The 58,236-nt window shown below is 43.2% G+C and overlaps 1 protein-coding gene across 7 annotated transcripts; it reads right to left on the bottom strand.

The window, feature by feature from the left end:
• Window positions 1–21,950: 21,950 nt before the first annotated feature.
• Window positions 21,951–58,002, bottom strand: SEPSECS (Sep (O-phosphoserine) tRNA:Sec (selenocysteine) tRNA synthase). Of its 7 annotated transcripts, XR_014792187.1 has the most exons (12): window positions 57,320–57,500; window positions 54,856–55,010; window positions 51,227–51,345; window positions 50,977–51,135; window positions 44,919–45,072; window positions 41,113–41,215; window positions 36,655–36,784; window positions 36,452–36,543; window positions 27,047–27,140; window positions 25,782–25,872; window positions 24,568–25,045; window positions 23,317–23,866 (listed from the first exon to the last, which is right to left on the bottom strand). XR_014792187.1 is itself a non-coding variant. In XM_084857004.1 (11 exons), exons 1-11 carry the CDS (start codon window positions 57,431–57,433, stop codon window positions 24,772–24,774), a joined length of 1,485 nt encoding a protein of 494 aa, XP_084713130.1. In that variant the 5' UTR covers window positions 57,434–57,528; the 3' UTR covers window positions 21,951–24,771. The 7 variants fall into 7 exon arrangements, 5 of the variants coding, with proteins under 5 accessions (XP_084713130.1, XP_084713134.1, XP_084713133.1 ...); XM_084857004.1 differs by having other exon boundaries at window positions 21,951–25,045; window positions 57,320–57,528; XM_084857008.1 differs by lacking the exon at window positions 57,320–57,500 and adding an exon at window positions 57,919–58,002 and having other exon boundaries at window positions 21,953–25,045.
• Window positions 58,003–58,236: the final 234 nt, after the last annotated feature.

Raw genomic sequence — 58,236 nt, 5'->3', positions numbered from 1 at the left:
AAGCGTAAAAAACTGTAAGTATAGATTGGCCCTGGGTGTTGTGGGCCAAATTGTCTGGAGGGTACCAGGTTCGGGAAGGCTGACTGAAGGTAATCCGTAGTCTCATCCTTCAGTTGTGGAGTTTTGCATATACCTTCTTCCTTCTTTTATGTATTTATTGAAGAGATTTATACCCCAACTTTCAAATTTTAAGAAGCCCTCAATGCAATGCTTACAAGCAAATCCAAATAAAGCACAATAAAAACACAGCAATACAACCATAAAAGCCAAGAGCAGCAGATACACAAAATTAGCTAAAGACCAAGTAAAAAGTTTTGTAAATACCACTAAAATCACTAGAGAGCCAAACAGACTATGAATGGTGCTCAAAAGGGATAACAATAATGGCACCAAAGAAACATGCCTAGGAGAGAGTTCCATATTTTGGAGGCCAAGAAGGCCCTGTTTCAGGTAACCATCTAGCAGAAAGGAGCATATGAAGAAAAATATCTGAAGATGACCTCCATCGGGGGCAGGTTGGGATCATACATGCCATCTCCTGCTTTTTGCCTCTGTCAAGGTCACACCTGTTTTTATTTAATTTATTTATGAATTATATTTCTATACTGCCCAATAGCTGAAGCTATCTGGGCAGTTCATAGCAATTGCTTGGCTTCCTTCCCTTCAGAACATACCCTGAGTCAGCTTCTAATTGGCTTTCACCATACCCAAAATTGCTTGATCTTTTAGCCTGTGGTGGTGAACCTCTGGACCATGAGCTCCGTGCAGTCCTTGGCCTAATTTCATGCGGCCCTGGCCTAATTTCATGCAGGGTGGTGCAGAAAGCGAGAGGCAATGCTGCAAACTCTGCCCACTTTGGGTTCTGACTCCGGCCACCAGCGGCTGCAGTCCCCAACTGAGTTTTTGTATGGGTCAATGGCCCTTTAGAGGAAGAAGGTTTGCCACCCCTGGTTTAGCCTCACACTGGGTACGAGGAGAGCCAGTGCTAGGTCAGCTCAGCTTATGAGCATTTTGCAGGTGAGAGCTGAGGAAAGCCACTTGAAGGAACCCACCCCTGCTGGAGCAAACAAGGCCCCCACTCCCACTCCAAACGCTGAAATGTTATCCCTTATTTCGAAGCATGTATCAGTGCCCACAGAACTTCTGCCCTCTCTCCTCTCAGTTAAGTCACATGACCTGGCTTCCCCTACTGGCCATTTGCCATAACTGCATACAGAGCAAATATTCACAAAGCCTCATTACAGTGCCAAGTCACAGGTGCCTACAAGTCAGGGCAACCATTGACTGGGTTCAGACAACATGATAACCCACATTCAAGGGTTGCATATGGGTTGAGTGTGGGTTGTCATTGAACTGTAGGTTGCGGCTGAAATGTGAGTTATTGTGTTGTCTGAATTTAGGTGTGCTAACAAACCATGGTTTGTTAACCACGATCAACCCATGAAGAGAACCCATTGTTTGTTGTTGGGCTGTGAACTGTGGGTTGTTTGAGGTTAACAAACCATGGTTTGTTAGTGCAGCTGGATTCAGACAACACGATAACCCATGTTTCAACAAGAACCCACAGTTCAATGACAACCCACACACAACACTTGAGTGTGGATTATCATGTTGTTTGAACTCAGCCATTGAGGCCATTTCATTTGCTGTGTGGAGCCTATGCATGACCTGGCATGGTGCGTCATCAAGTTCCTGGGATGAACTAGCCTCTGGAGTCTTCTAGAAAGACAGTAGTTTCTGTCATCTGCATAACCCTCCCTGTTTGTTGTTAATAATTTGAAGCATTCATTAGAAAAGTAACAATGTATTTTACCAATGAAACGCAAAACCTTACTGTGAGATTTCAGCCAGTTGAAATTATTTTGGCTGCTCTTAAAACTTTTCAGATGTTTTGTCTGGGGAAGAGCTTCCAAAATTATTTCAAATTTCACTTTAGGTGAAATCCATTCACAATGTAGAGTTGTGCAGAACACGCACACGCACAGAGAGAAATTCCACTAGTTTTATTTACGTTTTTGATTTCCTATAAAATTCTGGGCAGACTGATGCAGTAATAAGTGGGTGTGTGAATATGGCACACTCCAGTCTGTTATGCCTTAAGGCCAGGAGCAGTCATTGTAAGAGAATTAGTTTCATTCTCAGCAGCCAAAGTCATATCTAAAGAAGTTGTTGCTGACAGTAATAATCACCCTGGAAAGGTTTTTAACTTCTAGCATGAGGCACCATAGTGTAATAGTTGGAGTGCTGGGCTTGAACTATGAATATTCAGCTTCAAATCCCTGCTTAGCCATGAAACCTAACTGTGTGATCTCAGGCTAGTCATTGTCCGTCAGCTTAACCTGCCTCACAGAGTTGTTGTGAGGTAAAAATTGATCATTACATGTATGCTGCCCTGAGCTCCTAAGAGGAAGAGAGGGATATAAACATGATAAATACATATTCACATTCCCTGATAAGAACTTTGGTTAGTCAGTGTAACTGGGAGTGGCTAAACAACTTCAGGTGAACGTACTTTAACAATTCCTCTCTATGGAGGACAGTGTAGGACCACAGCAAGGGCTTGTCATTCCTACAAAGCATGAATTGGGCCTAGTTATTCTAGGGCAGGCTGTTATACGACTTGTAACCCAGCAAGTTGGACACAGCTTGGCAGGGCAAGCCCTGCTCTATCAGGAGCCTGGAAGAATACTATCTATCTATATATTGCTTTTCTATACCGCCCCATAGCCAAAACAATCTGGGCAGTTTTCAAAGATTAAGCCATTTAATCCTTTAGCCATTTTTTGTGTGTACTATACTCTGCATTGCCTTTCTGCACTTCTTCCTGTCAAATAAGTGTGGGAATGAGAAGTTCATCTTTGAAAAACGTCAGCTAGAAAGTGACAGAATTTGCATCTAATTAAATGGTGACAAAATCGAAGGCATTGAAAAATGCGTGAGGCAGAAGATTTAAGCTCCTCAGGACAGGGGCCTGCCCTCTTGCACTCTAAGTGCTTCTGCACAGGTGGCTTTTATCCTGCTATTGAGATTGGCTACTCACAGAAGTTTGCAGGCCGTTTACATGATGTCAACCTTCAGGGCGTCTCCTGTGCTAAATGACCTTTATTCCGTTTTTTTAAAAATTGGAGATAATGAGCTATCAAATTACAGGGCTTTGAGTTCCCTTGTGATATCCCGGTCCCGCAATAAGAGGAGCTAGACAACAGTGCCATCTAGTGGCTGTATAATGAAACATATAGAACATGCAGATAAGGGGGGAAAGGAGGGGGAAGGGAAGCGTGTGTAAAGGAAGCCCGTCGTGATCCTGCATTTAAAACGGAAGCAGAAAGCCCTGGTAAAGTTGCAAGATTTTAGGCTGGTACAGAAATGCTCTAAAACTATTGCTTGTTTGAATGTTTAAGAACTTAAAAGCACAGCTTCTAGGAGTAGTGGAGGCTGGTGGCTCCAGTTTTGGAAGGCTGTGATTTCATTCTGGGTTTTAGTTAGAACCAGCCAGAACTCTAAAGGTGCAATCCGTGGTGCTGAACCCTATCCCAAAAATGGGCCCGGCACTTTGGATAGCACCTGGTTCTGGCTGGTTCTAACTAAAACCTAGAATGGAATCACTGCCTCTCCAAAACTGGAGCCACCTGCCTCCACTGTCTAGGAGTACTCTTATAATCTGACCATACATTTCATTTTTCTCCCATGACTTATTTGCCTACCTTCACAGGAAATTTAATAGCTTTTCTGGCACTCAAACTGCAAGGAAGAGGTTGTTGAAATGGGCTTGTAATGCATACAACTGGAGATGCGGGAAAGCAGCAGTGCCTAGAAGTTGCTGACCTGAGAAAAGGCACCCATTGGAGTACTGTTCCAGGCCCACCCTATGCAAGTTGACTTGGAAATAAATGCCTCTGAGTTCAGTTAGACTTGCTCCAAAGTAAGTGTGCATAAGGTTTACTGCAGTGCTGGCTCCAGATTCTGGGAGGCCCTTGGCAAGATGCCCTCAGTTGTCTCTTCTCCTCCGCCCTGCATTTGGCCACTTGCTTTCTCTCTGCCTCTGGTCATAATCCCTACCACTGCCCAGAGAGAAAGGGCAATAAACTGTTGCAGCTGCTGTCCCTTTGACTGCTGATGCTCTCCCTCCGGGCCATAGGGACAGAATTAGAGAACAGGTGGCAAAGGCAAGAGGTGCAATAACGGGACCAGGGGGCTCTAGTGGCCAGTAGTGGGGGTCCTACTGAGATGTGGGACTTGGCAGGTGCCCAGCAGTGCCAACCCCTGGCGCTGGCCCTGTTCCTTAGTTGAATGGTCATCTTGCTGCCCCCACAAATGTGTTCCCAATCTACCTTCTGCAAGAAGGAATTATGATCAGGGGCACACTCTTCCTGTCAACTGAATATATTAAACAAAAACAACGCTAGGTTCAACAATCCCCATTACGTCGCAACCCAGACATTTCAAAGCACAAGATATGCAGCAGAAATGGCAATGAACGCAACTACCAATCCTTCCACTTAACTCTTCTTTGTGTGCTGCATGTTAATTAATTAATTAAGTAATAATAGTTTTATGATGGCCTTCAGTAAAACTTCTAGGGTGGCTTACAACAGAGTAGTAAGAGAGACAGTCCGTTAGGCTTGAATCTCGGGATCCATTAACAAAAGGACGTTCACAGAAGGAGGGCATTCCTGCCCCTCTTGCCCCCTGCAGCCCCTATTAACAGTGTGGGCTGTTGTGCAAAGGGCTGGTGGGGAAGGGGGAATCATTCAAGACCAGGCAGAGATATCTTTGGCCAACAGAGCTCCACCTGCGCAAGGTGCCTCCACCCAGTTTTCGGTGTTTTCTCTCTTCTCCAGCAGTTCTTTGGGCCACAGCCTGCCCCATCCAGAAGGGTATCCTATTACTCTGGAGAGGCTTCGGGGTGCACATGGCGGACGGGGACAGGAAAGTCCTCTTCTGTGAACTTCCTTCCATTCACAGACCTTGGCATTATGGGATTTGGATAGGTGAGTATTAATAGAGCCAGCAGTACTGCTAGAGACTCCCTTAATAGTCAGTAGCAAAGTTACCAGGTACATCCATTATTAACAACATTGCTCTTGATAGCTGGAACTTCGTTTCCCACCTCCCAGCTGAGCAGAGCAGAGCAGAGCAAGCTGCTCCAGCTGGTCCAGGGACTACAGAAGCAGGCAAGCTCCCAGAGAGCGAGCGAACAGAGCGAGCGAACAGGGGGAGCAAACAGGAGTTGGCCAGGGGAGTTGCAGTGGTTGAAGAGACAAAGGAGACAAAGGAGACAGAGGCTAAGAGGTAAGTGGGTTGCAGGAAGCCCAGGGGGCTGCCCTTTATCCTTCTGATTGGCTGTGAGCTCACCAGGTGCTTCTGAGAGCTCCAACTGAATTGGAGGGGTGTGGCCTGAGTACTCTCAGCAGCTGACTGGGCGGGAAGCTTCAGTCTGTTTCCCGCCTCCCAGCTGAGCAGAGCAGAGCAAGCTGCTCCAGCTGGTCCAGGGACTACAGAAGCAGGCAAGCTCCCAGAGAGCGAGCGAACAGGGGGAGCAAACAGGAGTTGGCCAGGGGAGTTCGGCAGGGGAGGTCAAGGGGGAGGCCCCTAACATTTTTTAAAATTATTTTTATTTTTAATTTTAACTAACTTTTTTCCATTTATTTGTCTTGTAACACATACTTTCACACCAGTGGGACTCTGCTTTTAACCTCTACTGAGTAGAGGAGCAGGCACAGGCTAGTCTAGAACAATCACAAAGCTAGACACAAAAAGGGAAAAGAGGCTATGGAAGGACAAGACTCTCCAGTGGTGGTGACCTGCAAGGTGTGTGCAATGTTTGTTTTCTTGCCTGAGAACAATATGGCCTACACCTGCAACAAGTGCAAGTTGATCACGCTGCTGGAGGAAAAAGTAAGTGGACTGGAGCGGCGACTGTCGACCCTCCGGGGAATAAGAGAACACAAAGAGTTCTTGGACAGAATGGGTGAACTACAGCAGCAAAGGGCAGACCAGAAGCTTGAAGAGCAACAGCAAGATGAGGCAGTGGGAAATGCTGAGGTGAAGAAAAATGGAATAGAGGATACTCCTTGGAAAAGGGTGACAGTTAGGAGAAGAAGAACTAGACGCCACTCTGCACCAGTGGAAGCAGTGGAGCTGTGGAACCGATTCCAGGTACTTGCGGATGAGACTGGAGGACAGCCTGCAGAGGAAGAATCACAGGGGAACCTGCATGACAGTGAGCAAGAGGCTGAAGGTCAGTCAAATAGAGGCGATGAAACCCAGGCTTACAAGAAGAAGAAGAGAAGAGTGGTAGTAGTGGGAGACTCCTTGCTGTGTGGGATCGAGACCCAAGTATGTCGCGAAGACCCATGGACTCGCCAGGTATGTTGTCTCCCGGGAGGACAGATTAGAGACGTGACTGAAAGGTTGCCTGAACTCACAAAGCCCACTGACAGGTATCCCTTTCTTCTCATCCATGTGGGAACAAATGATACCGCCAAGCGGAGCTACGAAGAGATCACGTCAGACTTTGAAGCTTTGGGAAGGAAACTCAAGAACTTTGGGGCCCAGATAGTTTTCTCATCCATCCTTCCAGTAGTTAGAAGAGGGATAGAAAGGGAACGAAAAATACTCCGGGTGAATGACTGGCTACGAAGGTGGTGCCGACGAGAGAGATTTGGATTCTGGGACCACGGGCTATACTTCCTGGAAGATGGGCTGTTGGCTAGGGATGGGTTGCACCTCACAAAGGCTGGGAAGACTGTGTTTGGCCACAGCATGAAGAACTTCATCAGGAGGGCTTTAAACTGAATCCTACGGGGAAGGGAGATGTAATGTTGGGGGTAACAATGGACATAGGCGCATGCACTGCAACAGAGAGAACAGCTCTGATAGCGCCCAATAATAGTCTTCAGACACATTAGGAAGAAAGCCAAACTATGAAGCACATGGCCTTCGATGTCTATATACTAATGCCCAGCGTATGGGAAACAAACAGAACGAACTTGAACTCTTAATACAAGAGGGAAATTATGACCTGATAGGTATAACTGAGACTTGGTGGGATGACTCTCATGACTGGAATACAGCAATTGAAGGATATAACTTGTTCAAAAAGAACAGGAGGAACAGAAAGGGAGGTGGGGTTGCACTGTATGTGAAAAATACATATCTCTGCACAGAAATACAGGAGGAGGAGCTTGGTAGCCCCATCGAGAGCATCTGGGATGAAATAAATGGAGCAAAGAATAAAAGGAACCTGGTGGTCGGAGTCTACTACTGGCCACCCAATCAAGGAGAAGACAAGGATGAAACTTTTGAAAAGCAAATATCCAGTGTTTTAAGGAAGCATGATGTAGTAGTAATGGGGGACTTCAATTTCCCCAATATTTGTTGGGAGACAAATTCTGCAAAACATGGCCCCTCCAGGAAATTCCTGACTTGTGTGGTGGATAACTTCCTCCTACAGAAAGTGGAGGAAGGAACTAGAGGATCGGCTATCCTTGACTTGATCCTAACCAACACAGATGACTTAGTGGATAAAGTAGCAGTTGCAGGAACTCTGGGGGAAAGCGACCATGTTGTACTTGAGTTCTTGGTTCTAAGGGAAGCAAAAGCCGAGTGTAGTCAAACGCATACCCTGGATTTTAGGAAAGCTGATTTTCATAAACTCAGAACAATGATCAGTAAGGTCCCATGGCAAGCGATGCTAGCGAGAAAAGGAGTCCAAGATGGGTGGGAGCTTTTAAAAAAGGAAATTCTCAAGGCACAATCACAAGCAATTCCAACAAGAAGAAAAGGTGGAAGACAACAGAAGAAGCCAATGTGGCTTCACAAAAAGCTTAGAGATGACCTGAAAACAAAAAAGGACACATATAGGAAGTGGAAAGAAGGCCAAGTAACAAAGGAAGAGTACAGGCAGATAGCACAGAATTGCAGGGATGGCATCAGGAAGGCTAAAGCTGAGAATGAGCTGAGGTTAGCAAGGGATGTTAAAAACAACAAAAAGGCTTTCTTCAGCTACGTGCATAGTAAAAGGCAGAGGAAAGAAATGGTTGTTCAGCTATTAAATAAGGATGGCAAAATATAACAGATGACAAAGAAAAGGCAGAGGTGCTCAATTCCTACTTTGGCTCAGTCTTCTCCCAAAAGAGGGTCTATGACCCCCCCTGGCAAAGGCGAAGTACAGGCTGAAGGGGCAGGATTGCAGCTTGAGATCGACAGGCATATGGTCAAGGAACACCTCATTACTTTGAATGAGTTCAAATCTCCAGGGCCAGATGAACTGCATCCTAGAGTCATAAAGGAACTGGCAGAAGAACTCTCAGAACCGCTGTCTATTCTCTTTGAGAAATCATGGAGGACAGGGGAAGTGCCAGATGACTGGAGGAGGGCTAACGTTGTCCCTATCTTCAAAAAGGGTAAAAAGGAGGAACCTGGGAACTACAGACCAGTCAGTCTGACATCAATCCCTGGGAAAATTCTGGAGCAGATCATAAAGCAATCCATCTGGAAGCACCTTGACAACAATGCAGTGATTACTCGAAGCCAACATGGATTTGTCAAAAACAAGTCCTGCCAGACAAATCTGATCTCATTTTTTGATCAAGTAACCTCCCTTGTAGACCGTGGGAATGCTGTAGACATCATATACCTCGACTTCAGCAAAGCTTTCCACAAAGTGCCCCATGATATCCTGATGAGCAAACTAGCTCAAAGTGGGCTAGATGAAACAACGATCCGGTGGATCCACAGTTGGCTACAGAATCGGACTCAAAGAGTGCTTATCAATGGGACCTTCTCAAACTGGGGAGAGGTAACGAGTGGGGTACCGCAGGGCTCAGTCCTGGGCCCAGTGCTCTTCAACATTTGTATTAATGACTTGGAGGAGGAGGTGCAGGGAATGCTGATCAAATTTGCAGATGACACAAAATTGGGAGGGATAGCTAATACTTTGGAAGACAGAAAGAAAATTCAAAGTGATCTGGATAGACTGGAGCGCTGGGCAGAAAACAACAGAATGACATTTAATAGGGACAAATGCCATGTTCTGCACCTAGGAAAAAGAAACCAAATGCACAGTTACAAGATGGGGGATACGTGGATCAACCACACTACAAGTGAGAAGGATCTTGGAATTGTTGTCGATCACAAGCTGAATATGAGCCAACAATGTGATGTGGCTGCAAAAAAGGCAAATGCTATTTTGGGCTGCATTCATAGAAGCATCGCTTCCAAATCCCGGGAAGTACTAGTTCCCCTCTACTCAGCACTGGTTAGGCCTCATCTGGAGTACTGTGTCCAGTTCTGGGCACCACACTTGAAGAAGGATGCAGACAAACTGGAGAGGGTTCAGAGGAGGGCAACAAAGATGATCAGGGGACTGGAAACAAAGCCCTATGAAGAGAGACTGAAAGAACTGGGCATGTTTAGCCTTGAGAAGAGAAGACTGAGGGGAGATAGGATAGCACTCTTCAAGTACTTGAAAGGTTGTCACAGAGAAGGCCAGGATCTCTTCTTGATCATCCCAGAGTGCACGACACGGAATAATGGGCTCAAGTGACAGGAAGCCAGATTCCGGCTGAACATCAGGAAAAATTTCCTGACTGTAAGAGCAATACGACAATGGAACCAATTGCCTGGGGAGGTGGTGGGCTCTCCCACACTGGAGGCCTTCAAGACGATGCTGGACAGCCATTTGTCAGGGATACTCTGACTTGGATTCCTGCATTGAGCAGGGGGTTGGACTCGATGGCCTTGTAGGCCCCTTCCAACCCTACTGTTCTATGATTCTATGATTCCTTAAGGCTTTCAAATGGGGCAAAAGCAGACCTCCCCCACCCCAGCTAAGGATGATGTGATCTAGGTGTCTGTGAAAGGAGGCAAAGTACAGTTAGAGTTTTGGAGGGTGACAGATGGATATGGAAAAAGTAAGTCCTGGAGGCACTGGGCTGGGGAGCTGGCTGCCCCTCTAGAGATCTGATGTTGTGCTTTAGATTTGACTGTTGGCTGGAGAGTTTAAGCTGTGCCTCCAACTATGCTCACCCAGTATATTTGTACATAAGCTCAAATATTAGTAAACACCAATAAGCCTCCAGTGACCTCCTTCCATAGGAAACAAAACCCAGGTAAGTGCTGCACCCTGGAACTCCTCAGAGAAGTGGGGAGAGCATAACTACACCCACCCCACACCCACTAAAAACTGACAACAATCAGAATGGTTAAAAAGCTGGAAGCAACAGAATAAGTCATAGAATTTGGCAGAATGGATGGTGTTTTGGTTTGTTGACCTTTAGGTATTTTGTTTCACGCTTGCTAGGTATCTTTTGAGAAGAGTGCCGACATCTGCTTTTTGTGTTGTGATTCAGTGAAGTCAGTATGTGATATGGTGGGGATGTGTTTTCATTGCTCATATGACATGATGGCAAATATTTTATGCTGTTGGTAATTATGTACACACGTTGAAGGTTCCTTTATGGAAAAGCCTCTCAACTGTATGCTCATCCCCAGGAGTTTCCTCCAGTGCTCCCCAGATGGCATGCAAATGCCTATCTAACTCCAAGCAAATCACACAAAAACATTAAAAGGCACATACAGAGTCACAAAAACTTCTAATCTAACCAGATATCCCACTCACCCCCCTTAATCCTGAAAGCCTCAAGTGTGTCTAAGGTGTCTATAGCACATGTGGGAAACCTCCAGTTCCATGTGCCAAATTTGTACCTACAAGCCTCTCAGTTTGAACCTTTGGACTCTCCAAGGCCACACTAGCTCTCTTCCGGGCCTGCCCCTCACCAGTCCTGCTGGTTAGTGACTGTATATATTGCATCCCACCCTGTCCCCCAGCTACAAAGCTAACAGAGGGAACCTTGAACAAGCTGGAGTAGCAAAAGGCCTGGATGCAAATACCCTTTTTTTCTGAACAAAGGTAAGTGTCACATCCCTAACTCCGCCTACTTTTTGCTCTGGCCTCACCCACTCTAGGACTCCATGAGAAACAAGGGGGGAAAGCACAAGCCTTTAAAAATCATGAACATAAGCACAACATCCCCCTCCAATCCAACAATGAAAACATCTAAAAAATCCAGACAACACAAGAAAATCAGTTTAGCAACAACTCTTCTCCCAAGCCACATATGGGATACTGGTTGCAGGTTAATGTTCCAAAGGTCCTCTGAGCCTGAGGGGTTCATCACATGGAGCTTTTATCCTGCTATTGAGATGGCTCTGTCATGGAAGTTTGTGGGCTCTTTAGATGATGCTATTATCCTCCAGGGTGCCTCCTGTCATTTCCTTCAGCCTATCTCGTGTTTTCCCCAAATGCAAAAAAATGTGGTATTTTTTTCCATCCCACAGAACAGGAGTGCCATGACCTCCCTGTGAAATTCTCCAGTAGCGGAAGAAACTGCTGTGTCTGCCTGCTGTGGGCGTTTGTTTTCAGTTGCTGGGGGCGCCCACGGTCAGGATGACGAAGGCATTGAGGATGGGTGTGGGGCATGCAGGAGCAGATTTGACAGGCACAAGGGCAAGAATCGCCCACCAATTGCAACTCCTGCCTCCACTCAAGTCCAGGGACTTTCCTCAATTCCCAGGTGTCTGCCATGTAAATGCTTGAGCGTATTTCTCATCTGGAGGGAGAAGAGGGTAAAATGCCTCCCTGCAATGAAGGGAGACACATCTGATCCCCCACCCCACCAAGCTCAGAAGCAACGTCCTCTGTTGATTCAGAGCACCCCATTAAGTTCAATGGGGTTTACTCCCATGTAAGTGTGCCGAGGATTGCAGACGTATGACACAATCTCACATTTTATGTCTACTCAGAAGTAAGTCAGAGGTTTCCTGGGAGCTGCGAGAAAAGAGTACAGCAGAAGTTAAGCTACAGAACAAGACACCGTGCCCCTGCTCCTTTGCACACATGCCAGGGAGGGAGGCACTCCCTCAGGTCAAACCATGTGTCTGCCATATAAAGGAGCCCTTCCTAATTCCACAAAGAAACTGAAAGCAGGAAGCTCCGGAAAGGATGTGGATTTTTGTGGAGGGTTTGCTTAATGTAGAAACACCCTGAGTCTTCTGAGGGAGTGCAGTCCAGTTAAACACATGCTGTGTTAAACCTACCTCCAGGGTGGACTCAAATTGCATTCAATGGAACTTCAGTCTTGCCTGGATTAAATTTCAGTTTATTCACCCTCACCCAGTTGATCACTTTCTCTAGGCACCGGTTCAGAACCTGTACTGCCTCCATAGGATCTGATAGAAAAGAGGGAAATACTGATAACACCACATCCCAAATCTCTGGACAGCCTCTCCCAGTCATCCCATGTAACTGTTAAACATCAAATGAGACAGAATGGAACCCTGCAGCTGTTTGCAAGCCAATGGCCACATTGAGAAGTAGCAGTTTCCCAGTATCACCCTCAGCAATTCACCCTATGTACTATCATAACTCTCACTTGTTAACTGAGAGATGAGAGACACACATGCTGAGAGTTTGACTGTGCCACAATCCGGATATGTTGTTGTTGTTCAGTCGTTCAGTCGTGTCCGACTCTTTGTGACCGCATGGACCATAGCACGCCAGGCCTTCCTGTCCTCCGCTCTCTCCCGGAGTGTGCTCAGGTTCATATTCATTGCAATCCGGAGATACCAGAAAGAAAATAGTAACAGCCAGCAGGTATGTTGGTTTGATTTTTAATGTTTGTGTGTGGGGAGCTCCATGAGCCCCTTGCTATTTTTTAGATGTTAATTCCCCCTCCCCTTTTTTTTGAATGCTCTGTGGATATGCCAAAGGATGCCCAGACCTTGCTGTCCATTCTTACTCCTGAGTAATCCAGTCCTTCCTCCTTGTGTATACACTCACAAACTGGCTTTTTGTACTCTGCTGCTTCTTATTGTTACTTCTGAAGAGGTATGCACATTGTCGGGATGCTTATGTGTATTCTGAATGCTCTGCAATGGCTTGCTGGCAGGGTAGGACAATGTGAGCTCCAATGAGTGCTTTTTGGTGTTCTGTGAGTCACATACACCACACAACCCTTTGCTTTGCACTCCTGGGGTTAAAGTTTAATTGCTTGCCCTGGTTTCCTTTTTCTATGTGATGTGTTGCTACTGCAAAGGAATGCTTTGGTTGCTGGAATCATACCTGAACTCTGCCTTGCAATCACGATTGCCATTTCCTCTTGTCGCTGCTGGGTTAACAAAAATTACTGTTTTTCTGTATTACATTGTGCAGATTCCCCCACTTCTTCCCCTTCTCTCTCTCACACACTGCTTTGTAGGCATGATCTTACCATGAATGTGCCTCAGTTTCCCCTTGTGCAATGGGTTGCTGTCTCCCCTTTCTATGTGATATGTTGCTGCTGTACCAGACAAATGTGAGCGCAAAGGAGTGCTTGAGTGTCCTCTTGGGATCAGACCCAAACTCTCCCTTATTGGGTGGGGTGGGGCTTAATCTTATGCATTACTCCGGAGGATGGGCATGGCAGTAACACGCTTTATCTCTCAACACAGAACGAAGTGTGACAGAACCCTTCTGAACCAAGGTAAAACACTATTATACAGTTCAGTTAATTGTAATGTGTTGCTTAAGTGTACCTTCCAAGGGAGGAGATTGGGTAGCAAATTAAATATAGTTGGTTCCACATCTGGTGACCCCTTGGCTCTGCTTCTGGTGAGCACCCTCTGCCCCTCCAGCACCAGAAGGCATTAGCTGCTACTGCTTCATTGGCTACCAGTCCATATCTGGGCACAATTCAAAGTGCTGGTTATGACCTATAAAGCCCTAAATTGTTTGGGCCCAGATTATATGTTCCTGCTTGGGTTTTAAGATCTTCAGTGGAGACCCTTCTTTCAGTCCCACCAACATCTGAGGTGCTTTTGGCAGGAACTTGAGAGGGCCTTCTCAGTGGCTGCTCCCAGATTCTGGAACTTTTTGTCAAGGGGAGCTTTCCTAAGCACCTCTCTGATGACCTTCCGATGACAAACTTTCATACATAACAGATCCAATGAAAGTCAAACTGCACTGATCAAAGTGTGCCAGCATTTTAATTTTGTATTATACTAACATTTATTAGTCGCTTTCCAGCCTTCTGGCTCATCAAAGCCGCATGCAATCTTATTAAAAGGGGAATAAAAACAACATAATTAGAAGGAACAGCACAATAACATTAAAAAACTGTAATCGGCAAAAGATCCAGATAACATTAACCATTCAGGGGCAACAAAGTCATCCACACTGAAGGCCCATCTGAACAGGTTAGTATGGAAGAAGTTAGACATGCCCCTCAAGGGAGTGAGTTCCAGAGTCTAGGTACTACAACAGAGAAGGCCCAGAATGGTGTTTGCCACCAAACACAACCTCCCTGGCAAATCTCAACAGGCAGACAGGAACACGTGGGAGCAGGAGATCCTTTAAACAGCCTTGTCCCAAACTGATTAGTGCCTTTAAAGGTGTACACCTGCCAGCACTCTGAACTGGGAGTTGAAACACAGTAGGAGCCAAGGGAGATCTCATAGCGATAAAGCCACATGCTTTGCATTTGACACTTGGTTGTAAACTGATGACAATGAATAAGGCTCAGCCAGGACTGCCTTGGCTGGCCTAACTGGCTCCATTCTCCCAGCAACCTGTGCAAAAGGAAGCCAGACATCAGGTGCCTGCATGTTTTCCCCTTGGTGGCTAATATTAAATACAAAATACTAAACACCCTTGACTGCTTCTCTTGTGTCATCTTCAGGCCACTGTGCGATTATAAAGAACTGTGAACTTTTCCCATTCTGCTTTCTGTAGAATTGATCACAAAATGAAACAGAGATGAGCCAAGAACCCCTAATTATCTTACTTTCAAATGAATCACTTAGGGTCTATTAACAAGCCAGAGATTGGAATATGTTAAGGGATGATTTATCATTTCAGGATAAGTAGAATAAACCCAGTAAAAGAAAAAGGAACAATTGAGACAATTGGGGTTGCCAATCTTTTTTTTTCTAGCTGAGCTTCTATGCCTTCAACAAGCAAAATTTCGGCAGGTGAAGTTTTTCCCATGGTTGCATCTGCAAGCTGGAAAAATTTCACCCGCTGAATTTCAGCTTGTCACACACCTTGTAAAAGCACAGGAGGCCTGCCAAATGAAAGTCTTGGCAACCGAAACAAGAACATTTGGCATTAATGACAAATCTGGCTTTCCTTTCCCAAAATATTTATTTCACAGCCTCTGGTGTACGCACAGTCATTATCTATTCACTCAGATGAATACATAGTTGGCTTGCACACTGTTAGTAGGACTGACAGATAGATATGAGAGTAACACAAGGACATCTGGAAAGCCAGTTGATGGTCAGTTAAGCAGCTCTATTTCAGTAATTGAGAAAGCCACTGCTCTTCTAAGATTCCCCCCCCCCTCCCCGAAGTGGTATGTCCCATTTGGCTCTTTAATGCGAGGTTTTTTCTCCTGTCAAGAAATACAGGTCAGCATTCCAGCCATCTGATTCCTAGGCAGTATTTAGGAGAATTTGCTTACTCTAGACAGAAATACTGCAAAGAAGAAAATAATAATGATCCTATCAGGGGAAAACAGGTGCTGTGGTCACCGTATCAAGGTTGCTATCATTTGTTTAAGAAAACACTCTGAAAAGTTAACAGGGATTTTCTCCTACCAAGAGATTGGAGACCTGCCAGCATAATCCACCCAGGCCACAACCCTGTGTATTTCTTATTAAGTGTACACTTACATTGTAGGGAAGCCCCCTATTAGTCTCCCAGAGTCAGAACTGCAATAAGTTTTATACTCCCAAACAGCTTTTTAATGGTAGTATATTGAGAGTTGACCTCTGAGGTGTCAGTGAATGGAAGGACTAAACTCAAATGACAAGATGACTGGCATGTAGTATAGTAAATGATACCTGCCCACCAGGATTATACCTCAGGAAAAACAGTAAAGCCACAATTTTGCTTGCCAACTTTTGATTTTCAAAAATATTGGGACCTTGGTAATGTTAGAAGGTAGTGCCAGGGTGGGCTAGAACAGTATATGGCAGGTAGGGGATGTGACCATGACAGAAGCAGGTGAATGTGAGGCACCATCTGATTGGTTGTGAGTGGGACATGGCAAGTCTGGGGAAAAGGCAATAGCAAAAAAACTCTTTGCTGGTTTGTTTTTGAATGTCACTTGCTTTTCAGAGCCTGATACCTACTACAATGCAGTTTTACCAGCCAATAATGTAAATCACAGTAGTGGAATGCTGCCTCCACTTTCCAGAAGATGTATAATTACTGGGAAGTAGGATAGAAAAAAAATACACAGCAGCTTAAACAAGAAATGCTGATATAAGACAGAGCATTTGGTAAGCATCTGGGCTCTGGCTCTTCTTGCAAAAACTGATGATCACACAGTATAGATCTCTTGGCTTGCATATGTTAAGCTGCAGTGCCAACGTTTTACATTTGCAGCTTCTTGCTTTCCTCAACACAAGGCAGTTTGCTGCATTTGGTAATGTTTATTTCCTCTTGATGTTGTGTGCCGCAGTAACTTCCCAAAACCAGTAAGATGTACGCACAAGTATTTTTTACATTGGGTTAAATACCTTCAGGGAGCATCCTGCATTCCCAGTTCTGCTATTCACTATAAACTCGTAGCCAAACTAGCAGTAATGCTAAACATCTCTTTTTTCACCTATATTGGGATTAAAACTAAATAGCAAGTATGGGGGAATCCCTGATTTTCGTTGGGGTGGCAACAGACATAACCCTTACCTTCTCCCTCACAGTCTTGACAAAAATCATCCCCCATCCAGTTGTTAATAGCCCTGGAATAGCCATCTCTTTTCCAGCTAATCACTATAAGAATTATGCAACTTTCAGAATTGATGCCCAAATTCACTTTCTTTCTTCTTCTCTCTCTTCTTTTCTTTTTGTGTAGTGTCTTTTAGACAGGCAATGGCTGTCTTTTTTTTAATCTATGTACAGCGCTTAGCAAATTGTAAGTGCTAAATATATACATAGCTTTCACAGCAATAGGACCTAGTTTGGGGTTTAAAAAAAATAAAAGCTGAGATTTGAATTTTTTTTCTCCTGTGCACCCAGGAATCAATAGTGCTCACATATGCCATCTCAACTGAAAAATTGCTACTCCTTAATGACTAAGAGCCAAACTACACAATATGTAGTTTACATAGCATTCAGCACTCTGTGTTGTTTTTATTTACTTGGAAGTAACTAGGTGAACTCCAGCAAAGGAGATCGTTACCTTGTCGTGGTGCTGGAGCTTGAGCACCTCAATGACACCATGAGCTAAACCGTGAAGGGGCACCCAAGAAGGGAAGTTCATGGCAGAGAGGTCAGACTAAATACAATCCCCGGGCAAGGTAACGGCAACCCACCCCAGTATTCTTGCCGTAAAAACTTAATGCATCAGTACAACCAGAGACATGTCGGTATACCATCGGAAGATGGGACTCCCAGGTTGGAAGATGGTCAAAATGCTACTGGGGAGGAACAGAGGATAAGTTCAACTAGCCCCAGATGTGATGACGCAGTTAGCTCAAAGCCGAAAGGACGGCTAGCGGCCGACGGTACTGGTGGTGAACGACGAATCTGATGTTCTAAAGATCAACAAACTATAGGAACCTGGAATGTAAGATCTATGAGCCAGGGCAAATTGGATGTGGTTATTGGGGAGATGTCAAGATTAAATATAGACGTTTTGGGTGCCAGTGAACTGAAATGGACTGGAATGGGCCACTTCACATCAGATGACCACCAGATCTACTACTGTGGAGAAGAGGACCACAGAAGAAATGGAGTAGCCTTCATAATTAATAATAAAGTGGCTAAAGCAGTGCTTGGATACAATCCAAAAAATGATAGAATGATCTCAATTCGAATTCAGGGTAAGCCATTTAACATCACCGTGATCCAAATATAAACCCCAACCATAGTTGCTGAAGAAGAAGTAGATTAGTTCTATGAGGATCTGCAGCACCTACTGGATAATACGCCAAAAAGAGATGTTATTTTCATTACAGGAGACTGGAATGCTAAGGTGGGTAGTCAAACGACACCTGGGATTACAGGCAAGCATGGTCTGGGAGAACAAAATGAAGCAGGACATAGGCTGATAGAATTTTGCCAAGACAACTCACTGTGCATAACACTCTCTTCCAACAACCTAAGAGACGACTTTATACATGGACTTCACCAGACGGTCGACACCAAAATCAGACTGACTACGTCCTTTGTAGCCAAAGGTGGCGGACATCTATACAGTCGGTAAAAACAAGACCTGGAGCTGACTGTAGTTCAGATCACGAACTTCTGCTTGCACAATTTAGAATCAGACTAAAGAGAATAGGGAAGACCCACAGATCAGTTAGATATGAGCTCACTAATATTCCTAATGAATATGCAATGGAGGTAAAGAATAGATTTAAGGGACTAGATTTAGTAGATAGGGTCCTGGAAGAACTATGGAAAGAAGTTCGCAACATTTAGGGATGTCAGAGAATTTTGCCACGAATCTCGGGGAGGCCGAATGCCAGCACATTCAGCCCCCTGAAATTGGTGGCGAAACGGTCTGCCCCCCCCTGCCCCCCGGGACGGGACTTACCTTGGGCGAATCTCCCTGGCGGCGGCGGCTCCAGCAGCGGTTCGGCGGCGGCAGCAGCTACAGTGGCCGGTCTTCCGACCGGCTGCCACCACCGCCATTTCCAAGTTAAACAAACAAACAAACAAAAAAGTGATAGGCTACGTAGACGCTACGCTATTTGCGTTCCCCTTATTTTCGCCGTAGTCTACGTAAATGTTTACGTAGACTAGACATGCCAAAATAAGGAATGCAAATGGCGGCGCCCATGGGCGCTGCCATTTGCGTATGCGCGGTTGTTTTTGTTTTAACTCAGCCGTGATAGGCTACGTAAACATTTACGCAGCCTATCACGGCTGACTGCAGGGACGCAAACAGTGGCAGCTACGGCCGCCGCCATTTGCAGACCTGGCTGGCCAGGATTCGCGGCGGGAGGGACGGGGCACCTCCCCCTCGGCCAGAATTTCGGGGGGGAGGGACGGGGCGCCTCCCCCTCGGCCAGAATTTCAGGGGGGAGGGATGGGACGCCTCCCCCCCCGGCCTGAATTTCGGGGGGAGGGGCGGCGCGCCTCCCCCCCACCGCGAATCAAATTTCGTAAAAGGTAAGTGACTTTCGTACATCCCTAACAACATTGTTCAGGAGGCAGCAACAACAAAAAACGTCCCAAAGAATAAGAAAACCAAGAAGGCAAGATGGCTGTCTGCTGAGACACTGGATGTAGCCCAAGAAAGAAGGAAAGCAAAAGGCAACAGTGATAGGGGGAGACATGCCCAATTCAATGCAAAATTCCAGAGGTTAGCCAGAAGAGATAAGGAATTATTTTTAAACAAGCAATGTGCGGAAGTGGAAGAAGATAATAGAATAGGAAGGACAAGAAACCTCTTCCTGAAAATTAGAAACATCAGAGGTAAATTCCAGGCAAAAATGGGTATGATCAAAAACAAAGATGGCAAGGACCTAACAGAAGCAGAAGAGATCAAGAAAAGGTGGCAAGAATATACGGAAGATCTGTATAGGAAGGACAATAATATTGGGGATAGATTTGACAGTGTGGTCAGTGAGCTAGAGCCAGACATCCTGAAGAGTGAGGTTGAATGGGCCTTAAGAAGCATTGCTAATAACAAGGCAGCAGGAGAAGACGGTATCCCAGCTGAACTGTTTAAAATCTAGCAAGATGATGCTGTCAAGGTGATGCATGCCATATGCCAGCAAATTTGGAAAACACAAGAATGGCCAACAGATTGGAAAAAATCAACCTATATCCCCATACCAAAAAAGGGAAACACTAAAGAATGTTCAAACTATCGAACAGTGGCACTTATTTCACATGCCAGTAAGGTAATGCTCAAGATCTTGCAAGGTAGACTCCACCAATTCATGGAACAAGAATTGCCAGATGTACAAGCTGGGTTTAGCAAAGGCAGAGGAACTAGAGACCAAATTGCCAATATCCGCTGGATAATGGAGAAAGCCAGGGAGTTATAGAAAAACATCTATTTCTGTTTTATTGACTATTCTAAAGCCTTTGTGTGGATCATAACAAATTGAGGCAAGTTCTTGGTGGTATGGGGATACCAAGTCATCTTGTCTGCCTCCTGAGGAATCTGTATAACGACCAAGTAGCAATGGTAAGAACAGACCACGGAACAATGGACTGGTTTAAGATTGGGAAAGGAGTACGGCAGGGTTGTATACTCTCACCCAACCTATTCAACTTGTACGCAGAGCACATCATGCGACGTGCTGGGCTTGATGAAGCCAAGGCTGGAGTTTAAATCGCTGGAAGAAACATTAACAATCTCAGATATGGAGACGACACCACTTTGATGGCTGAAAGCGAGGAGGAGCTGAGGAACCTCATGACGAAGGTGAAAGAAGGAAGTGCAAAAGCTGGGTTGCAGTTAAACCTCAAAAAAACCAAGATTATGGCAACCAGCTTGATTGATAACTGGCAAATAGAGGGAGAAAATGTGGAGGCAGTGACAGACTATCTTTCTAGGCGCAAAGATTACTGCAGACGCTGACTGCTGCCAGGAAATCAGAAGACGTTTACTTCTTGGGAGGACAGCAATGACAAATCTTGACAAAATAGTGAAGAGCAGAGACATCACACTGACAACAAAGGTCTGCATAGTTAAAGCAATGGTATTCCCCCCCGTAGTAACCTATGGCTGCGAGAGCTGGACCATAAGGAAGGCTGAGCGAGGGAAGATAGATGCTTTTGAACTGTGGTGTTGGAGGAAAATTCTGAGAGTGCCTTGGAGCGCAAGAAGATCAAACCAGTCCATACTCCAGGAAATAAAGCCAGACTGCTCACTTGAGGGAATATTAAAGGCAAAACTGAAGTACTTTGGCCACATCATGAGAAGACAGGATACCCTGGAAAAGATGCTGATGCTAGGGAAAGTGGAAGGCAAAAGGAAGAGGGGCCGCCCAAGGGCAAGATGGATGGATGGTATTCTGGAGGTGACAGACATGACCTTGGGGGAGCTGGGGGTGGTGACGGCCGACAGGAAGCTCTGGCGTGGGCTGGTCCATGAAGTCATGAAGAGTCGGAAGAGACTGAACGAATAAACAACAACTAGGTGAGGTCCCAAGTCTACATCAGGACTGCTGTGTGTGGGAGGTTTAACCCTGCTCCCAAAATCCCATGTGTGACTGTTAAAAAAAATGCGGGGGGGAGGGAGCCAGTGACCTGGCTTGTGAAATAGGAGTATAATAATGCTGAAACTGCATGCACTGTCAGGGTAACTTTTTAAATTTTTGCAAATACAGAAAAAATTATTAACAAGATCTGAGTAAGAAATATCATGAACTCCTGTCTGCTGCTCTCTTTCATTTTTAGGTAGGCACACTATTAGCCAATCTCAATTCCACTAAACTCCTGGATTTCTAATTTTTTTTTAAATGATGCTGCTTAACAGGGGAGACTCCTCCAACCTGCCTCAAAAAGGCTTTAAGATGAACCAGAACATTCCTTCCCCATGCAATGGGTGTGTTGACCATTGCCATGCCTTCATTCATTGGCTAAAAACACTCAAAAGGCAGGAGCAGGCCAGTTTCTCACAATACAAATGGTGGAATAGTGGCTGCACATTTTGCCTCATATCTCAGGTTCTACAAGCACTAGATACTTCATTTTCTTTTTAATGAAAGCTGATTATGGCTCATCCAGGGGGAGGTCAAGTGCTGCCCCTCCAGACTCCAAAGCCATCATATAGTTGCCATAAAGCTTCACACTAGCCCTAAACATAGGGCTTGAAAAGATGACATACTGGTATAAATGAAAACATTTGAGTAATCCTCTTACAAATGATACACAAATCCCCAAAAGTGAATTTGCTGACTGACAAATGTGTGGGGGTATAGAAGACATTCACAAAATAATCTCCATAATTAAGTTTAATTTATTCAAATAAGATGGCCAGAGTGCACACTTAAATTTACCTGAGAACAACTGATACTAGTTACTCTAGGCCCATGCTTGATGCAACCCATTACAAATCAAATTTGATTAGTTGCATTAAAGCAATGGAAGTGTTCAAAGATTCTTAGGTATGCATAATGACCTTGTAGTGAGGCTGGTGGGGGTGCATTTTTGAAGTTGTTTGTTGCCTACTGGCAGAACTTCTCAATTTGTGGCTTTTCTTTCTTAATAACAACTTGATGCATCAATTCAAGGCTCATCTAAGGATGGTGTGTGAGTGAAAGGAGATAGTAAATAATAACATACTGTAGTGATGTAAGTGGTAACATCTCACATAAGTAAAGTGCTAGTCCACAACATACAGATGCACCAACATTAATGTGATGTAGAGGACTTTTCCCCACAAAAGGAAAAAAAAAAAGATACACAGACAGAACACTGCATATGCTAACAGGACAATAACTCTCATACCACTGACAGAACTGTTTCATTTAGGCATCAGTCTTGGCTGTGTTATACCAATCACACAAGTATCATACAGCGGTAGCTGTAGTGTAAAGAGGTCACAAACAAGAACAGGTACTGCCACCCTATTTTTTGTATACAAAGGGTAAATGTATACCTTACTTCATGATTACTTTTGTGTCTGGATCTCATGTTTCAGGTCTAACATCTAAATTTGTATGGGATGTTACCATGCCAATGTCCATCCGGAGGTGGGGAGAGTGCTAGCTGAGCTGGGATGACAACAGCAGACTTAATTACCATATTAGGAGTTACTGCCACACTATGGGATACAGCTCAGGGAACACTGCCACACTATGGGATACAGCTCAGCACCCCCACAAAAGTGTTAACATTAAAATTGGCTCAAAGAAGAGAGGGCTCCTATTTTGAGGAAAGCAACCCATGATCATGTGAGAATTCATACGGCTTTCATCTCTAAAGTATGTCAAGTTTACAAACAATGCCTTTTGAAGTCTGGATGTTTTTTAAAAAAGAAATACACTATACAGACAAATGCAGACTCTTTTCAGTGAAACCATTTACACTCTCAAACATATTCCTGAAATTGAGTCCTTCAAGTAGTCAATAACCTGGTATTTAAAGTTAAGATTGCCTGCAGTCTTTCATTAAAAAACAGTCCCTGCATAATACACAAAGCAAAATTGATTCCCTGACCATTGAATGGGTTGCTGAGTTAAAAATAAAGTCACTTTCAATATTTCTCATTCATGAGTATATGTGAACGTGTAAACACAAAAATATGGGGGTGGGGGGTAGAGAAATATCTTAAGTTCAAAAAGGAATAGAATACACTGTTTGAAAAACAATGGCTTTGTTAAATTTGGAACATATGAAATAACCACAGATAAACACAATTTACGAACCAATGTTTTGGTATTCAACAGGCGTTTGACTCAGTCAGTTTTGAGCTCAGTGATGACAATGACTTGGTTTATTTTGTTGGGACTAGCCCTGTGGCCCACACCATCCATGACAAGAGAGGCTTGCTCCACGTGTCACTGCTCCAGGAGAGGCCAGTATGTACCACCACCTTCTGCTTGATGCCACTTCAGTACCCAGCCACAGCAACCAGAAATGATCAGAGGCTTTCAAATGTAAGGTAGTTCATTGCAACTGATCTTACTGTCACCAGGCAAGGTACCTAAGGAGAAGCAACACCATTTCCTTCCAAATTGTATTTGGTCTTCATACTGCTTGAAATTCGTGGGCTTCTAGGAAGGAAGATGCGGAAAGTACAAGTGCACAAGTGTGTCATAAAGCAATAATTTGCAAATATGGGAATGCCTGTATACAGAGGTTACTAGAAAATTGCACAATCCAGCAGGAAGTTCTCCTGCACAAGCCCTACTGAAATGAATGGAGGCTGCACAACAGCACTATTACTATACTCTTCTGCATCTCACATTCATTTCAGTGGGGCTCATGCATAGTGTGTGCTGAATATGGCAAGTCAAATAGGCAGAAACATTTTGGAAATTAACAGAACACTCAAGCCCAATTCACTTTAGAAAACTGGAACTGTGTGGGTGCTGTTCTGTATGTGAAGATGGTCTGTGTAAAGTGGTACCCACATGGGTACAGCATGACAGCACTGACTTGAATCAGGCCTGCTAATCACAATGAAAACAAGACTGATTAAAATCAATGCCACCCAAAAGTTGGGGTTAGGATTAGATGGAAGAGCATCAAAACAGTGCTATATACTGGTGACTATCATGCTGCTATAATAATGTACAAACTGGGTCTTTTTGCCTATCTGTCTGTCTGTCTGATTCATACACACACATGTGCGTGCGCGCACACACACACACACACACACACACACACACACAGAGTCAGTCATATGCTCAGTTCAAGTCTGAAAAGCTGAAAGCCTACCCTTTTTAGCACAAGGTCTTGGCCCTCACTAATAGGTTGAAGGCAGATTTATATGAGTCCTTCACAGTATGAAGGGTATAATACACACATGAATTTTGCGTAAAAAGTCCTAAATCTGAATGTTCTCTACAAGTACAAGCCAGCAGGAATTATTCTTGCACAAGTCCCACTGAAATATGTGAGAGCTACAAAAGAACACGATTGTGCACTTGCACAGCTCCCATTCATTTTAACGAGGAACACGTCTCACAGGATTGTGCCCTACGTCATTTACGTTTTGGTTACTTTTAAACTTTTTTCATTAGTTTCACTGCATAATATGGCCCTTGATAGAAGTTTTGCACATTATAAACTGCAAATTATTTTTCCATAATTTAGTTTTTGGTGTCTCCTTCAGTAGAATTGCATTTTTCCATAACAGAGACAACTTCTTCATTCGTTACAGGTGAATCTTTTCCATCATTCTTTCCTTTTCTTAGAGCCTTCAAACATTTATCAAGTCTTTTTAAGAACACATCTATATCTTCTTTTGTTATTCCAATGGCTGCAGCGGCATTGAGGTATGCACAGTGATACTTGTTTGTATGGGACATGAAGCCTTTGAAGGTGTAGCCACTCACTGTTTGCAGAGTCCCGAGGGAAACCGCCCTGAAAGCAAACACTTAGTTAAACGCACAAATGCCTCTGGAGAAAACACAGCAAATGTGGACAAATTAGGGCTAATTAAAAGGAAATAAAATCCACTAAGGCTGCAGTTTTCTGGGCATTTACCTGGGAGTAAGCACCACTGAAATCTGTGGGAGTCTGCATCTTTTGGGCTCACTGGATAAAATCCAACGTAACTCCTACTTAGACCCACTGAAATGAGTGGGATTTAGTTGTCACAACTAACTTAAGTCCCATTCATTTCAATGGGTCTACTCTAAGTAGGACTTATGTTGGCTTTTGCCCAGTAACTCCTATTGCTTACAAATATTTTGATTCATTGAGCCAGTTTGCATGACACGACAGCCCATCGTGGGTTAATTTACCCGCAAGCAGCTGCTGCATATGCCGGCCGCCATTATGAATATGCAGGCCCAGGCTGGGGGTTTGTTGTATCATGCAAACCTGGCCAGCAGGAGTTATTTGAGGGTTAAACAACCCTCACATAACCCTAAAACAGACCGCGGGTTCTGCAAGGGTTAACCCTCAAATAACCCCTGCCGGGTGGGTTCATACAACACAACAAACTTGGGTGAACCCCACCTGAGGCCTGCATCTTCATAATGGCAGATGGCATGTGGTGTGGTCCCCCAGGGGTTAATTAACTCAGGGTAGCTCTGGTGTCCTCTGAACCAGGTAGGTGTATTTCTGAATTTAAGGTGTTAAAGGAAAGACTCACCTTGCTCCAGAAACTTGTCTGGTGAAAAGCATTGATCCAAGTTGTGTAATAGCAGCACCACTTTGTTCATCTAGCTCTTTGAGTGACATTGCTGAAAATGAAAAGTAGCTGTGTTGCCATAAATTATAATAACATTATTTCCAACAACAAAAAACATATTTTACTATTGCAAGTCAACAGTTTTGGAAAAATATCTAAAATAAAAGCAATTTGGGGAAATATGAAAAACCAAAGGCAAACACAACAGACACTTCTAAAATTGTGACATTTCAGATTTTAATACAGTGTGACCACTGCTGATGTAATACTGCCATTCTCCCAACCCATCATTGAGAGACCAAGGGTGGACTGCAGGCTTGTGCACTCCTTCCCATCCCTTCTCCTCATCTGATGCAAATTCCACCCTCTCTTCCACCATGGTTCAATATTACACCTGCACCAATGATAACTATGATTGCTAGCAAAGGTTAGCTTCAACCGTGAATTGAAATCAGAGTTTGAAGCTCATTGGCAAACCCTAATTAAGAAGGAACCTAATTAGTGTTAATTGTCATTCACAACTGTGCAGATGTATCCATTAACCATGGTTAAGTCTAACAGAGCTTGGGAGAGAGAAATTCATGACAGAAAGGAGAAGAGAGAGATGGCACCAGATCTGTATATTTAAAGAAACATTTTTTTCCTCCCAAAGTTCAAATTAGAAAACGCAGACATTTTCACACCCTCGAGATAGCTTGCAACCAAATTTGATTATGAACTATGGCCTTAAACTAGTTTACATACTAATCCTCAATGTACATACTGACTGTCATTTCTGACAATGCAGTTGACTGTTTTGCGGATCCCTTGTTTTAATGGTTTTTAGTTGTTTTAATTCTCAGATTATAATTATTCATTTAAACATGGAAGCAGCATATTTTAAATGAAACTAAATTAATTTTAAAGAATATACTGTGAATATATTTTAGTTTTAACCATTTTAGATTTTGACCTGATGTTGTATCTGCCCTAATATATTTTATCTGTTTACTTGTTTCGTATATGTGAATAGCCTATGGCCCACTACTAAATAAATGGAAATGGAGTGACATATTGACTGCTGCTTTTCTGCCACATTATTATGGGACTTGTCTGTGCCCACAGTCACATCGTATCGGGGGAAATCAGCTGCCACAGAACATATATGAAACTGGCCCTATATAATCACCACTTGCTTTATTCCACCACAGATTCCTTCTTGACAGGGTACATGATGTTGTAATTACCTAAGGAGATTGGATTGTGAGGTGTATCCAGCAGTCTTTCATTGTAGGCTTCTGCTAATTTCTTTACCTCACTCGAAAGGTGGGAAAACATTTCCTATGGAAAGAAAAGGATCAACCGCTTTTAGTCTTACTGGTTATTCTTTACAAAACATAACCTCTGAATGTGCCAATAAACACTTCCTACTTAATACTTAGATTACTCAGCTAAAACAAAATCAACAAAAGCATAGCTGCAGCCAAAGACAGCAGGTAAGCTCAAGTGGTCTCAGGTAAGCTTGCATCCCAAGGCAGGTGAAGCTGAGGAGGAAACATTCCTGATAACTAGGACATGTTAAAAGAACTTTCCAAACAATGCAGTGGCACAGAAAGTTAAGGAGACAGTTCAGACTTATCTGCGCCCAGACCTGCCTGCCATAAGATCAGCATGAGGCTTGAAGAACAGCCCATGCCCCAGTCATCATAAAAGCCAAAGAACAATACACCTCCCTCCCTCCCTCCCTCCCACTCACACACACAGAGGATTTGGCACAGCTGCCCTCCTCTATATACTTTGGCTAATTCCCTAAGCAAGATTACCAATGGGAAGCCAAAACCATGCAACTTGTGCATCTGAGCTGTTAGGCATTTATTACAGTAGTAAGATCAGCTAATTTAAAACCAGGATATTAAAACTACTAATTAACAATATGTATGTGGCCGGCTGATACAGGGGGGAAAAAACGAGTAACACCCCTGATTTATTAGATGATCTACATTTCAGAATTATTTTTTTCCATTTTAATAAGTGCCTAGATAATACAAGCAACTAGCTAAGCAGTTTGCTGTACAATAAATTAATAGCACCTTGTATCAGGCAATACGTTTTGTGGGGTCAAATCCATATCTAACCTCTATTAGAAAATCTGGCTATTTTGTGAGGAATTTATGAGGACTTCAAACACAAGTCTTACTTAAAAGAAATGTAACTGAATTCCATTGATTTTTCTACATTGCCAGTACTATATTTAACTCAAGACGCAAAAGAATCTTATCATACTAGAAGAGTATTGAACAACTTGTGCACTTAAATGTCAGCTAAATTTCCAGTAGGGGAAGTAAAGAGATTAAAAACCCAAGTGAAACAATGCTTTAGGCAAGACCAGCAGCAAGTCTGAGGGAAAAGCAAAAATGTTGCCTCCAAAATGTGCAGCGTATGCTCTAGTCTTCCACAACTAATTTTTAACTATTACAACTGAGAGTGCATTCCAACAACTAGCCAATTGGGGACATTTGCAAATCACAAATTGCAGTATTTCAGTTAAAAGGGGAACAGATAATCTCACATAGGTTTGTGGCACTGTGTCCACATGAGTAGACCTCTCAAGTGAGTGGTTATTGCAGGAGCATTTGGTTAGCTGTTAGAACAGGCCTGGAAGCTATTCAGATGTAATGTCAAACTATGGTTTAATGTTATAAGAATGAGCTTTGGGCTAGAAAGGTCTGGTCTTAGCTTGTAGCAAACTATAGTTTGCCAGATTTGGATCAGGTGACAAACTAGTTTGGCACAAACCAGGATTAGAATTCTAATCTTGACATGCGAGGGAAGGAGGAAAGGAAGAAGGAAATGCATGAGCCAAAGGTTTGTGCCTGGTCAAACTCATCACCACCACCATAGTTTGTTGTTACGTCTGAACAGACTCTAAAATCCAACTCAGAAAATTCAGCGAATAACTTCAAACAATGGTTGGGATCCAAAATGGAGTGCACAGCCCCCCCTTCATGCAGCAGTCCCCACTCCTCCCCAAAGACCACCAAGGAAATGGAGTGCACAGCCCCCCCTTCATGCAGCAGTCCCCACTCCTCCCCAAAGACCACCAAGGCTGGTAACCCAAGTGGAGTACATGAAACATGTTCCTTTGCACTATGCAGAGAAGGAAGAAAATCTGGGCTGGGCTTTCTGGCTCTGCGGCACAGATTAAGCTCCTCTCTGCAAGATGCTGGCTATGCTCCTTATTGATATGAGCTCAAATAATGTGCAATAAGATTTGACGTGAGAAGAAGGCAAGAAAAGGGAGAAAATTATTCTGGCTTTTTTTATAGCCTGGCTTCTTTTTTGAGTAGGTGTAGTGGAACCAATATAGAAAAGAGCACTCAATGTCAAGCTATAAATAGCTCCTGCTGAGAACATAATAGCTCTGCCTCAGCCTTCATAAAGCAAAAGGCAATAAACCATCACTATTAAATTTTTACCATTCAGAAACATGCACATTCAAAGTACACTTTTTTTAAAAAAGGAGGGGGGGTCTTATTTCTACAACATATCCAATAGCAGGAACATATTTATAACATTCAGAAAATTGTGTTTATGGAGCAGAACTACATTTTCAGTTATCAAATTTGCTTCTTGGTTGAAATTGTTAAATATCTAATGCTTTATTCACTAAAGGATTCACTACGGGGGGATACATTACATTACTTTTAAAGATATATGGTCATTTATTGAAGATTTATCATCTGCCCAATAACTGCCAAATTATTTGTGGTTCCCAGCAATTCCTAATATTCCTCAGTAATTTACTGTAAAGCGAACCTCCAATCAAGATCCAACTTTACAGAAACGTATAGCTGATTTGTTTGATGCCTTTTGGGGGGGGGGGGGATTGGCACAATAGAACTGTTTTCGTTTTAAAATGGTCATAAGCCCTTTGTGGAGAACTGTGGAGGAATTTTACACCATCGCATACCCAGGCACCACCGTGGCTCTTCTGGAGCAATTACAATAGTTCTTTCGATTTGTATTCAAACTGCTGCTGCCCTCCGTCCCCCGCCCCATTTCTGATGAAATACAAGTCACAACTTCTCACCCCTGAATTAAAAATCAGAAGTGCACTTAACTCTTCCACCATAAAGTACTTTAATGCGTAAGAGTAAGAGTTTCCTACCCTTGGTCGAGCCTTTCTCCCTGTTTTTCTGCATGAGTCACTCATCTGCCTGTGCCTCCTGACGAGGAGGTAGCAAGTCCAGAGCAGTGACTCATGCAGAGATAAATGGGCAGCCTTCTCTGATAGTGGGTAATTCTGCCATGCTTCTTCAGCAGGAGTGACTGACTGATCCAATCACTTCTGATGCAGTCACAGCAGAATTACACTCACCACCACCACTCCCATCACACACACATCACCTCCTCAAGACTAACTAGAAGGAGATAAGACTAGAGCAGTGAAACATGAAGTAATGTAGCAAGTGGCCTCCTCTGGGCATGTGTGGCGGGGGAGAGAAATACTCTGGGTGCACAAGAGCCTTTAATTATGTATTACATGTAGGGATGCTGGAGAAATTCAAGACAGACTAAAATAAGCTTGGATTTCTAAGAATCCAACCTGTGGAATTTATTCATTTTTTAAAAAAATCTTGGCTGCCTTTCAGGGCAGAAGCCTTCCCAAAGCAGCTCACAGCAATAAAATACATAAAACAGTTAAAATATTAAAAGTGATAAAAACATAAACACAATAAAATAGCAATAAAAACAACAATAAAAGCCAACAATAAAAACAACAACAGCAGCAGCATTAACAGCAACAATCAAGAGAAGGCCATGGTAAAATAATATGTTTTCAAGGCCTTCTTAATAGGGATAGCGGAGAATTCCGCCACGGATTCCAGTGAGGCCGGATTCTTTACATTCTGGCCCCCCGGAATCCGTGGCGGAACGGCCTCCTGCCCTCTGCCCCCCGCAGTATCCCTGTGGGATGGCACTTACCTGGGGCAGATTCAGCGGCGGCGGCTGGTCTCCTGGCCAGCCGCGGCAGGGCTGCTGCTGCTGCTGCCATTGCCATCCTTGGACCGTGATAGGCTATGTAAGAATTTTACGTAGCCTATCACGGCTAACCTCAAAAAAACAAAAACAAAAAACGCAACGTACGCAAATGGCGGCGGCTACGGCGGCCGCCATTTGCGTTCCATATTTTTCGCCGATTTATCTTACATAAATATTTACGTAAGATAAAACGGTAAAAAAAAAGGGGGAACGCAAATAGCATAGTGGACGCTATTTGCGTCCCTTCATTTTTTGCCGTTCTAGCCTACATAAATATTTATGTAAAATAAATCGGCGAAAAATAGGGAACTCAAATGGTGGCCACCGTAGCTGCCGCCATTTGCATACGCTACGGGGTTTTTTTGTTTCTTTTTGAGGTTAGCCATGATAGGCTACGTAAATTCTTACGTAGCCTATCATGGTTGTCTGGCTGGATGCAAATGGCAGCCGCTACGGCAGCCGCCATTTGCGTCCGCACCAGGCCCTCCGCGGCCAGAATTCCGGCTGTGGATGGCCCTGGCCGGCTGCTCCGCGGCCTGGCCACAGAGCGGAGCCAGCCGTCGAGGATTCCAGGGAGAGGATCGGATCGCCTACCCCCCCCCCCCGTCGAGGATTCCGCGGGGAGGGATGGAGCAAAGGTAAGTGAGTTTCGTACATCCCTACTTCTTAAAAGCCTGCAATGACGGAGCATAGTGGACCTCCAATGGCAATTTGTTCGAAAGATATGGGGCCACTGCAGAGGAGGCCCTCTCACATGTGGTCACCCACCTGACTGGTCTCACAGTGGGTGAATGAGAAGGGCCTCTCTTTCTGATCTTAAAATGTGGGCAGGCTAGTATGGGTGAAGGCAGTCTTTCAAGTAACTTGGTCCCAAACCATTTACGGCTTTAAAGGTCAAAACCAGCACTTTAAATTGGGCTCGGAAACATACTGGTAACCAGTGCAGCTGGTGCAGCTTAGGCATTATGTGATCAAATCACCTAACCCCCACCAATACTCAGGCGGCCGCATTCTGCAACAGCTGAAGTTTCTGAACTGTCCCCAAAGGCAGCCCCATGTACAGTGTATTACAGTAGTCCAGCCTGGATGTGTCTAGTGCGTGGGTAACTGAGGCAAGGTCCATCCTCTCCAGATAGGGCTGCAGCTGGCGTTCCAGCCTAAGCTAGTAAAATGCACTCCTGAACACTGCAGCCACCTGGGCTTCCCCAGTTAGCTCAGAGTCCAGGAGGACTCCTAGACTGCACATTTGGTGTTTTAGAGAGATGCAACCCCGTCTAAGACCAGTTGTAAACCTCCATCCACAGTAGCTGGTTTTCTAACCCACAGTACCTCCATCTTGTCTGGATTAAGTTTCAGCTTGTTCACCCTCATCCATCCCAAAATAGTCTCCAGACTCTGGTTCCAGAGTTCCACAGCTTCCCTGGGATGTGCAGATGGAAACGAGAGGTAGAGCTGAGCATCATCTGCATACTGATGACATTTCAGCCCAAATCTCCTGATGACTTCCCCCAGCAGTTTCAGGTACATGTTAAAAAGTATGGGGGGACAAGATGGAACCTTGTGGCACCCCACAGGCTAATGGCCATGGGGTGGAACAGAAATCCCCCAGCACCACCTTCTGAGAGTGCTCCTCCAGAAAGGACCAGAACCACTTTAAAACCATGCCTCCCAAGCCCAATCCAGATAAACAATCTAGAAGGATACCATGGTCAATGGTATCGAAAGGTACTGACAGGTCCAGAAAAAACAACAGGATTGCACTCCCCCAATCCATTCCCCAGCATAAGTCACCAACCAGGGCAACCAAGGCTGTTTCTGTCCCATAACCAAGCCTGAAACATGCTTGGACTGGATCTCAGGAACCAGTTTCATCCAAAACAGCTTGGAGTTGTGAGGCCACCACACGCTCCAGCGCCTTGCCCAATAATGGCAAATTTGACAGAGGGTGGTAATTATCTGAATCCAAAGGATCTAAATTTGGTTTCTTCAACAAGGGCCTCACCATAGCTTCTTTCAAAGCTGCAGGGACCTCATCGTCCCTCAAGGAGGCATTTACCACCTCTAAGGTCCAAATATCCAGCCCAGCTCTGGCAGATTTCACAAACCAGCATGGGCAAGGGTCTAAAGGGCAAGTAGTAGACCTCAGTTCTCCAAGCAGTTTGTCCCCATCTTCAGGTTGCACAAGCCAAAAGGTATTCATAATATGACTAGATGGTGCACCAGCCCTGTCCAAATCAGACCATCAAAACAATAGCATCCAAGTCAACATGAATACGAGCAATTTTATCTGCAAAGTGCCTGGCAATTGTTCACAGTGGGCCTTTGAGGGTTCAAGGTGTTGTGTTCCAAGGCCTACACCCAAGAGGCCCTTAACCAGACAAAAGAGTGCCGTTGGACAACAGTGAGCAGTTACAATGGTGGCGGAAAAGTAGGATTTCTTCGCTGTCATCACCACCACAGAATAAGATCACAAATGGATTCTTACCTGTGGTTGATCATATTCATTTCGAGTCTTCCGCCATTTGCGCTCTAATTGTCAACACAGCCATTTCATCACCCTCAGCTCAATGGAATACCAAGGAGCTGACATGGTTCTACAAGTAGGTCAAGGATGTTTGGGAGTGATCATATCAATAACCCTAGAATCTGCTGTAGACCGACCTCCTCAGGCCGTGCAGAGTCTGTGGACTTCTGGCTCTTTCTTTCTTCTTTCTTTTTAACTTCCCCGAAATCTTTGCATATTTATTTGTAGGAAAATATGCACGTTTGTGCTGAGACTGGTACATACATGAGGGGAAAATTAGAATGGAATGGAGGACAATACGCTAAATGTTACGTACTAAAATAAATTATCTAAATTGTTGTGAACCCTTTTACGGAATTATTTGTGTATTTTTCTACACAACAAAAAAAGATTCAAATCTGTCTGTGAATGGATGATGGAACAAAGACACCTGACAATCCACAAAACACAGATGGAGTGGATTTTACACAATCCGTAATCCCTAATTACATGTGACATGATACTGTGCCCCGGTACACCATTTAGAAATTACCGACCTGGCCTCTGTATCTTGAGATTTCCATAGTAGGTGGAAATGAGGAGGCACTGTGTTAACAAGTCATTTCCAACAATAAATCTGCAGGCCACAGGGTGGATTTTTTGTTTTCCTTTACAAGAAGCAACCAAACAATGGCACAGACACATCACCCATGAGTCAAAGAGACTTCTATTTTGGGTAACAACAAATCACTCTGCTTCTATTTAATAACATACAAGAATAGTCTAAAGCCTGCAAAAAAGTGTTAAAAAAATTAAACATGCAAGAGTTGAAAGATGCAAGAACTGCAGTAACATGAATTTGAATAAGGTCCCTTACATCGGCAAATCAGAAGATCTTCCACAACACAATAGGGGAAAAAAATCAATGACATGGTATTTGTTGATGTACTGCCAAAGCAAGTCAATTATTAGAGACTGAGTCCTACAAAGGCACTTTAGTTATAACAGGAAAAATATGGCTACTGTTGTCATTTTTTCCTTTCTTGCAAAATGTCTTGATTGCATAATGATGTGCAACATTAAATAAAGACTTTGGTTCCTATTCCCTAGTTTCACTAGTTCTATAAAATAGTATTTTTTCTGGCTCCCAGACCCTTCAAACACACATCTTTTTTCCCCTTGCAACTCTCCATTTCCCTCATTGTCTATCACGTTCAATTTATACACTCAGCAGAATCAAGGGGTACAGCTCTTCTGGAGGTGTGGGGGGGGGCAGGGAGGTTGAATGTTTGAATGCTCCCCTATAATAAGTAACACAAAAACCTAGCCTGAAAGGGGAAAGGCTCACCCCAGCCTCCATCCCAAATTACTAGTTTTCTATGCTCAGAAAATCTTTTTTTGTGGTGAAACACTCAATCAGGCATTCCGCCCCACCGCTCCCCAAATTATCTAATGTACGGTGCAGGAAGAGTTTTATCATTTGATTCTGCTAAATCAAGTTTGTAACAAAATATAAATAGTGATGCCACTGAATTTTGTAATTAGTTGGCTCATTGGTCAAAACTTGTCTGCTCGTATTGCTCACCTCTGTAGTGAACCTGGACCAATGTATTACAAATTTGCTATTATGTTCAGAATTGATTGCACATCATATGCAGTCTGCATCTGCACAACACAATTTCTGTGCACGCAAGGAGTCAGTTTAACCCTTGAATAATCCGGTGCATTTACTACGGCTTCCCTCATCATTTCCACCACTGGCGCAGCTCTGGTTCTGCAAAAAGGAGGAGGACCTGTGGTTTCCTTCATATACTGATAATCAGTGAGTAAACATCACATGACATCATCTCACAGGCAGGCCATGTGGAAACAACCAATCAGGTAGGGTTGCCACACTACACAATTCCAAACTACATCTCCCAAGCTGCACTTTGATAATGCGCATGTGCAAAAACCCATATGCATGAAATGAGATCTCATAGTAAAAAAGAACTCTCGTTCAAACTTATGTGGATGAATTCGTTACTTTATGAGTAAATAACAAATTTACTTGGGGCAAGTTTGCCCATCACTAGTTATAAACACATTTTCAAGACTGCACTGTGAGTGAGACACACAAACAGGGTGGAGAATTAAAACTGTACTTCTAACTTTAGTTCTTGTGTTTCCTAGGTGTAAGGGTTTTGCAGTAAGATTAATGGGTTGTTGACCAAGTGGTCCCTCTGCAGCTTCAACAGCATCTCAACACTAACAGTTGTTTTTCTCCATGCAGTACTAGATGTTGCACTGAGACTGCATATGTGGTCATGTTAGATGATTTTTAGCTAAGGATCAATAAGGGAAATTGTACCCTATCGATCTTATTAGGTCTTGTGGAAGCCTCATTCATCATGAGGTGATGGCATCTCAACTGTATGACTTGGTGCTTGCTTGCAGGGACATTCCTGAGCAATTCTACTCATATCTGGCAGCAAGGCTGTTGGGTGGTTACTTGTAATCTCTCAGAACCTTCCCTGTGGGGTCCCATTTCCCAACCCTTTTTTGATCAATGTGTACACAACACGCTGCACCAGAGCATGTGGAGTGATCAATGTGCTGCCATCCAGCTCTCTCTTTTTCCAGCATTCCTGCACAGTGCCTAGTTGGGGTTTTGGCTGTAGTCAAGAATTTAATGCAGTCAAACAAACTTGGCAGTAAGTCAAGACGAGGTTGAAAAGAATGATACCTGTCAACTTTGGAAATATAGGGGTAGGGAATCTATTACCAGATAATACTTATTGGATGGCCTTAGGTAAGTCACACTCTCTCAGCCTTTCACTGGGATGTTCCAAGATAAAATGGGACAATCCTATATTCAAAAACCTGCGCTCCAAAGAGGAAGGACAAATTAGAAATGCAATATATATCAAGAAAAAAAACCCAGAGCTTTGGTTGCCAGTATAAGAAACATAACAAAAAGAGGACATAACTACAGGCCAGACCACAACGCTTCATGCAGACAATGCTCCTATTGCTAACTATAGCAGCTGAAGTTCCACAAGGGTTTGTTACATGTTTATTGCAATTTAATATTGTAATCTGCCATCTGTTAATTTTGAAATATTACCTTTCTTTCTTTTAGCAGCTGTTGATACCCTTTGGTGCCTAAGGTCAGCAATGTAATGAGAACATCTAACGAAGGAGAGGCTGACGCTCTTCCTGGGGAAAAAATAGGATATAAATCATTTCTTTTCTTATTGAGGAGAATAAGCTATTTGGGTTTCTTTTAGAGTTCTTTTCTGAACAAAAATCAATTTAAAAACTATATACCTGGGTACATTTTGCTGATCTCCTGTATGAAGGAGTCATTGAAGCCAGCAATGATAGCACCACCTACTGGAACCATAAAATTTTTGTCCAAACTTTGCACAAAAGCATCTATTCTGCCTCTTCGTGCTCCCTAAAAAGACAGACACAGAATCAAGGTGAGAATCAAGATGGCACAGTCTCCATCAATACTATAAACATAGACTTGGTTCTTAAAAATCCAACAGAGCTATGACTAGAGCAATATTAGTCAACATCAGCAATCACAGGTACAAGCCACCAGAAATTTATTTATTTATTTATATTTATTTATTTCATTTCTATACTGCCCAATAGCTGAAACTCTCAAAATTATCCTGTGCAAGTCCTACTGAAGTGCATGGGAGAAGTGTCATGCTCTTGCACACCTCCCATTCATTTCAATAGACCCTGAAATGGAGAACTTTCCATTGGATTATGCCATGGTTTCATAACAGAGACTCTTTTTTGTATTGTTGCAATGAGCTGTTTGGTAAGGAGAAGAACTAGAACTGGTCTTTTGCAAGCCCACCATTTTTCAAAACATGCCATAAAATTTTAGCTATATAATTCCTGTTCAGGAAAAGTTCTGTGTAAGACTATAAATACTGAACTCAACCTATTTTACTAGAGGAATACGCTTTCTGCAAATTGAAATCAATCTGTGAAGAATGTAGGTTTTTCTTTTCTGTAAATGTTGGTTGAATAGGGTTTCTATCTAAACATTCTATCTTTTTATTAAACATAAGTATTAGAACAAAATTCTATTAAACGTAAGTATTAGAACAAAATTTACAGACACCCTCACACACAGTGCTTAATAAAGGCTAGCATATTTTCTTATTCTAAGGATATCAGCTGTCCTTGTATAGCGAAGCCCAGTTGAACATTAAACACATTGCATCTTTATTCCAGATTCTAACAGCTCAATCCTACATGTGTTTACTCAGACATCCCACTGCATTCAATGGGATTTACCCTCTGTTTAGGATTGCAGCCTAAAGCAGGAACCCCCTGAACTCTTTGGGAAATGAATGTTCTTCAGAAGAAAAGTATGTGTTTTAATCATTTTAATATACTTCTAACCTACTGCATCACAGGGATTTTTGAGCCACTTACATCATAAAAACAAAACAAATGGAAGAAATAAAACAAGCTAAGCTAAAACAGCAGCAAGATAGCAGCAGAATAAAATAACCTAGCTAAGATTCTAAAATCAGCAAGCATGGAAACAGAATTGACTAAATTAAAGTGCTGGGGAGCATAAAGATGGTTTGCATGGTGCAAAACTTCAGGCATGAAGTGCAGACCTAGAGAGAACATTCCACAGGCAGGGTGCCACTACAGGAAAAGCCTCCTCTTTTGTTCTCCATCCACCTCACCTTAGTTGGTTGCAGACCATGGTTTATCTGTATCAGTACCCTGCCCATGGAACTCTCTCCTTCAGGAAGGCAGACTGACCCCTTCCTTGTTCAGTTTTACACAGAATGTTAAACGTTAAAATTTTGTTTTATTAAGATTTGTTTTGCTAAAATGAGGAATGTTAAAACTTTTTTGTTTTGAATGGCTTTTTAGTATTTTAAATATATTAGCTTCTCACTCAGTTTCTAAGATTTTCTCCTGCTCTTAATTCTGAGGTTTGTGATGTTTTAAGATTTTAAAATAGTTCTTAGATTTTAATAATAAGTCACCTTGGGGACGCTGCTTGGACCAAAAGGCATTGCATTGTTTTATTGTTCTTATTTATACATTTAAAACTCAGAGAATGACCTCCCCAGATAATCTCAGAACATGGGGAGGTTCACATGAGAGCTGGTCGACACCAAGGTAAGCTATAAGGCCTTATATGGCTTGGGTTCCGAATAAAACCAGTGTTTTGAATTGTACCCAGAAATGCACAGGAAGCCTGCAAGGGCATGAGCTAACAGTACTCCCAATTCCTTAAGGGTTCAAACCCATCCCCAAAAGGTTGAACCCTATCTCCCAGGTGAAATCAGCCTGCCAATAGCACCTCTGCCTTGTTTGGATTGAGCTTCAGGATCTACATATCTGTCATACAGTGGCAAATCCTCCTACAGCTGTTTCCCTGTCAACAGAACATATCTTTATTTTCCCCAAAACAAAGTGAAAGTATTCAAAATAGAAGGTGACCTCTCTGAATGTGTAAGCATAATTTAAAAAAAGACAGGAGCAAGCCATAAAGCAGTGTACGTACAACCCAGTGGACTAATGTACTAGTTGTGCTACTCAGGGTTTTTTTAAAAAAACAAGGCTATCATTAGAAATGATTTATTATTTCCATTATAGCTGAAGTAGGAAGTTAAATTGTTCTTCACATTGTGAGCGTGGTATGTTTAGAGGTAATAGTGGAACTCTCCACAATACAAATGTTAACTTGGAAATAGCCATTACAGCCAGCCTTGCAAATATGTTTGTGGGGGTTGGAAGGGAATGGTTGTCCACCCAGTTTCTTCCCTCCTCTCTACCACCCAACAATCCTTACACAAACCTCACTTCTGGCACTAAGAGGCATAGGGGAAGCATGAGGGGGAAGGAAGATATGGAAGATTCATGCTTGACTTTGTCACCTGGGGCCAATTCTCACTCTCCCCAATTGTTCAGGCAACCATCTAATTACAAGAATTCTCTCATCTCCATATCCTCTCGTGGGCTGTTCCATCTCTCTGGAATTTCTTGTCCCTGACACCAAGTCTTTCCTCACACTCAACCCATCTGATACACCCATAATGCTGGCTCTCTGCAAACCATGGTTTGCAAATCAGGAGCAGCCTCAAGGACACGTGCTCCCCCAAGCAAATTCCCACCTCCTTTACCTTTTTGATATTAATCATGGTTTAGTTATAGGTGCACTGATGATAGCCACTGTTCTCTTGTCAGTCAGAATTGATGTGGGTGTGCAAACCATGGTTATGAGGGACCCATGGTTAACATCAGTGCACAATTAACTCTAAAATATGGTTAACACCAGCAAGGTAAAGAAAAGGAGAATTTGCTCACGGAAGGGGAAGATGGAACATGAGGCTGGTTCCTAATTTGCAAACCACGGCTGGCGTGGAAACACTGTTACATCTGTATCAGATCTCACATTAGGCAGCAGTTAAAGGATTGTCTTTTCATTCATTCAGGCCTTCCTCTCTTGATTTTCTTTTTGGCCTCCTTTTCTGTCATCTTTGTTTCTCCATTAGCTTTTTATCTTTTTAGATTATAAGCCTTCAAGCGGGGCTATGTCTTCTTAACCTTTGTGATTTGTGTACCAGTGATGGTTTGAATATTATAAATAATATATATTGTATTACATATTGTATTTCACATGAAAATGAAACTGTTCCACAATACCAGGAATAAGTATGAGTTCACAAGGTGAGGAAACAGACCTGACATGAACTTTGCCCTCTTAATATTTCATGTGTTATGTGCTTTGCCAAATGTCTTTACAAGCCATGTCCCCTTTATCTGCCATGGGACAAGAATTACATATGTCTACTCAATCTGCTGTTTCAGCCTGCACATGAATACCTTCTATGTCAATGGAATTGTACAGGGATACTTGCAAAAAAAAAACTTTGACAAATTTAAGTATCTCATCAGTATAAAGGAACTGTAAAAACTGATTCTCGCATTTTGCAATATGGGAAGATTCTCAAACAGTGACTTAACATGTAATTTTGTGTGAGGAAGTGTTTGTGTAAAGAGCCCCAAGTGGGCAAAATCTACATCAGAGGGCAAGAAATGGCCCTAATATTAGGTTAACTGATTTGTGGACCAAGCTTCCTATCTGTTAAGAAAAATAAGACAGATGCCAGGTCATAGACAGGAACATCATCATCATCATCACATTTCTATAGCACCTTTTTAGTGTTTAAAATTCTTTACATACCTATCTCATTGAAATCAGTATTATCACCCCTACATTGGTCTCTGTGTGCATGTGTGTGAGAGAGAGAGAGACCCCATCTGTAGAGTACACTCAACATGTCCAAGTTAAGAGCCTGGCTACCTGTTACAATCCTCATGTAAGCCAGGCTCTGATAGCTGAAAATTCTGAAGGCTGAAAAAGCCTTTGCAGCTAATTGTCCCTGCTCCTGTCATTTGCAACCCCTAAGAAAAATTAGCCACTAAAAGTAGAGTTAAGCATAAGAAGGGAGGGAAAAACAGTCTGCATCTCTAGGACCCCTTCCAGCTTTCTCTGCCTGTCTCTAAAGAAGCCTTCAGAATTTTCAACAGTCAAACTTTGGCTTACACTTTGGCTTACCTTTCACCCAACCCGTAGACAGACTAGAAAAGCCAAGTACCCCTTCGCATTTCAGACTCTTTAGAAATATAACATTGCCAACAAGCAAGCTCAGAAATTCACAAAGTCTGTTGTGAGGCTCAAGCGTATTTAAAGAGAAAAGGCCTGCATTTCAAGTAAACACACCTTACCTGCTGAATGAGGTGCATACATTTGGAAGACTGAACTCCATAGGCGTTATTGACAATGTGGGGGATGTCATATTTTGTGCAAATCTCAGCCAATTCTTCCAGTCTGCAAATATGACATTGAAATTCAGGCAAACACAATGAAGACAGAAAAGTCATACGAGGAACTAGATAGGCAAGACTGAAATGAATTAAAAAAGAAAAATAAGGGAAAGCAAAGTAGAGCAGCTCTAATAAGAGCATCCCAGTCACTGTCCTACTATTTCAGATGAGACAGAAATTCTGACTGGAATTAAAACAGTTGCTTAGGCTACAACGAGTTTTTGAAAATGCAGGGATATGTTTCACTTTGGACAAATTACCATCATGCTATATCACCAACTGCTTCTGCAACTCCCCTCAGTTGCAAAATTGTCATCAGGGACTGCTGACTATGGAACTAGTTTATAATATTTGGGCTCAGGACACTTTTTTGCCCTTCATTAAATTATTTTACATCGAAAGTCAGGCTTAAGCTGAATATGTTTAAAAGGGGATCATGGATTCAGTTTTCAGTTCCTCACAAATCAGTATCAATCCAAAGCGAGGGAGTCTAGTGGCTCCAATTTCAGTGGGCTGTAAGTTCCATTCTGTGTTTTAGTTACCACCACCCAGAAATCTAACGGAGCTATCCATGGTGCTGGACCCATTCTGGGGATATGATTTAGCACCCTGGATAGCTCCTTTAGACTTCTGGCTGGTTATAACTAAAACCCAGAATGGAACTGCTGTCCCACTGAAATTGGGAACCACCAGCCTCCCCTGATCCCAAGTATAAGCATTCTAAACACACACACACACACACACACAATCTGTTATGGTCAGTTTGTTAAACACATCCTGCTTCAGAAGCCAGTACAAGGCAGGATATTGCAAAGAAATGGAATACAGAGAACAGCCTTCAGCAATGTGTAATGGGCCAGCGGCATGATCATTGGTTTAATGCGACAGGTATACATGGGATGTCCTCACTACAGGGACATGAAATACTTTTGCTCATAGTTGCAGAAGTTCTGTACATCAAGGCTGGAGTAGAGGTGCCATCAGGGACAGCCAGGGGAATTCAATAAAATTCAAAGGCCAACTCTTGGACATATTCAAACTGAAATGCTGAACAAAGGTTTATATGAGAGGATCTGATGGAATAGTTTTCTTTTGCGTATGTCGTAAGAACTACAGATAAGTTATTAATACAGAACAAATGAGAATTCCTTTTCATTCCTTCCCCCCATTCCTTTTCTTTCTTTTTAAAGCATGTATACCTAATTCATAGACCCATTTTACTCTTTATGGCCGAAGATGGTTGATCCAACCCTCAAAGCAATTTTATCCTCTAACAAAACTGAAATTGTGGTAAAAGTATTTGCTCAGTTTCAGTGATGAATAAAGGAATCAAGGAGTCTCTGTGAGTATTTCATATGCATATTTTTTGCATTGCTATCTCATACGTACCCAGTAATGGCAAGGGACTACTGCCAATCGCCCAGAGGGGATTTTTTCCAGAAGCATGTTACCTTCTTGGCCCTCTCCTCGACCCCGTAACAGTAATTTCATACCATCTGAGCACTGGTACTCTATTTCAGTTGGTAGTCCATTTTGGTAAGTAATGCCAATTTTATTATAGAGCCTAGCTGTCCATGTGAGGGTCAGATAGTTCTGGCTACTGGACCAGAGTCTGCAGAAGAGAGTAGCCTGAGAATATGGGGGCTGGCCAGCTGCTACAAATGCGGGCCACAATCCAACACAGAGTTAGGTTCTTTAAAGAACACTGAAATCAATGGGCTTAAACACACCTAAACTACCACTCTATTGTAGAGTAACAATGCAATTTACATTTCTACACAGAAGTTGCAATATCTTCAATTGGTTTTACTTCCAGGTAAGTGGGCACAGGATTACAGCTTTAGTGTAGAACAAGTGAGCAGTTTTAAGATATAGGAGCTCCTCAGAAATACATGCTATCTGAAACATGGGTGTGTGTGTGCAAAAACTGCCCCCCTCTTCCTCAACCCCCTGACTTGGAGAACCAGTTTAAACATTCTTTATAACCAAAGGAATATTACTGTAAAAAACTATAACATAAAAGTTTTAAGGAAATGCAATTTCATCTGATACCTAGACAAAATCTTGTAACAAAGTTGAAAAATATAAAAAGGTATTTTCTAGTTGCAGCGCTGGGGGTAATCTTGTTGAAAAGATAAATGTGTGACCTTCAGGGGCTGACAGCAGCCCTTTAATAAAAAAGGCCCTTCAAATGCCATTGAATATTTTAAATTCATAGTCTCAGGAATAAGACAGAGCACAACAATGTACTAGAGGAAAAAGGCAGCAGCAGAGAAATGGAAAGTAAATTGAAGTGGCTTGAGATCAGGTCACTTTTATTTCATAGCTGTGATTCAAGTTAGTAAATTTTTCAACTCATTTTAGACAATGTTCATGGCACAAAGACAGAATTATTAGTCCTGCTTTATAAGTTTCAACCACATACTTACTTGCATGCACACACGCATACATCTTTCAAATAAATACTGTAAATCAACAATACATTCAAACATTCAATTTAGACTAGCCAAACTAATGTAAAGAAAAAGAGAAAAAAGAATCTGACCCAGAAGTTTAACTTTTATGTGACTACATTTCTGAATGCAAAGGTTTCCAGAAGAACACTTTAACTTCAAGGCAGTACAGTAACATGGGACAGAACTAGACACAGGGGTCACAGTTCAGTGGCTAAGACCTATAGTGATGACTAGGGGGGCTCTCTGGGTTGTATTCAACAGTGCACCACAGGGCACCCATTTTTCACTATCTCAAGTTAGTAAAGGATTTTGATCACTGCTATAATGTGGGAATTGGAAACTGTATAAATATGCTAGCTTGTAAAACATGTGCCTGTGCTCTTTATTACATAACTGCACAGATACTCATGTATTTGCATGGATAAAAGAAATTATTTTCAGAATATATCACATTTCATTTTTACCATCACTACCTGAAAGACGATCCAATTTGGAGGATAAAGGTTCTCACTCTGTAACTGCAATCACAATTTATTAGTTTCTTAATCACCTCTGTCTCCCATTCACAAGCCTGAATGACTTACTTACCCACAAAATTGTAATACAATTCAACCTTGAGTAGAAAAACAGGGGTGAAGTCCCTTTATCTAGAGTACTTATTAAATGGAGTTTATTATGGTGCTATACAAATCTTGCTGACACCCATAGATATAAAGTTCACAGAATGAACTTCAATGGAATTCAAAAGATCTTTAATTACTATTTTTTTAATTGTTCAGAACAGAATAGCTTAGTGGCATTTCCTGCAAGCTTCTCAAATCCCAAGTATTATTTCAGATAAATTTCTTAACATCAACTCTCCACCCCATTGAGCTCATGGCTATGTGCACCTCTTATTTCTGCCAACTCTCCCAGTTTTCATTCTTGGCTAAAACATCTTCCTCAGGCCTTCTCTTTCTCTCATTGCTCTGGACCATGCCCTCTGCCAATCCTTCTTTCCCGATGCTCCCCCACCCCCCACTGTCATTAGCTTGATCCAGTCTTCTCCTCTATTAGGCCCTCTTTTTATCCCTTTCTGCCTATCCCATTTTAGGATCTGAGCAGTTCAGACAATGACAGCCAGAGACCCTTCTACACCCTTCCCTGTGACATTAGGGAAGCTCAGCCAATCAGTGCCAGCAGCTTCACTGCCACCCACAAACTCACAATGTAGATTAGAGCTACCAAACATTTACATGTGGATTTATTTACCTGTCAGGTACCCTTGGAGCAAAACATGATGTGGTAGAATGAACACATAGAATATAATCAGCCCCAAGATCCTGGATTTTAGCTTCCACTGCCTTGAGGTCTGTACGCAGCTCATCACCATCTAATACGTTTTCTATCACCACAGGCTCAAAACCTAGTCCAGCCAACAAAAACAACATATGAGTAGGCATCAAGGGTCCTTCTGCAATTGAATCTACAATCTATGTCTCAGTTTGTCTACTTTGTTCTATTCTCTTTTTTTACCACAGTGACTACTTTCCAAGTTTAATATTAACTACTTTGGTCATTGATAAACAAGTAAGTTGGCATTACATCATCAAGCTAGGAGATCACCATGCTGGCACCCATCAAACTCTAAACCTCAGGTTAGAAAAGGTTAAATGAATGCGAGCAAAAAATATAAAGATTTCCTTGGAGTATCTAACTGACCCCTCTATTACAAATTTCTGTTTGTTCTACTTTGGAAGAATAAGACCTAGAATTCAAACTTAAGTCACATCTGATGCTATTGTGCAGACCTAATTTAAAAAAGTGTTATAAAATTTTTCTCAAGGGAAAAAAATGTTTAGCCTTTAGCAAAAAAAATATGTTACGTATGTATGATTAACATTTACATACCACCTTATCTGCTAAAAAAAAAAAGTAATCACGGCAGTGTGATGGTTACCGTTTGGAAGTCGCCCAGAGAATCTGTTGAAGGGAAGGGTATAAATACCTTACATAAATAAATAAAGCAGAGGCTTTTGTAAGAAGGTGCCTTTCTTATGTTTACAGACTTCTCCACCATCTTTTCTAAGTAAAAGGACAATGGGAAATGGCTCTGTGTGTATGAAATGGCTCCTTTCATACAAAAGTATGGAAATTATAGCACATACAAGTATTTGGATCACTCTCATTGGCTACAAACCAGCACACAATTATTATACGCATGTAAGTTCTTTCAAAGGAAATTAAGCAGAAGTAGCTGTCAGGAACGCCCTTGCTGCCTTCTGAAATCCTCAAGTAGCCAGAATCAACACGCAGAAGATAGGGTTCTTTTCCAAGGCTTTATTTCCATTCAACCTAATGACGCTTACAGATGCTAATTGCCTGAGCCTAATGAGGGAAACTTGAGAGAGCTGCCTACCAGGGGTTTCTAGCCTTAGGGAATCAGTTGGTCTCCGTTTGGAGGGAAAGGGCGGGAAGCCTCTGAACTTAAGAGCTAGGAGGAGAGAGTCCACCCCTTTCCCACGCGGCAACAGGGCACAGCTGTTGATGTTGCGCCAAGCGGGCTGAGCGCCTCCTCTCAGCGCCCTCCATCTCCCGCTTGTCCCTGCGCCGGCGCCTCGCGTCCCAAAGCTCCAGTTGTCCCTCCCTCTCCCTGCCAGGGTCACTGCCACTCTCAGGAATGTGAGCAGGGAGGGGCTCTCCCTCCAGCGGCGCCTCTGAACAGCGCGCAGGTTCCTCTCCCACAGTTTCTATCTCTTCCTCAGAATCAGAACTGCTTTGGGGCTCTATGGGCTCCGATCCAACCCTGACATCAGCAGTGTGTTGGATTTAGTGATGGGGCAAACTCTGAAAAAGGGAAGGAAGATTCAGACATTGGCTTTTTGAGTACTACCCTTCCACCTCTGGATCCATTTTGGATCAGAGCCAAGGCCTAATTAAAAATAGATCTATTTCAAACACACAGCAGTTTCTAGATGCCCTCTTTGCTACCTCCAGCAGCTTAAATTTCCATTCTGGTTTTGGTCTGTAAATAATTTGCTTTGTTCAGAGAAAACATAACTGAAATCTATCCACTTAAGTAACAGTGGAGGAAGGATCAAATAACCCTCTCCCAGGTTTTGCATGAAAAAAGGCCCAACTTCAATCCTAGCATATTGGTTTAAAAAATAATCAATAGGTAACACATCAAGAAATATACTGTTCCCATGAGTTTGGAGTAGTAGATAAGTACTTGGTGAGATGGGCCAATGGTATAGCTTCATATATCCTATAAACATTTAAAAAGAAAGTTTGTGGCCCAATTCAAAATGAACTGAAATGTGTGCTATTAAAAACACTTGGATTTGTACATAAAACTGTTATATAAAAATAGATAAAATAGAACTTGGTAAAACAATATGCAAGCTTTGGAATTACACTTCAAATTCTATGTAAGCTGTTGATTTCTGTTCAACTTCAAAGCTTAAATTATTAACAGTAACCCAACAAAGATCATAATACATGTTGTAGCTAGCTGAACAGTCAGCCCTAGATTTGGCCTCCATTTCCTTACAATTTTTGTTATATCATTCTTTGAGTTAGTGTTTTCCCCCAATATATAACCTAAATTAGAATGTGTAGTATGCCTAAATCCTGTACTACTAAAGCTTATTATGGTTATTTTTAAACCAATAATTAAAACCCATGAATGGGAATTCCAATACTGACTGTGACAGAATTAGCATTTCACCCTAAGCGAGCACTGTCAGCATATTCCAACTCTATTACTTCAGTGCAGAAGAGTGTGTGTGTGTGTGTACATACATATAATATGTATTATGGTTTTGGCTTGAAACACAATGTATCTATACATTCTCTACAGTTTGTACAGAAACCACTAATGGTCAAGGCATGATCTTATACAAGCTATGTAAGCTTATTGAACTGAGAGCTTTCCTTTCCCCCTTGCATCCTCTTACCTATCCCTAATCCAATAAACATACTTTAAGATAGTTTGGAGAAATTCTGTTGTAATAAAGACTACTGCTATGTAGGCAGTTTACTCTAGTAGCTATCTGGCCAGACTGGATTCCAACTGAAAATCCAAGTTATTTGGGGGGCACGGGACCCATTATCTCCACCTTTCTAAAAGTTTGGAACACACCTCTACTTAAAATTAAAATGGTGTTATCCTAACTTACTGTAAATTAACATTTTATTATACTCATATCTAATTAAGCTAAACATTTCTGGCTGCCGGTAAGCAATCCCCAACCCAGCCATAAGCTGAGCTACTCTTATGGCATGGAATATTTACTAACATTCTACCAGTTAGAAAAAGAAGATGACAGCAGTGGAATGTTGACAAACAGTGCAGCTTCTGAGAACTAAAATAAACTGATTTATCATACTAAGCTGTGGGACATGTGAGTGTGTGTGTGTTTGCGCGCGTGTGTGCGCGCGTGTGAAATGATACTAGATACTTTTTAATTGTATTGTAGATTTAAAATGTTTATGTATAACATTCTGGGTCTCATTGTTATGGATGAAGATGCGGTCTACAAATTCTTAAAATAAATAAATAGAAACCATAAGTGAGTGGTCTAAATGAGCTAATAGCCAGATAATTGTGAGGAATTCTGCTTGAAACCATTTTGCATGATTGCTATGACAGTAAGAAGTGGGTGTGAACAGCAACCGCACAGAATTAGATAGGTTGCCGTGTGCCTTTCTTAAGGGAAAAACCAAGCCACCTCCCAGAAGTGAAGGAGAATGTTAGCATCAGAAGCAACACCCAGCCTGTCTCTCTGTTGACCTTGCAATTCCTGAAGATACATCAGACATGAGGTCCTGAATCCACAGCCAACAAAGATCCTGGCCATGATACTACCATGCATTCAGATCCATTACAGAAGCCCCAGTTTTCATTGCTGTGACAGTGTCAAGGGCTCCTTGGAGGCCTCTCTCAGTCTAATCCAGTAGCCAAGTCCAGACACAGACAAAGGGATCCTTTTCAAAGCTTTATTCCTCTTTTACAACTTAACAACTCTACTGTTAGCAACTAGATATGAGCAGCAGAGTACCTATGCCCTAAGTTGGAACAGTTGGTCCCCATTTGAAAGGGAATCACTGGCAGACCTTGGGCTAGGGAGAGTCCCTCCCCTTTTCCCTTGGATCCTCTGGGCGCAACCGTTGTTTGCACACCAACCGGGCACTATGCCTCCTTTCCGCACCCTCCATTTGGCGCCACTCCCTGCGTCGGCGTCACGCGTCCAGCAAGTCTGCTTCCCGCGCTCTGTCACTCCCAGGACTGCTATCTATGCTAGGAATGCCGGTGGGAGGAATCTCTGTCAGCTGTTGGCCCTGGGAAGGATGAGCGCACTCCTCTCCCAGGAGCGGCTCCTCTTCCTCAGAATCAGAACTACTCTGGGATTCTATGGGCTCAGTGTCCACCCTGACAGAAAGGTCACAATGCTGAACGATGGGGCAGAGCTCTTTATGCTCTGTACCACTTTTTCCCATTGCCTTACTGAAGCCAATAGTAAAAAAAAAAAACGGGACAATACTGGTGTTTTTCTAAAAATCCACACAGAGGACTGGAATTACTTTCCTTCAGGGTTTTTTTTTCAAGTACACTTGGATAATATGTTGCTCACTGTTGGTAGAAAGGGAGACGGAGAGGCAACAGACTGAATGCCAGGGAAAGAAGGAAGGTGGCAGGGAAGGCCAAGAATGTGGAGAAGTTAAAGAGTGAACCCAAGAGACAGCTCACTTTCCAACCACCTTTTGGTTGGAAAGTGAGCAAAGAGAAGGCACTGAGTTGAAAAGAAGAAACCTGAATAGAAGATAGATGGAGGAAGGCAGCTGAGGAAAAAGAAATTGACATATGGAAGGGTAAAGAGGTAAAGATACAGTGGGAAGGAAACAAGAGACGGAAAGAGAGCCTAAAACATGGGTGCACAACTTTTTTGGCCCTGAGAGCCATATATGATGCTGGCTTGGGGACTAGGGGCTGCATGTGCACGCACACTTATTCACAAGCAGGAGTATAGATGCTCTGGCAGCCACCCTCTAGCAGAGCGCTGCTAGAGCATCTTTTTAGATGAAAGTGGGCAAGGCAAACAACTCAAAGGTAATCAGGTCTGTTTGCAGCAGAATTCGTGGAGGAGCAGGAGGAATCAGCGAAAGAGGGTCATGGAGGTCACGGTTAAGGCCTTGGGGGAGTGCATGTGGCCCATGGGCCATGCATCCCTGGGCTAAAGGAAATGGAGTCTGCTAAAGAGGAGCTGGAGGGCTCAAGATGAAAAATGGGGATGAAGAAAGAAAAGGAGAAGGGACCAATGAAAAACCTAACATGCAAGATATATGGTCAGAAATGGCTGTGCTGGAATAGGGATGAGGTATAAAGAATAATGTCAGAAGATACAAAGTTGGGAAAGAGACCGAAAAAAGTAAATAAAGAAAGGAGTCTCTTAGGAGAAGGGAAACTGGCTGAGAAAACAGATGAAGACAAGACACAGACAAAGCCAAGAACTGGACCAGTATGAGAGACAAGAAGAGTGAGGCAAATATGAAAAGCATCATGTGGGGACAAATGCATGGGGCAAAGGGAGGCATAATATTCTAAGTGTGCTGGGAGTGGTTTGAACGCACATTCTTTCCTCTGAAAACAAATGCCTCAGAATGCAGAAAATGTGTTCAAGCTACTTGCACCACACTTAGTTACATCTGTCTTTACCTTTAGGAGACATACATCTTTAGAATTTCACACATTTGTTACATGCTAGCCCTTTCAAGAGCTCACTCTTATCTATTGCTCTTAGCAAGTATGCAGATATTGGGGTTCTCTGTCACTATTCCCTTTCTGCAAGCTCCCTGTCAGCCTCAGGACAAACTGTTGGGATGTCAAATAATGTTCACAAACTTTCTAACTTCTAAAGTGGAAGGGTCACCAATGCAATATTGAAAATCAGTATGCCTGCTGTAGAGGAAATGTAAAGTCTGCATGGCTTCAGAAAAAAATCCTCACATATGGCCCACAGACAAGAGAGATTGTCTTCTGACCTACCGAGCCAAAGTAATCCACCAGACATGTACTTGAGAAGCCCTCTGTTACTGCAATCCCACACAGGCACCAACCAAAAGAGGTTTTTGTTGGAGTGGGCTATGCTCAACGTGGCTGGTCAAGTTGCAGAAACCTGATTTATTGTCTGCTCTGGCTAGCTGAGAAACACTTCTGCTGTCTATTTCTATATTACGCTTATAAATGCACATTTTAAAACAAGCAACATATGCTAATGTTTGAGGCTACATAAACCACCAGCACCCACATCCACACATAGCCCTTTACCTGCAGTAATCATCGACTTGAAGCAGGATTTCTGGTCTATACGGGGCCAGATAATGTATTTCGCCTTTGGTCTCTTGTGCCGCAGGGTTAAGAAACATAATGTTAGACTCATGCCAGTTGCCATGGGGACCACAAAGCAGCTGTTTGCTGCCCTGACGCCTGCAAGCAAAAGGTAAATCAGATGTAAATACCAACTGCTTTAAAATTATTCAGGGCATCCATAAGGGAACATACTTGGCTCCATACTTACCAGCAAGTTTTATAATATCCAAGACAATTGAATTAGTAAGCTTGTTTAAGAGACTAGAGCCTGCGGCTTTTGGCTGGACAGCAGAAATATCACCTGACCTTCCAATTCCATGGATCAGTCTGGAAACAAAAGAGAACATTGAGAAAAGATCTAACATTTAACATTTTAAAAAGCTATGGGTTGTTTCCAGCTAACTGACAGAAGCCATTCTGTCAGTGCACCGAGGGAGGGCAGATGCCTCCTCCACCTGGAGCCCGCTGCACTCTCTCAAAATCTGCTCTGAAGGGTTGGGAGACTCTCCTAAGCAGATCGAGGGGGCGTGGGCAGTTGCAGGGGAAGTCCAACTGCACAAGCAGAATCCGCTCATATGATGTCGAATTTTACCCTATGCAGCAAAGTTATAGTAGGTATTCTGATTTGATACACAGATCTGCACAATGACAGAGCTAATGAGATCAAACATCATGAATTTTACTATCGTTAACCTCAAAACATTTAATTAATTGTGAAACCAGCTGCCATGTTTACCGCTATGTAGTGTGGATCTATGTAACTTATGACCAACAAGCCGAATGCTGTCAGCAGCCATATAAGGAGGCTTGAGAAGTTTTTTATTTTTGCTGCCTGCCTAGGATGGCAAATGCGGAGGAGCTGTTGAACACCTGACATATGTGGCTGGTGGGCTGCATCTGGCTTACCAATCTCATGTTATACCCATCTGGCACAGTAGATCATTGAGCCTGATGCTATACTTTGCTGTGAACAAGCAGTACAGCACAGAACTGGGCTTATAGCTCTGAGAACTGGGACAAGGGGATCTTCGAGTGCGGATACTTCCAACAACACAGCAGCCAGCCATTAGCAGTACTAAAAAAAAAAAAAAGGTAAAGGTGTCCCCAACCAGTCGTGTCCGACTCTAGGGTGTGGTGCTCATCTCCATTTCTAAGCCGAAGAGCCAGTGCTGTCCGAAGACGCTTCCGTGGTCATGTGGCTGGCATGACTGAACACCGAGGTGCACGGAACGCTGTTACCTTTCCCGCCGAAGCGGTACCTATTTATCTACTTGCAATTTCTTGCTTTCGAACTGCTAGGTTGGCAGGAGCTGGGACTGAAGACGGGAGCTCACTCCGTCACGTGGCACTCGGGTCTCGAACTGCTGTCCTGCTGACCTTCCGGTCTGCAGTTCAGCGCAAAGGAGAAACTCACATTCTTAAGTTGCTGATGTGAGAGCTGGAACAATAAATATATACTGTTTGGAAAGCAAAACATGCATAGCTTTTAAAATTCAAAATACAACAATGCAGAGGAGAAGCTCCTACACAGCATATGAGCACTTCGCAAGGAGTTTGGGGGTGGGTGGGCAGAGAAAGGATGGAGAGGCATGGAGCCACTGATGGTTCCTTGCACTCCATTCTAAGGCTTGCCGAACGGGCCCCTGAAATTCCAGCACCAATGCAGCCTGGCAAATACTGAGAGCTACAACAAGGTGCCTTCCCTTTGGTATTAGCAGCACACATGGAAGAAATGACTAGGTTTCCCCTTCTCCCCTCCAACAGGATGCTCTGATAGCTGCTGCAATGCCACAACATAAACAGGACCTCAAAGTTTCCCCAAATATCGCACGTCCCTCATATCTCTTCTTGCTGCACGAGGTGACCTGCCTAAGTCCTCAGCGCATGCTAGAAAACCAGGAAGCATACGACTGGTCTTAATTTAGTTTCACACAGGGTAGGTATCTTGCTCCGATTCTGCGTTCTGCAAAGCCTCACATGAAGGGGAACTGATTACTCTCCTTACCCAAGCCCTCTAGCAAACACAGATGACTTGGGAGAGGGGAGACTGATGACTACATGTCATAGCATGCTAGTAAGCCAAGCTGAAAATTGTGGATCTCCATATTAATCTACCTACAATCTTGCATACAAATTTTCCAGCAATTTAAAAACTAGAATTCTTATTTTGCTGACAAGACAACTGGAACAACAAATACATACTTTTTGGAACAACAAAATAAGTGTATCTTTTAAATGCATTGTCTAGGGCATCTCTAAATTATAAAGTAGCCCAATCAAGTACCAGATGACCTAAGACTTCAGGGTATTAGAAGCTGAGTTTGCCCATAAGCTCTGCTTCATTTGAATAAAATCTATTTTAATGGGCTTTTGTTCATGTTAGCAGCAATTAATCTGTCATAAGGGTCATTTAAAAATGCAGCTCCCATAATTCAATATATCTGCATGTAACTGATGTTCAGTACGCTTTTGCTTTAATATATGGAAGAGAGAGATGAAATTCTGATTAGTGTACTGGTGAAGGGTAAATGTTCCACTGTAAAACTAATTAAGTTGAAGTGGAAAAGAAAAATACATCATTTGTTTCTTCACCCAAAAATTCAATTTCACTAAGCTAATATTTGTTAACATAGCAGCAAGGAAATAATGTTCCAGTTTTGATCATACCAAGAAGTGCTTCAAAAGCACCAAGAAGTACAAAACCGCCTCACCCAAGTGATCTACTCATATCATCTGCATGAGATCATAGTCTCTCTTTTTACGAACCATGAACTAGCTTTTATCCTCTGATTCAGGGAACAAAGCACAGCAGAAGTATGCACAATTATGCCCCTAAGATGTGATCAACCCCATCTGCTTTATCACCTCTGAAATGGGAGGAAGGAGGTGCCTGAGCTGAATGTCACACCCAGTGAACACTGACAGTGCTGATCATTTGTTAAGTAAAGCGCACATGATGAGGAACACCATGACCCACTTCACATGTCGTTAACAAGTGGGAACGTGCATGCTACCTCCCACCCCCTGCTCCCACTGAGCTAAACAACCCAGTGACACACCTTCCTTGGGTTGTTTAGTGTGCCTTCCAACCAGGAATTGTGGGTTGTTAGGGGAGGAACAACCCAGACTTGTAACACATGGTTTATTCTTGGGTTACAATTCTAACAACCCACAATTCCGCATTCGGACATCGCACTAAAGAACCCAGGGATGGAGCATCCCTGGGTTGTTTAGCTCAGCATGAGCAGGTGGGCAGCAGCCAGCATACTCATTCAATCCTGCTTGTTGATGACTAACCAGGGTTTAAACAAACTCTAGGTAGCTGTGTTGTGCAAACCAGGTCTAAAAGTACATCTCAGGTGCTGGGTATATTTCCCATCCCACCCTTAAGTCTTTTGCCTTGGACCAAGGGCAGATTTGGATGAAGAAACTGGTTTTTCTCCTAATTCTCTCTCTCTCACACAGTAAACTTTTCAGATGTTTACAAATGGATAAAAGGCAGACCGAAAATCATATCTTCAACATAACGAGATTCTATCTGCAATCCAAACTGTACCAATGTTACCAAACTACAATAGTGTATAGTGACAGCAACGTCAGTGTGAAACCATGGTTTGTGATACAGTAATGGCGAAACAACTGGTACACTCCCAAATGTATTTACTGGCATATTACGTGCTAGGATTGGAAAATAAACCAGATTAAAGTGCCAAACTCCTATTTTAAGTGATACAGCATCAGCCTTGTGCTATTTGTTTTTAAAATAAAAAGTAGATTTATACACATTTCATGTTGTTGATAATCAAAAACCAAACAGCCTGAAAAAGTAGCATTTACCTGTAATGTCTGCTGGCTACTAGCCCTGATGCAACTCTTCCTTCCCTTTCACCCACGCCACAATTGCCCAGAAAATTATTGCTATCCATAATTGCAAGTTCATGAAGAAAAAGTTCAACAGTGCTTTCATCCCATCCATCTTCAGGACATTTGCCCTTGAAAAAATAGTAGAATTAAACACAATACCATTCAGGTGTGCATATTTACATACTATTGTTTTGTTTGTTTAGATAAAACAGATTAGAATAAGGTGAAATTTAACTGGAACTTAAAGCACTCAGGTTTTCAGCTGAAAAGTACCCTATTATTGCAAAGATTGCAAAGTGTCTCAAATATTGAAGTTATCTGTATACTCATCTATCTACACGCTCTTGTACTTGCAATTTTAAATATTTTTTTCAGAATAGTCAGATTTACAGAGTTCTGCCAGTAACACTATTTTGGGTCCCAACTGAGCTAAGGTGAATTATTGCTTTCAGTGGGATTTAGCCATGACTAATGATGTTACCTGGATTAAAGCCCTAGTGTTTTATAATTCTATGGGTATGCCATACAAAAATCTGTAGAACAAGGCTAAAATCAAAGGAACTGAATGCAACAGAATGCTATGTATTCTCCACTGGATTTGCAGAGACTTCTGACTTCCCCTAAGATATAAAAAGCAGAAATGAGCCCAACACCATCCTCCCTTCCCTCTCTTAAGAGACAATTGATTCTATCTAAGCTAACATCTCAGGAGAATCATATAAACAATCCTAAGCATTCCTGTTCCTCCCCCTGCCCCTTCTGCTGGCTGAAGAATGTGTGTCCAAGAACCTGTTTTTCCACCTATATATTTGATTCTGTTTACCAGGATGTGGAACTTCCAACTTACATTCAATCTTCACCAACTTAAAATGCAAGGGAGGGATTACTACCGCACATACACCCAGGCATTCTGTGTATTTCTTTTTCACCTCTTGCCTCCACTCTCCAGATAACTACACTGTTTTTTAAACTCACAGAGCAAAAGCCAACACTGTGTACATGGAAGTCCGCTTGTGCAATGGGACTTTCCCCCTCTCTCTTTCCCCCTGCAAATCTGTTCCGAAAGGTCCCCCAACCCGCTGCAGCAGATTTTGAGGGTGTGCAGGGGGCACTGCACCCCTTCTGGTTCTGCTGATGGAGGCAGTTCCTTTGGCAGAAAAACTGTATTAGACTTCTCTCGTGGATGCTAGGAAGTTTTGTGCAGAGAAATAATGAGGTGTTTGTACCCACACCACTTACCATGCTACACTGCAGCGTTGGCTCCCTTCAGATGTCATGTGCATGATTTGAAGACTGGAAGTACGAAGCAGGCTTGTACATTCCTTTCTCCCCTCTCAAATACACATTTCCCAGTCCCTTCTATAGTTCACTGTAACAGTCTACAGTGCAATCCTATGCATGTCTACTCAGAAGTAAGACTCACTGAAACTTACTATCAGGCAAGTGTGTATCAGATTGCAGCCTTAGGGTTACATCTTAATTTGCACTAACTACAGTTAATAGTTCAGGATTGCCTGAAACCATACCTTCAAACCCTGGTTTGAAACAGATTTGTATACCATGGTTTCTGACAAGATCCTGGTTAGTGTTACACACAGTTAGCCCCCAAGACTGTGCAGTTAAGGCAACAGATAAAGAGAAATTCATACACAAGAGGGGGAGATGTTTCCAATTGGGACAGGATGTCTGAACCAAGGCATTACCTTTAATGAGATCAGATCGTTTTAACCTTAGCCTGGACTTCAAAGCTAACAGGAAATTCCAAATGCACATGGAGGAGGTTAACAAGGTCTCAAGGTATATTCGCAATTAATGTCTTGACACAGGTCACCTCAGCCACGTTTGCACATCACGCTAAACCAGTTTAGCGCAGCCTTCCCCAACATGGTGCCCTCCAGATGTTTTGGATGACAACTCCCCAAACCATTGGCCATGCTGGCTGGGGCATGATGGGAGTTGGTCCAACACACCCGGAGGGGCGATGCGCACAAGCCACAGCGACCCTCAGGCTTATACACATAACCCTCCTCTGTCTTTCTCCTGCGTGTCTCACGTGTTGACTACGTCTGAGGAGCTCAACGTCAAATCCCCATTCAGGCACGAAGCCAGTCCACGTCTCTCGGCGTAAGCTACCTCACAGGGTTGTTGGGAGGATAAAATGCGGGGCGGAGAAAAGAGGAACGTAAACCACCTTGAGCTCATTAGAGGAAAGACAGTCTATAAACGTAACAAAGAAATATCGCTAGGAAAAAAATTAAGGGGAACCCAAGGGGCCTTTTGAACCTCTTCTAACTGCCTTTCCAGCAACACTGAAAGCGAGGGGCCTCGAAGAGCTCGGGAGGCGGGGCCTGAAATGCAGGCGGGGGCGGGGCTCCAGAGTAGGCCCCGCCCATCTTCCTTCAGAGCGTGCTGGGAGCGCCGCTCGCGGCGGTGTTACCTGTTCCAGCAGAGCCCGCAGGCGGAGCTCGTGCGCGCGGCGCCCCTGAGCGCCCTGCCGCACATAGGCCGCGTTCACCAGCCTCTCGCTGGTCTGGAAGTTCTCCGCGTTCATGGCGGGGAACGAGGAAGAACAGACGAGAGGCGGGGAGTGACGTGCTGCGCGCTTGCGCGCTCACTCAGGCCCGCTCCGCCCTCGGACGGGTCTGTGAGCGCGGTCAGAGAGGTACGGCGATATAGCGAGAGCGATGAGCGCCCCCTGCAGGGCGGGAGGGTGAAGAAGAGCGATAGGCCGCCGTCTTTGGAATGATGGCGTTGTTTCGTAGAATTCTTTTTATTCTAGTAAAATAGCCAGCGTGGTGTAGTGGTGAGAGTGTTGGACTGGGAGCCGGGACATCCAGGCTCTAGTCCCCACTCGGCCATGGGAGCTCACCGGGTGACTTTGGGCCGGTCACAGACTCTCAGCCCCACCCGCCTCACAGGGTTGTTGTTGTGCAGCCGAAATGGAGAGGTTTAGGATAATGTCAGCTGCCTTGGGTTCCTTGCAAGAGGAAAAACGGCGTGATATAAATGCAATAAATAAACAATGTAAACACTTACTAGGGAAAAAGTAACGCAGCCAGGAGCAGTCACGGTCACAAAGCAACTTTTCGAATTTCATGGAACCCTTCCTCATACTGGAAGTTAATAAGGATAGATGGGGGGCGGGGGTTAGAAACTAGAGCTTCAGCTGTTTGGGATTTCAACTCCCAGAAGCCCCTGCCAGCATGGCCAATGGTCAGGAATGGTGGGAGTTGAAGTCCAAAACATCTGGAAAGCTACTTTCTGCCCACCCCTGGGTAAGAGAACAAGAAGTTACTGGTAAAGGGCACAGTAGAAGCCCCTGTTGCGATATGTAAGAGTCCTACAGCCTGCTAC

This window comes from Heloderma suspectum, chromosome 5 (assembly GCF_057233095.1).
Source record: "Heloderma suspectum isolate Gila_16-S chromosome 5, 16-S_ref, whole genome shotgun sequence".
In the NCBI taxonomy this organism is placed as follows: Eukaryota; Metazoa; Chordata; class Lepidosauria; order Squamata; family Helodermatidae; genus Heloderma; species Heloderma suspectum.
The sequence above is the reverse complement of the archived record's forward strand: the minus strand, read 5'-3'. Positions and strand labels throughout refer to the sequence as shown.

Bases quoted from the DNA above. Each gene is read 5' to 3' on its own strand.
- SEPSECS (XM_084857004.1), bottom strand. From the start codon at position 57,433: ATGAACGCGGAGAACTTCCAGACCAGCGAGAGGCTGGTGAACGCGGCC. The intron at 36,544-36,654 runs GTATATAGTTTT...TTTTTTCCCCAG, and splicing joins GATCAGCAAAATGTACCCAG to GAAGAGCGTCAGCCTCTCCT. The intron at 25,873-27,046 runs GTAATTACAACA...TTTCATTTTCAG, and splicing joins TCACAATCCAATCTCCTTAG to CAATGTCACTCAAAGAGCTA.